We start from the raw sequence: 72,089 nt of genomic DNA, 5'->3' as shown, positions 1-72,089 counted from the left end.
ACCTATATCAGATTACTTCTTGTCATGGGGAGGAGAGAGTGACTCAGAAAAATGTAGAACTCAAAATCTTACAAAAAATGAATGTTGAAAATTATATATATAATTGAAAAGAAATTTAAAAATAGCTATGTGACCTTAGGTGTTTAAAAAAGAAAGAAAAAGAAAATAGGAGTCCAAAGATATCAAAGAAAGAGAGAAAAGGACTTCTATTTATAGCAGCTCCTTTTATGGTGGCCAAGAATTAGAAATTAAGAGAATGCCCATCAATTGTAGAATGGCTGAACAAGTTGTGGTATATAATTGTAATGGAGTAGCTATAAAAACAATAAAGGGGGAATGAGAAGAGATGGCAGCGCAGAAGCAGGAATTCACCCAAACTCTCCCAATTTCCCTCCAAAAACTTTAAAATAATTCCTCAAATTGAGTTCTGGAGCAGTAGAACCAACAGAAGGATGGAGTGAAGCAATTTCCCAGCCCAGAACAACTTCGGAGGTCATCAGGAAAGGTCATTCTCATTGGTATGGTGTTTGGCTCTGGAGCACAGGGTAGATCTTGAGCCAGCTAAATTGGTAGCAGCAGCTGTTTTGAGAATTCTCAGTCCACATATGGTGTGGGATATTGGAAAGCTGGTCAAAAGATATTACAGAGGAACTTTTGACTTGCATTGCATATAAGACCCTATTGCATTACGCATATGTAGTTCCAAAGTGATGAGGAGCACTAGCAACTAGCACTTGAGGCTACAGAGTAGCAGTGACCCTATTGGTAGTTCCATGGAGGAGAAGAATGCTTATGGGCAATCAGGGGAGTGGAGACCCTGGTCTGGGGCCCAAGGGAAAAAGAAGTGAAAGCACTTGTGATTGTAGGAGAACAAGGGAACTGAACTTAGTTCCAGGGTCAAGAGGAGTGCTAGGACCTGTCACTACAGGAAAGAACTTTCTCAGGGAACAGTGATAATACTTCTCCTTAGATCATACTACCTTTGAAAAACTAAACCCTTATAGAATCCTCCCCCTCTTGCATAACTAGCTCTGAAAATAGCACCAAAAAATCTGAAGCTTGGGGAATTGCCCAGGGAACAGAGCCCAACTTGAACATAAAGTTAAAAGTCAAGAAATAGCCTGGCAAAATGAACAAGAAACAACTACAAAAAAGAAGCTGACCATGAAAATTTAATACAGAGATAGAAAAGATCAAGATACAAGCTCTAAAAAAAGATAAGTGATGTCAAAATGGCTATAAGCAAATCCTCAAAGAAAATCTGAATTGAACACAAGCCCAATAAGAATTCCTAGAAATTTTCAAAAAAGAATTTGCAAAATCAAATGAGACATAGCAGAAAAATTGAGGAAATGGGAGTAATATAAGAAAATTTTAAAAAGAGAGTCAACAACTAGAGAGTCAACAACTTGGTAAAAGGCACAAAAATGCACTGAAGATAAAAATTACTTAAAAAGCATAATTGACCAATTGGAAAAAAAGACATACAAAAATTCAGTGAAGGAAAGAATTTCTTAAATGACCAAATAAAAAAGAATTAACAAATCTCACTGAAGAAAATAAATACTCAAAAACTAGAATTGCCCAATGGAAACTAATGACTCCATGAGACACAAACTAAAAAGCAAAGTCAAAAGGAAAAAAAAAAGAAAAAAATGTGAAATATTTCATTGAAAACATAAATTAACTAAGGAAGAGTTGGAGAACATCACTAAAAACCAATTAGATGATTTCGATTACATTAAATTAAGCTTTTGCACAGATAAAACCAATGTAATCAAGATCAAAAAAAAAGTAGTAAATTGGGAAACAATCTTTACAACTAATGATTCTGACAAAGGACTCATTTCTAAAATATACAGAGAACTGAGTCATATTTTTAAAACAAAAAGCCATTCCTCAATTGACAAATGGTCAAAGGATATGCAAAGGCAATTTACAGATGAGGAGATCAAAGCAATCCATAGCCATATAAAAAAATGCTCTAAATTATTAATTATTAGAAAAATGCAAATTAAAGCTTCTCTGAGGTACCACCTCACATCTCTCAGATTGGCCAGTATGACCAGGAAGGATAATGATCATTGTTGGAAGGGGTTATGGGAAATCTGGGACATTATTACACTGTTGGTGGAGTTGTGAACTCATCCAACCCTTCTGGAGAGCTATTTGGAACTATGCCCAAAGGGCAACAAAAATGTGCATACCCTTTGACCTAGCAATACCACTACTGGGTCTATACCCTGAAGAGATGAGGAAAAAGGGTAAAAACATTACTTGTACAAAAATATTTATAGCAGCCCTGTTTGTGGTGGCAAAGAATTAGAAATCCAGTAAATGTCCTTCAACTGGGGAATGGCTTAGCAAACTGTGTTATATGTATGTCATGGAACACTATTGTTCTATTAGAAACCAGGAGGGATGGGATTTCAGGGAAACCTAGAGGGATTTGCATGAACTGATGCTGAGTGAGATGAGCAGAACCAGAAAAACACTGTACACCCTAACAGCAACATGGGAGTGATGTTCAACCTTGAAGGACTTGCTCATTCCATCAGTGCAACAATCGGGAAAAATTTTGGGCTGTCTGCAAAGGAGAGTGCCATCTGGATCCAGATAAGGAGCTGTGGAGTTTGAGCAAAGTACAAGGACTGTTCCCTTTAATTTGGAAAAAAAACAGATATCTTAATGTCTGATCTTGTTACCTCTGAGAATTCTGTTCTCTTTAAGGATATGATTTCTCTCTCATCACACCCAATTTGGATCAAGGTACAACATGGAAACAAAGTAAAGACTGACGGAGTGCTATCTTTGGGGTGGGGGTGGGGGGAGGGAAGCAAGACTGGGGGAAAATTGTAAAACTCAAATAATATCTTTAATAAAAATAAAAAAAGAAAAAAACATAAATTAGAGTAGGAAATAAGGTAAGCTATACTAGTGGGGGATCTCAGCTTTCACCTTTCATAACTAGATAATTTAACCATAAAATTAACAAGAAAATGTTAAAGTTTTAGAAAAGTTGGATATGATAGACCTCTAAAGAAAATTAAATGGAAATAGAATGTAATATCCTTTTTTCACAGCTATATATGGCACCATGTACATAAAAACCTCACAACCAAAATTCTCAGAGAAGGAATAGTAAAGGCACCCTATTTAGATCACAATGCAAAACGTTTCTATTCAATAAAGGGTCAATGAAACAGATTAAAAATTAATTGGAGGGGTGGCTAGGTGGTGCAGTGGATAAAGCACCGGCCCTGGAGTCAGGAGTACCTGGGTTCAAATCCGGTCTCAGACATTTAATAATTACCTAGCTGTGTGGCCTTGGGCAAGCCACTTAACCCCATTGCCTAGCAAAAACCTAAAAAAAAAAAAATTAACTGGAAACAAAACTAAACCTAAAAAAGGAATGTCTCAAAGAACAAATCATAGAAAGCAATAAATAATTTCATTAAAGAGATTGGCAACAATGAAACAACATGCCAATAATAATTGAATGCAATCAAAGCAGTGCTTAGGGGAAAATTTATCTCTCTAAACACTTAGATCAATCAAATAGAGAAAGAGCAGATCAATGAATTGGACCAGAATTTTTTTTAAATCACTAAAAAAGGAACAAATTTTAATCCCCCAATTTAACATTAAATTGGAAATCCTAAAAATCAAAGAAGAGATTAATAAAATTGAAACTAAGAAAACCATTGAGAATAAGATCTGGTTTCATGAAAAACCCAATAAAATAAATAAAAGCATTGATTAATTTGGCTTTTAAAAAATTTTATCAATATCAAAAATGAAAACAATAACTCACAAATGAACCTGAAATTAAACAATTATTAGGAGCTATTTTACCCAATCGTATGGCAATAAATCTAACAATCTAAGTGAAGTGAATGAATATCTACAAAAATATGAATTATTCAGATTAGCAGAGAGGAAATAGAAGACTTAAATAACCTGACTTTAAAAAAATGAAGAAATTAAATAAGCCATAAATTAGCTTCCTAAGAAAAAATTCCCAGCACCAGATATATTCACAAGTGAATTTACCAACATATAAAAAACAATTCTAATATTATAAACTATTTGGAAAAATAGTCAAAGGAGGAGTCCTACTATATTCTTTTTATGACGCAAAGATGGGACCCATACTAAACCAGGAAGAACAAAAACAGACCAATTTCCCTAATTATATATTGATGCAAAAATTTTAAATAAGATACTAGTAAGGAGATTTCAGCAATATGTCACAAACATCATTCATTCATTTTTATCAATGGAATTTGTCCCTGGAATGCAGGACTGATTCAATATTAAGAAAACTATGAGTATATATCAATGGGTAATATCAATAACAAAAACAAAAACCATGATTATTTCAATAGGTGCAGAAAATGTTTTTTGGCCAATTAACAATATTCATTCCTATTAAAAATTCTAAAAAAACATGGAAATGAATGGATTAATGAAAATGGTTAATAGTATAGGGGACAGCTAGATGGTACAATAGATAGAGCACTGGCCCTGGAGTTTGGAGGACCTGAGTTCAAATCCAGCCTCAGACACTTAATAATTACCTAGCTGTGTGACCTTGGCCAAGTCATTTAACTCTATTGCCTTAAGTAAATAAATATTTTTTAAAAAATGATTAGTAGTATTGATCTAAAATCATTATTAGCAAGTATTATCTATAATGGGAGTAAAGTAGAAACTTTCCCAATGATTCAAGGATGCCCAGTATTACCACTATTTTTCAAAGCTATGTTAGAAATGCTATCTATTAAAAAAAAAGAAATTTTAGTTGAAATAAGAACCAGAAAAGTTGCAGGATGTAGAAACAAACCCACATAAATCATGAGTATTACTATACATTATCAACAAAGTCCAGCAGGAAGTGAAAAAAAATAAATTGCATTTAAAATAACTACAGACAATATAAAATACTTGGGAGTTTCTCTGAAAAAGGCTTCACTTCTTAAATATATAGAGATTTGAGCCAGATTTATAAAAATAAGAGCCATTTCCCAATTGATAAATGATCAAAAGGTATGAACAGGCAGGTTTCAGATGAAGAAATCAAAGCTATCTATAATAAATGAAAAAAAGGCCCTAAATCACTATTGATTTTATAAATGCATATTAAAAAAAAACTCTGAAGTAGTACCACGTCACAACTACCAGATTGTGTCAAGACAGAAAAGGAAAATGATAAATGTTGGAATGGATATGGAAAAAATTGGGGCACTGATGCATTGTTGTTGGAGCTGCGAACTGATTCAACCCTGCTGAGGCAGAAGTTAGGTGACTTGCCCAGGGTCATACAGCTAGTAAGTGTCTGAGGCTGGATTTGAATTCAGGTCTTCCTGACTCAGGGCAGGACCTCAAACCACCATAAAATGCTATATCAGATATTACTATCTCAGCTAAGAAAGACAAAGATGATTTGAGACTAGAAGACTGGCTTGGAGCCAGGAAGTCCCAAGTTCACCTCTGACAAATGCTGACTGCAAATCAGAGTTCTCGGCAACTTTCTAAGACTCTTAAGTGGAGAAGGGCCCCTTTTGTGTTTGTGGAGGGAGTTTGTTCTCCAGGAGTCCCCTGTCCCTGTGAAGTCACAGATCCAGCCTCTAATACCACACCCAAAAGGAGGCCCTACAGAAGTCAAATTTGATGATACAAAGAAAGAAGATGGGGAGATGGCTGAGGAAAGAGGGTAGCACAGAAAGAGGGAGGGGTGGCCTGGGAGGGAAGTCCCTGTTGTGGGAGGTCCTTCCTAGGCAACCAAGGAGGGATAATGAAGGGAGGAAAAGGGGGTGGGATTTGCTGAAAGTTAGTCCTGGTTATGGCTGGGAAGGATGTTTTCAGCCAGTCCACCCTTCTCCCGCCTTCAGGTCAGACTTCAATGATATCACAACCTTTGAAAGAACACAGACCATATTAAGGACTTTTAGGCACTTTCCACTAGGCTTTTTCTTACTTCAAACAGCCTTCTGGGGTAGGTAGGGCAGATAGCCAGGCCACACAGATCCAGAGGCAGAACTGGGACTAGAACCCAGCTCTCCAGCTCTCCCAGTTTGCTGTTCATGCAAACCTGTTTCATCTTGAAAGAAAAGTTCAGAGAAAGCAAGTGACCCCCCTCCCAAAGCCAGCAATGACCCTAGATCACTGTCAGGATTCACTCATAGGACTGGAAGAATCACCACCAGCCGGGAAAAATGCATCCAGTTCAGGAGACAATGTCCAGGATTCTGTAGCCTTGTACCTTTGGACAAATCACTTAGCCTCCCAGGCCTCAGTTTCCCCATCTGTAAAATGTAGCTAACTCTTCCCAAAGCTGATGTCTACTATCTCTAAGACCCCTTCCAGCTCAAAATTCTCTGCCACTGAATATTGAACAGGGAAGGGAACAGTTCCTGTCTTTGTATTCCCCATCCTCTATCCAACCCTTCAACTACCCCAAATCTCAGCCCCAGCCCATGCCTCTTAATCCCTTGTCTCCTCTGACCTGAGAGCTGAGCTTCTGAACCCCAGGGCAGCTTGGAGTCCAAAGACCCCCATGAGACTCTGGGGACATCCTTCCCTTCCAGGACACTGTGGCAGCCACTTGGAGCCCAGCCCATGGACCACCTCTCCCTGGCAGTCACCTGAGCAATAAGTCAGCTAATCTTGGGGAGACAGAGTTCTACAAAACTGTGCAGAAATAAGGCCTCTGTTGAATCCAACCCTCCAGATCTGACTGGAGCATTCCAGGACCAGCAAAGAGGGCTGGTTCCCTCCCTGCCTCCCTTCTCTCTGACTTTCTAACTGTGTCTCACTAGCTCTCTGTCTTTAGGTCTCCCTCCCTCCCTCACTTCTCTGTCTCTCTTTGTCTATGCATGTATGACTGTCTTAACTAATGTTTCCTTCTCTCGTTTTTCTCTCTGGGTCAGTTTTGCCTTGCTCTGGTGTCTCTATCTCACTCTTTCTCTCTTCCTCTGAATAAATTTCTCTGTCTCTGTTTTCCTTTGAGTATGTGTCTCCTCTCTGCTTTTGACTCTTCTGCATGTGTTTCTATGCCTATTTCTGTCTCTCTATCATGTAATTGGAGGTTTGGAGGGGACCTCAGCAAGTTTCTGATCCAGTCCGTGGTTCACATGGCCAACGAGTGGTCGAACTGTCTCTGCTTGAAGACCCCCAAGAAGGGGGGATCGAGTACTCTGTCCCTCATTGTTTGTGTGCATCTCTGCCTCTCTCCTCTCCATCTTTGTCTTTGTCTCTGTCTCCATCTTTCTGTGTGTTCTTTGTTGTTCTTTACCACCCTTTACCTCTTTCTTACTGCATCTCTACCTCTCCTCTCTTTCTTTGCCCTCCCCTTCTCTCTGTCTCTCTCTCTGTCTGTCTCTCTCTTTCTCTCTGGAGATACATATACACATACATTTATATATTATATTATATTATATTATATTATATTATATTATATTATATTATATTATATTACATTACATTATATTATATTACATTATATTACATTACATTACATTATATTACATTATATTATATTACATTATATTATATTACATTATATTACATTATATTACATTATATTACATTATATTACATTATATTATATTATATTATATTATATTATATTACATTACATTATATTACATTACATTATATTACATTACATTACATTATATTATATTATATTATATTACATTACATTACATTACATTATATTATATTATATTATATTTATTATATTTATTATATTTATTATATTACATATGATATATATTCCCATTTACTACTCCAGTTACTTGAATCATTTGGTTTCTAAAACAAAAAGCTATCATTTTTGGTTTGACTTGGTTTTCAGGGCTCCTAGTCAATTCATCCCAAATCATCAACCCTTAAATTCTTTTTTAAATCTGTGAACCACTGTGTAGTTACTGTCCCTTCTTGTCGTTATTCAGTTTCTAAAATTATCCATCACTCTCTCCAAATGCATATCTAGTATCTCCTATGTTCTTTCACCAGCTTGATCACTGGTGAACACAAACCTCTTGGACAACTTAAAATATGGCATTTTAAATCTCCATGAGAGAGGAGGTGGGGACATAAATCCCCAGTTCTCTTCATTCTGGCTTATGTCCAGTACAGAAGAGCATGTGTATCCTTAAAGATGAGTAAGGCTCAGTCTGATCAGCCCTTGCTGGGCCCCTATTTTCTACATTCACTGAACCATTTTTAGTCCTTAATGCTTAATATCTCAGGAGAATAGTGCTAAATGTTGGGTATCTAAGATGCGGTTGACATGTAGCCCGAAGAATTCTAACCTGAAGCAAGGGATGAATTTTCCAACTTTGAAATGTTGAGTGACTTGTTATATTTTTGGCTTTCTTAAAAATATCACCTTAAGGGCTGGCTAGGTGGTGCAGTGGATAGAGCTCCAGCCCTGGAGTCAGGAGTTCCTGAGTTCAAATCTGACCTCAGACACTTAATAATAATTACCTAGCTGTGTGGCTTTGGGCAAGCCACTTAACCCCATTTGCCTTGCAAAAACCTAAAAAAAAAAATACATCACCTTCAGAAGGATATTGGAATTGCCTCCTAATGCTGGTTAGTTGGTTGGTGCTTGGCCTTCATTACCAAAGAAGATCAAAATCACATTATTGTATTAGAGTCGTTATAGTGTGTTCAAGTATGACTGATCAGATCACTAGGAGCTAGGGATGCTCTACCACAGATCAGGCACAAATAGTCCATGTGAACACCTGAGCTGGGTTTTCTAAACATGTGCATCTCATATACTGGTAAGGGGAATGAGACAGGCCTGGATTTATGATACAGGGTTCATCCTCTGTGTGACTGACAGTGAAAGTGCTAGGCTTGGATCCGGAAGTCTTAAGTGTGAATTCTGCCTCTGATACTCCCTGTGTGACTGTGGGCAAGTCATTGACTCTGAATCTCAGGCGGCTAAGATTAGAAATAAAAGATTATAAGTTTATTATAAAATAAATTTTCACAGTGACAAATTTTCACATTGCATTATGCATTACTGACTGCAAATGGTCCTACTTGGTGGACCCAGAGAGACATCGAGGTGGAATAACTGGACAGAGAGCTGGCATTGGACTCAGCCAAGTCCTAGCTGCTCCCTCCTTTTGAGACAATAAAAATGCAGAAATGAAATCAGTCTCCATGGATGGAGGACATTTCTCCCTGGAAGGCTCCCTGCTATTGAGACCTCCTCTGGTCCAAAAAACAAATAAGAAAAAAAAATGATCCAGGTATATAGATAAAATCCAAGTAAAAATAAGCTATAAACCATAGAATTTTAGAGTTTAGGGGGAAAAAATGTAGAGATCATTCATCACTGGTCCAACACCCTCATTGTATTTATAAGGAAGCTCCTCCTAGGCCTGGAGACAATAAGTGATCTGCCTGAAATCCCACAGGTAGAGTAGGTTGCAGAACAAGAGATGTGAATTCAGATCCTCCCCCTTTTCCACTCAAAAGCCCAACAACAAGTCTCTTCTTCCCCTGCCTTCAGCCCCAGTTGGTCCTATGGACTCCCAAGCTTCCTTCCCATCTCTCTGACTAATCCCTCCCAGCCAGCCTGCCTTCAAACTCCATGGGTTCTGACCCCAACCTTGGATGTCCTTCCTCCTCATTCCCCTCCCTGCCTTCTCCTGCCATTCCCCATCCATCATCCCTCTCTCCATCCTATTTCCCTCACACCTGAATCTCTAAAGCGTATCTGAGATCTTTTCTCCTAACCTAACCATTTTAGGAAACAGGCCCACCAGCCAGGGCTAAGGATCTCTCGCCATTCAGTTTCCCGTCTTTCCTACCTCTTCCATGATATTGTTCATATCCTTAGATAATATGCCCGCGGGCAGGGACTTTGTTATTTGCTCATCCAAATCCTCGGACCTTATCTTGCCAAACAAATATGGTTTTCAATAATAACAGTTAATGACCGCCATGCATCACATGGAAACCATGTGGGAAGAAGGGTAGAGGCAGAGGGGAGAAAAAAACAAACCCCATTTGGTTTCCTTTTGCTAGCCACACCATTCACTTCTTATTTCAAAGACTTTTTATTTCTGCTATGTTCATCTTAGAGCAAAATTCCCTGTTGACTGTGGAAGAGGAGTAAGACACCAACATCTGCATCAGGTTTCATTTCTCAGCCGGCTCCATTCTTTGGAAATGGCTTGTTGTGTCTCGACGAGTTGTGTTATGGTAGCTGTGGCGGTCAGCTGGGTCCGCCATGTCCACACAGAAGATGGCACGGTCATTTCCCAGGAGATGACTGGTTCACCTTGCGTTAAATCTGCTGCTTTTTGTTTCTCCAGCTAAGGGATCGGGGCAGTCTGGTTATTGTTATTATTTATTATTATGTCTTGCTGTAGGAAAAGAGAGATCAAGCCACAGGAACTGAGGCGTGGCCCTCCCCATGCTGGCCAGGCTAAGACCCCAGCAGGGCCAGTACCGAGAGGAGTCAGTGACCTCCTTCCCTGCCCTCCCGGAGTTCTACCAGAAACTAATCCTCCTTGTTTTTGTGACTCTTTTACCAATGACCTGCCAGCCCATCTCCCTTGTGCAGTACATGCCTAGACTCCCTAAGCAAAGTGGTTTCTGTGCCCCCTTACACTCCATTATTAACACAGTCCATGTCCTAGATTCGCACAATATAGTCCCTGTCATTAGGTCACACCTGGGCCGGGTGACAGCTTTGGAGAAGAGCCTCCTTTATTTTTCTTGTCAAGAATATATTTTCTCCTGGTCTCCCACATTCTGGTTGATTCTGCCTGTATATCTCGCCTCTTTCCCCATCCCCTTCTCCTTTCCTCTGAGGGATAAGCTCAATCTGACCAGCCTGAGTGTTCAATCATCTCTAAATCCATCTAACTATATTTAGGAGAAAATATTGGCCCTGGAGTTAAGACCTGGGTTCAAATCCTACCTCAGACATTTTCCTAGCTATATGATCCTGGGGCTGATCAATTAAATTTTCTCAGCCTGAAATTCCTTATCTATAAAGTGATGGGAGTAATTCTAAGGTCCTTTCCAGCCCTAAATTTATGATCCTATGGGTTATTCCTCTTGCCCATAGGGAAATGAGAGACTTGGTCAAACTCAAAAGGGTGATAGCCTATGGGAATGGAATAAAGCATATACTATTAAAAGTGTGTATTTGTTTTTCTCTTAACTACAATAAGGGAGAGAGTAGAAACAGAGGGAAAGTCATTGAAAAGAGATAAAAATGTAATTTTAAAAAAATGTCCATACAACATTGTTTTAAAAAGTATAGATTTCTAGGAGGCAGCTAGATGACGCAGTGGATAGAGCACAGTCCTGGAGTCAGGAGGACCTGAGTTCAAATCCAGTCTCAGATACTTAATATTTACCTAGCTCTGTGATCTTGGGCAAGTCGTTTAACCCCATTGCCTTACCAAAAAAATAAAACACTATTTCTTACCTATGTTTAAATTGCAAAAATCTTCCTGTGGAAATCTAGAGGGGAGTGTTTGTGTGTGCTTTGGGAGGGGGAGACACATAAAGAAAATAACTAAGCCTGCTGTATCTTTGGGAGGAAGAACATCTACTTGAAAATGATGGCTTTCTTCTCTTCCCTCCAGCTTTTCCCAAAGTTTAGCAAGTCAAATTGTACCCTGCCTTTCCTTCTAGCCCATAACAAATGTTTCCACTTAAAAAAAAGAATATAATGAATATAATGATTTTTGAATAACTGATTGCAATATTGATTCCCTCTCTAGAACAAACCCAATACAAAGCCAACCTGCCAGGGACTGCCTCTGTTGTTTGGAGCCAATGCTTGTAATAGGCCAAGTAAATAAGGAAAGCTGTTCATCACTTGGATTTCTCTGCTGTTTGAGCTTTTGTGGTCGATCATGCAGGAAAGAGGTAGAGGATTAACTTGGGTCAGCAAGTCCTTTTTTATGAATAGTATGAACACGAGCAGACAGAGAATCTTCTTGAAATACAAGTAATGGGGCGGCTGGTGGTACAGTGGATAGAGCACTGGTTCTGGAGTCAGGAGTCCCTGAGTTCAAATCCGGCCTCAGACACTTAATAATTACCTAGCTGTGTGGTCTTGGGCAAGCCACTTAACCCCATTGCCTTGCAAAAACAAAACAAAAAAAGAAGTAGAGGTGATGAATGAATGTGCTACATCTCTATTTCTCTGAAGGAAGGGGACATAGTCTATGGGATTAGTAGGTTTGCTGCAATTCTGGTTAGGCAGCTCCCAGCCTCCTTTGAATCCACAAATCACAAGAAGGCAGGAAAAGGCTAAACACAATGGTTGGCATAATTGGTTCAATATTAGCAGCTCCATTTAATGGATTCATCAGTCATTTTAGTTCTTTCTGCCTATATCAACCCTGGAAAAAAGAATCTAGCCTAACTAGACCATGTAATATCTTGCCAAAATTCAGGTATGCTGTCTACACAGTTCTCTTGTGTTATTCCAAAAGAATCCAAAAAAGTAAATAAAATCAATTTGACTCACCACTTCTTGGTGAGCACCTTTTGACTCATGATGATCACTGCTTCCCTTTCTTTGGACACATTCTAGAATTTTGCCAAGAATTAAAATCTAGATCACTGGCCTGAAGTTTAAAAAAAAATCTATTTTCCACTTTAAAAAAAAATCAAACCTTGACTTTTCTCCAATTCTACAGCATCTCTTATTTTCTCTGATTTTTTAAAGATCATTGACATGTCATACCCCCTCAATTCTACTTTGGATTCATTCTCCCAACTCTCATTAGCTTGTTGAGTTGGATTCCAAGAAGATGGATTCTAAGGGCAACTCTGAGGGGCTGAGGATTGATCATGAGCCCCCAACCATTGATTACCAATTAGCCAGCCCAAGTTAATTATCTTTGTTGGCCTAGTTTGAGTTTGTGTGTGTGTGTCACCAATCAGAAGCTCTTCTCATGAGGGATAGCTGGGAAGCACAGTCCAGGAATTGAAGTTGGCTACCAAATAATAGTCTCTACACCTGGGAGTGTAGTCTAGGTAAGCAGGATGTGAAAGTTGCAATGAGCAATGAAGGAGAATTCCAGTTTGCAGCTTGGGATCTAGATTAAGAATCAGAAATAGGGGTGGCTAGGTGGCACAGTGGATAAAGCACCGGCCCTGGAGTCAGGAGTACCTGGGTTCAAATCTGGTCTCAGACACTTAATAATTACCTAGCCATGTGGCCTTGGGCAAGCCACTTAACCCCATTGCCTTGCAAAAAAAACTAAAAAAAAAGAATCAGAAGTAATAATATCTTTGAGATCAGAACTCCCTGAACCAGGGGAGTCTGGAGTGCTGAAAAGATAGGGCAGGATGCAGAGGTAAGGACCCTTGTCCAAATGGAGCAGTTTGTGCTTCTCATCTTTTGGATCCATGTTTTATGGATTCAATTCAGTTGGATTCAATGTTTTATGGATCAGTTGTCCCACCCCTCATTTTTTTAGAAATAACATGTCATTGAAAGTCTAAAAACTGTTGCTTTTCAAAGAAGAGATTTTTATCGGTTCAGCTTGATTTTACTCCCCAATTAGTCTGAATCAGTTCAACTATAAATAATACACATGTTCCCTCCTTGTCATCTCTTCCACAAAACCAAAAAAAAAAAAGTTTTTTAAAACCTTCAAGAAAAGATTCAAAATAATACCTTTAAAATATGTTCTTCCTCCCCCTCCTCTTTTTTTTCTCTCTCTTCTTCCACACTTTACACTGAGTTGGCTTCTATGTGAACTTTCACCAATCTGTGGTGGGATCTCAGGGGTGGAAAGCTCTAATCCAGTGTTTTGGTGAAGAAGGTAAGAGAAAGAAGGATCTGATGTGAAGCATTGACCACTCTGGAAAGGGCTTTATCAAGAAGAGTGGTGACAATGCTTTGGCAGTAGAAGGAGTTTACCCAGCAGGAGTTTCCTTCATCAGTGGAATAACAGGTTTAGACTAACATAACCTTTATTATTATTATATTTATATTTATCTAACACTTTAAAATTTACAAAGATCTTTGCATACATTATAGTTTATAAGTTCCATAGAACTACAAAGGACCTCTGAAGCAAGATGCTATCCATCTCCATAGAAAGAACCACTAATGGAGCACTATTGTTCTGTGGAAATTATGAGAGGCCAGACTTCAGAAAAACCTGGAAAGACTTAACATGAACTGATGCTAAGTGAAGGGAGCAGAACCAGAAGATCACTGTACACATTAACAGCAACATTATGTGGTCAACTGTGATGGACTTGCTGTTCTCAAAAGACCAATGTTCAAAGATAATTTTAAAGGACACATGAAGGAAAATATCCAATTCAGAGAAAGAACATTGGAGTCTGAATGCAGATCAAAGCATGCTATTTTCCATTTTTAAATTGTTTTATGTTTAATGTTTTTTTCTTCTCATGGTTTTTCTCCCTTTTGTTCTCATTCTTCTTTCACAACTTGATTAATATGGAAATATGTTTAACATACTATTCATGTATAAGATTACTCACAGTCAAGGGGAGGGTGGAGAAGGGAAGGAAGGAGAATAATGTGGAACTCAAAACCTTCACTAAAAAAATGAATGTTGAAAGCTATCTTTGCATGTAGTAGAAAAAAATTTTTTTAAAGGAACTGATGAATAGAAGTATGCACAGTGTGATTTTACACATATTTATATACTATACTATATCAAATGGTGACCACTGGTTGGGGTGGAGAGGGAGACCACTATAACTTAAAAGATAACTAAAAAAACATAACTAATTTTTTAAAATTTCTAAGACAAAGCCTTTGTGACTGGTATAATTATTCATATTTTTAAAATGAGACAACTAAGATAGCAAGGAGACTTGCCCCTAGTTACTGAGAAAGAGAAATGCCAGAGGTCAGATTTGAACCTAGGTTTCTTCTAACCTACTATATCACATTCTTCTGATCTGCCAATATTCATTATTTTTTATTCCATATCTGTTACTCATTGTTCCTCTGGAGAACCAGAATTACACTCAAGGATTCTATCTCTATCCTGGGCCCCAATCAAAATTAAGTAAGGAAAATCCCCATGGCTTTGGCCCCCTCTAGAAACCTTTGGCAGTCTGGCTGACCTGATGATCATATCCACTCAGTTCATGTGGCCCTCCTGTAGTCTGGGACACTTGGTCTGTAGTGACATGTTAGGCCACTGGTAGAGATATGGCCAAGTGCCCTCATCTGAGGAGCAACTAGTGCCTCTTTGGGAGAGAAACTGCCCAGGGATATGCCAGCTTGACCAGCTCCAAAAAAGTAACAAAATGTTGAGTACATACAAAGCTAAGAGCTGTGTATGTGTGTGTGCTTGATGGAGAGGGAGGAGGAAAACAATGCCTTCCCTAGGAGGAAGCTTAAAGAATGAAGAAAAGTAAGGACCTTAAATAGTTAAAAGGAAACTGTTTATCACCATTTAAAAATAGCAGCTTCATGCTCCACCACAAAGGCAGAGACTGTGATCTGTTGTGAGCAGTTTCACAAATCACTAGGACCTTGATTTAAGGGGTTTTAAAATATTTTAAATGATCCTTATCCTCCAAGGAAAAAAAACAGGATGAAACAATTACTTCCTGACATTGTGGGTTGGGGCATCCTGGGCATTTGACATCCCTCATTTGACTGGTGGTCTCTCTTTTGGCCTTTGTCCTGAAGGGGCACCTGTTCTGACCACTCATCACCCCAAGCAAACCACAGATGGAGAGTTCATGGAAAGGGGAATAGGGACCTGAATGTGTGGAGAGCACATGGTGATGGGGAGAAGGGGGGGGGGGGCTGTCTTGGTTGTGAGTTGAGACTCATGATTTTAAACAAGCCAAAGTCAAGAACCAATCAGATAAGTAATGAAGTGGGAAAAGATAGAGGTGGAAGGTACTATTTGAAGGGTAAAGAGAATGAAGACCAAAAATCACAGTATGGTCAGAGACAGGAAAGACAAAGTCAGTTGGAGAATATTATGAGATATAAAATGGATAATTTTGATAATATTAACAAGTTTTTGCACAAACAAAAGCAAGATTAAAAGGAAAGTAGAAAGCTGGGGAGGAAGAATTTATAGCAAGTGTCATTGATAAAGGTCTCATTTCTCAAATAATAGAGAACTAAGTCAAGTTTATAAGAATACAAGTCATACCCTTTGATCCAGGAATACCACTTCTAGGTCTGTTTTCCCAAAGAGATAAAAGGGTTGGGGGGGGGGGGGAGATACTTATTTGTATAAAATATTTATAGCAGTTCCTTTGTGGTAGTAAAGAATTACAAAGTAAAGAGGGACCCATCAAATGGAGAATTGCTGAACAAGTTGTGGTCTCTGGGTGTAATGGAATATTATTGTGCCTTAAGAAACGATTATAGAAAAATCTAAACTTTTATGAACTGATGTAAGGAAGCAGAATTGAAGTAAGCAGAACCAAGAGAACATTGTATATAGTAACAATAATATTATATAATGAGAAACTGTAAATGATGCAACTTTTCTCAGCATTACAATGATTAAGACATTTTAGGGCTCATGAAAAGCATGTTTATTCATCTCCAGAGAAAAAATTGACAAAGTCTAAATGCAGATCAAAGCTTACTATTTTGCACTTTATTTTTTTTCTATGGATTTTTTGGGGGAATGTGTTTTCCTTCACACATGACTAATATGGAAATATGTTTTGCATTATTGTATATGTATAATCTATATCAAATTATTTACCATTTCAGAGAATGGGGTAGGGGAAGGAGGGAGGGAGAGAATTTGAAACTCAAAATGTTTAAAAAACAGATTTGGAAAAATATCTTAAAAAAAGAAAAAAAAACAAACTCATAGAGTTTTAAATGTAGAGTTAGCCTCAGAGGTCCAACAGGCTCATTTTACATGTAACCTGGCCTTCTCTGGATATGTTCTGAGCATGCCCAGTTTGTCTAACATGTAGCTTCTCATTACTCTACCCACATAGTAGGGATTGCATGAATTCATGTTAAACTGGAATACTCAAAATATGCTCAGGAAACTTGGTCTTCATACAGATAGGAAAATTCAGGTCTAGAGAGGTCCACTATACAGGAAGCAATAGGGTGTGAGCTAAACAATGCCATCTGTTCTTTTATATGTGACTAAATTTGGCTGTCCCTCCTTCAGAGAATTGCTCCTGGAACCTCTTCAACTAAAGAATACCCATTGTCATTGTCTCCATTATTCTGCCCAGCTAACTCAGTGTGTAGTCATGGGACTTTTAATCCCAACTTTGTGTGTTCTTGCCCCATGGTGGAGATAATTTTAAAGAAACTAGATATACCCCCAAAATCAAAAAAATCTAAAAAGAAATTATAGGTACAAAAAATTTATAGTAACTCTTCTTGGCAGTGGGATAGAAGTAGACATTAAGGGGGTACCTATCAATTAGGAATGCCTAACAAATTACAATCTATGAAAGTAATATTAACATTAAGCCATAAGAAATTTTGCAAGGTAGTTTTAGAGAAGCCATGGAAGACTTGTATGAACTGATACAGAGTGAGCAGAATAAGGAGAATGATTTATCCAGCAATATTGTAAAGACAACTTTGAAAGAACTCTGACCAATGAAGTGTTCAGCTATAGTTTCCAAGGACCAAAGATGAAGAATATTATCTATGTCCAGACAGAAAAGTGATAGCCCAGGATGTAGACTGAGAAATCAATTTGTTAAATATGGGCAGTGCAGTAACTTGTCTTGCATATTTGTTAGAAGATTTTTCTTTTTTCCCAATTTAGGGGGTGGTGGGGTGTAAGGAGAGAAAATAGATTTTTGGTCATTGAAAAAAATAAAATTTCACTAAAATTATTTTGAGAGGCAGGATGACATAGTGGATAGAATTCTGGATTTTAAGTCTGGAAATTCTGGATACCAATCCTGCCTCAAACACCTCTTGGTTTTTGATCCTAAGCAAGTCACTTAACCTCTGGTTGCCTCAGTTTTTTCATTTGCGAAATGAAGGGATTGGACTCAATGTCCTTTAAGGTCCTTTCCAGTTCTGAATCTCTAGTCCTGTGATCTCTGATCCTGGAATCTTATGGTCTGTGGTCCCTGCTTTGTTGCTTAAGAGCCCAAGAGCATGGCTCACTGCATTCAAAGCATAGTCTTCCATTTGGGTTATTTCTGTACCACACCACTCTGCTTAAGTGGAATTTTTCCTTGAGGTGTTTATGAATAAAAACATAATGTAGCAGAAAGAACTAAGATCTATCTAGAACTAGAGTCATCAGAAGCCCTGGTTTATGTTCCATAGACAAGATCCACATATGATCTGAGCCAGAGGCTATACTGGAAGGATCCAATTCTCATGTGAAAACACTTGGTAATCTTAAAGTGCTATTTAAAGAGAAGTTTCTAGTACTTCTCTTATTGTACTGATCACCGAGTATTGTGTCATCCACATTCTGTTTTCCTACCTTGAGGTCAGTGCATCCACAGGAAAGATAGGAGATGGAAACCAGCAACCAGTTGTTCTCAGAGACCATCTAGGGCAAGGAGGCTTTAACTAAGACACATACAAGTAAGCTGGGTGACAGAACTGACCATGAGGATTCCCAGATCTATTTTTCCTTCTCTTTGACAGTGGAGGAAATGTCAGAACAGCATGAACCAACATACAACAAAACTGGGGCCAGTCAGTCATAGAATCCCCCACCTCTGCAACAGAGGGATGCACAGATGGAATGCTGATGACTGAATCCATACTTCCTTCTAAATTCAAGCTATTAAATAAGTTAGAAAAACACTATATATGCCCCCAGTAACCAAGATAGCATCATTGGTGTCACATTGATCTGGGGTCTGGAGGTCTTAGTGGCCCCAAGGTCATATATAGATAGTTCCCTCAGCTAGCTTGAGAAACAAGACCCTAAGACTAAGCTCTTACCTATAAGATCGATAAGATTAGAGATATCTTTGATACTGATTCTTTTAGTCAATGGAATTGGTGCTCCAAGTGGACCTGTGAAAGTGAAGGCATAACACATTCTATTTCTTTTATAGATGCTGTTTGTTTTCCCAGATATCAGCTCATTAGTAGAGCTATGAAGAGCCAGAGAGAGAGACTCACAGAACCAAATCAGCCTCATTACCATGTATCACTTCCTCACAATTTGACTTTCTCAGGTCAATTCTCTGGTTTCTTCCCATAAAGTACAAATCGTCTAGGCAGAAGCTTCCTACTTAGTGCTCCCTGTCTTCACAGAGAGACATGAGATAATACACATAGAAAATTCTTAACAAATATTGATTAATTGATTGATTGCCAATCCCTAATGAGATAGCTAGAGCTTTGGAGACACATCTTCACACAGTATTTTAGTGAAAAAGAAAAATGCCTGGCACCGAAAGAGGAAAATTCTCCAGTTCATAGATTCAAGCATCCTGATGGTGAAGTGATGAGAGCATTCCTCTTTGCTGTAACCTCACTCAGTTAGGTTGAGAAAGGTAACAAGAAGTCACCATTCTATAAGGCACCTTGAACACTCATTCTTATAGACTCTCCCTGACTAGCTCTGGTGGGGATGACTTCAGTTGTACTTTCTGCTTTCTAACCTTCACTTTTGCATGAATAATAACCCTCTTGCCCTCCTCCTCTCTCCTGATCAACAGACACCTCTTCTAACAGAAAAGTGGGTAGGCTTTGCCAAGGGCACCTATTTACTTTGTATCAGATGTCTGTCATTTGCAACAGGTTCACATTGCTGATCCACACACACTCCATTTCTTTGGTCTTTACATCAACTTCTAGAAAAAAAATCAGGGCAGAGAGTATGGGGGAGGAACCTGAATCAGGACCAGCTGTGGATATTCCTTCACAGTTGGAGAGAGGGAAGAATTGGGACAGGGAGGGAGGGAGGCAGGCAAAAAGGATAGAGTAGACATCCTGGGTCAAGTAACAGAATAGGGCTACATAATGCCAGTGATATTTTTAAATCCTGCTAGATATTTCTGTTTGTATATACAATAGCAGAATGAAGCCAGTGTATCCATCTTTGGAAACGCAGGAGATAATCCCAGCTTTTTTCAGCACCTTAGGGATGTACTGTTTGCTGAATTGGCAATACTAACTCTGGCCTGTGCTCTCATACCTCTGAATTATTTTCATCTTGTTCATATTTGATCTTAATTAAGAGCTGAGGAAAATGGGCTTGGTCTGATAATGAAATAATCCACTAGAACCTTCATCTCTCATTGAATCCTATCCTAAACCAAACTTATTAGATTCTTTCCATGAGCCCTCAATTTTTCATTTTCCTTTTCTGTCTTGCCATTGTTCTTTTGTGAAAGGCCAATATGTTAGCTTGCTGAGAGAGAGAGAGAGTAGAAAGGAAGAATAGTAGGGAAATAAGCCCTTTTTAAGCACCTATCACTGGGCAAAGTGCCTTACAAATATTATTTCCTTTGATATTCACAGAGACCCCATTTTACAGAGGTTCAGAGACATGCTTGGAGTCATATAATAAGTGTCGGAGGCTGGATTGGAACTCAGGTTTTCCTAAGTCCAGTTCCAGCAATCTCTCCACTATGAACTTCACTGCAGAAGTCATGCAGAAAATTTCTGAAACATCCTTCTGTATTTTGCTACAGCAAGGTGGTTTTCTCTTCCCTCCACCTTTTGCCAAGAAAAAACATTACACTTGAGGATGACGGTAAAACAAGAAAGACTATGAGAAAAAGTCATACTTTTGAGAAAGAAGTAGCATCGATAGCAGAGGATAAAGTCCACATGTGTCCACCTGGAATTCTACAAAAATGCAGCTGTCTTTTGGGGCCAGTGTAGATGTGTCCCCAAATCAGTAGAGTGATAGTTCTTGTTTTAGATATGACTTGGGCTAGCCAACTCTGAGATTCGATGATACTGTGCTACTCTTCCTTCTGAGACTGCTCTGAACTTTAAGAGAGAGAAACAGTGTGTGAAGTCATAGAATCATGGAATTAAAGTCATGGAATCTTTTTTAGAACTGGATGGAAACTTGCAAATCTGATCTAATCCTTTCACTTTACAGATATGGATATTAAAGTCTAAGGAAGAGGAAATGAATTACCTTAGATGATCCTACTAATAAGTGGGAGAGCCCCCACCAACCAGAATCCAGGTTTTCTACTTCCCAACACAATATATTTTTCATCCATACTGCCTCAAACAAGAATATCACAAAGTGGAAATAACTTTGGCAATCTCTGTTGGTGTCCCAGAGTTTCCTGATGGAAATGAAGGAGAGTGGTCTCTTCAAGGCAAGACAATAGCAATCTTTTCAGCAGGTAAAGAATTCATGGGAGAAAGTGGTGGTTGAGAGATAATTGCCTGAAGTTTAGATAGAGCCCAGGTGTGGGATCAGACAATCAAGTTGGATCAATGAGACAAGACAGGCTTGAGCTCCCAGCACCAAGGACAGCTCTCTGTGGCTTCCTCGAACTTAGAGTGATGGCCTAAGGACACTTTGCTTTGGGCCATTTTGGTTCCAAACTGTGATGTCATCAGTGAGGAAACACCCTCAGATGGCAAAAGTCCTACAATCTACAGGTCTGAGTGAGTTGCCTCAGACACAGAGAGGTTAAGGAAGTTACCCATGGTCACACAGACAGTATTTTAGTCAGACAGACTTGAACCCAAGTTGTCCTGAATCTGAGACTGGCTCTCTATCTATTAACCCTGGAGAAATGAGTGTTCTTTTGCCCACAGTTTGTAAATTATTCTCTAGTAGGCCTCTACTCCTAAGGCAGAAATCTCTCCACCAGGGATTCTTAAGCCTATTTGTATCATAGGTTTCTTTGGACAGACTGGTCCCTGTTTAAATGTTAAATGTTCTCGAAATGTTTAAATTCTTAAAATAAAATACATAGGATTACAAAAGAATAAAAAAACAAAGATGCAAAATTTTCCCATTTGAGCCCCCTACCCCCATGGCCTCAGGCACCAGGTTAAGATCCTCCACGCCACACCTTAAAATGCAAAATAACCCTTAAGAAGAGAACCATACTCTCATTCATTCTGGAACTTTTGGTGTCCCTGACTAACAGAAATTCCACAACCTTAGGACAACCTTTGGGGCTTATTCAGAGTATTTATGCTCCCCATGAGGCTGGAGGAGTCTGGTGGCTACATCTGATTCATCTCATGTAGATGTGAGCTCCTGGTGGTTTTATTCCTTTAAAAATTGAAAGGGAGGAAAAGAAGTAGGCTAATCTTAAGCATTGATTGAGTCCAGCAAGCTATTTGTCAATCAGTTTATGGCTCTGCTCCCAACTAGATTTGGGTTTCCTTGGTTTCCCTGATCCTTTGCCTCATGCTGGCACTGTGCTCTTGGCCTGGCTCCTGCTCTGGAATGTACAGCCACAGCAATTAAGAATATACAGCCAGAAGAGGAAGATAGATAAAGCAGAAGACAGAATGCTGGGTCAGTGATATAAAGATCAGAATTCAAATTCTTTCTCAGATACTATCTGAGTGATCATCAGCAAGTTTTTTTTTTTTAGGTTTTGGCAAGGCAGATGGGGTTAAGTGGCTTGCCCAAGACCACACAGCTAGGTAATTATTAAGGGTCTGAGACAAGATTTGAACCCAGGTACTCCTGACTCCAGGGCCGGTGCATCAGCAAGTTTCTTAACCTCAGTTTCCTCATCTGTCAAATAAAGGAGTTGTCTTTGGTAGCCTCTAAATTCATTTCTAACTCTATGTCTGTGGCCCATATGTGAAAAGAATCTTAAACATTCTCTATTCCACCTCCTCTTTTCATCTTCTGGTTTCTATTCAATTCAACAAATATTCAGCAAGAGCCTACGACATGCTAGGGGCAGGTGACACAAAGAGGAAAAGCCAAAACATCCCCTACCTTCAAAGAGTTTACATCCCACTTGAGGGGGGAGAAAACAGGAAACTGAGGAAGATGAGGTATTAAGAGGTTAGGTGACTTTCCCAAGGGCAATCAGCTAACAAGTTGTCAAGGCACTTCCAAATTCCATTCTCTTTCCACTATAGCAATTTGCCTTTCTCCATATCCAATGCTCCTTCAGTCCTGGAATGCTTCTTTTGTTATCTCCATTAGTATAGTGATCCTTCCTCAGTCTTTTGTGACTTTTTGCTAATCCTGGGCCCCTTTCCTTCTGTCTAGATTTTTTAGGAGCAGAGATACTAAAGTAGCCCTTGGAGAGGTTGCATTCCTGACTCTTCTCTCAACTTTCAAATTCAAAGCTAACCAAGTATTTTCTCTCAATAGAAGTGTTCACTGGCTGCCATGGAGACCTGATAGGGAATGTCACATGGAAAAAGAGGTAGAGCTGGGGCAAGAGAGAGAGAGAGAGACAGAGACAGAGACAGAGACAGAGACAGAGAGATTGAGATTATAAAGAAATCATAGAGGCTCTCACTAAATCACAGTTCTTTAATTTAAAAGCTTCTCCCAATGTCTGAACCTTTTGCCCCTAACAGCTGTTGTGATTCTATAATTCTTCAGTTGCCCAGTAATACCTCCCAGAATGACTTCAGCTATAGAGGAAGTTCAGGCAATTCAGTAGACATTAATAACTTCCTACTCTGTGCTGGGCTTTGGGAATGTAGAGATAAAAGGGATCTTAGTAAAACTCTGTATAAACAGGTAAGAGATGCAAGGGTGGGGAGAAGCAGTTACCTGAATCTTCATTCATCTAACTTCTGCATGATCTTGGACAAGTCACTTAGGATCTTATATTTAAAGCCAAAAGAGACCTTAGAGGGTATATAATTAATATTCTTCCTCCTCCTTCCTTCCTTCTTTCCTTCCTTCTTGTTTCTTTCTTCTACTTCCTCCTCCTTCCTCCTTCTTCCTTCTAGTTCTTCTCCTTCCTTCTCCTCCTCCCCATTCTCTTCCATTCCCCCACCTTGAGGTTAGATGACTTGGTTGCAGAGGTATCCAATGGCAAATGCAGGCTATGAACCCATGTCCCTGTGGTATTATTTCTGTTAAGGAAGGCTCTAGTGTGTAAGGCAATTTGTCCCAGGCTATAGAGTCACTTAGTTCCCAAACCTAAAGTAGAGTTTAGGTAGGTTTCCTGACTTTATATCCCAAATTGTTTCCTTTTATACCATGCTGCCCCTCTCTCTGTCTCATTGACAAATGACACCACTGGATTCACTCCAATATTTTATTATAGGCATATTCTTTCTGACTGTTTTTCTTTCCACAGAAATTTATGGTCATGCCATTGGCATGAGGTTGGGGCACTTCCAAAGAAGAGAAAATTAGCACTATGTCCAAGTATTGACCTCCACAACAGATTGATCTGGTGACTAGTATGGTACAAGGACCTGAAAACAAAAAGAGTTTTTCTGGTATGAAAGACAAAACTGTTGGGACTTTGGCTGCCCTAACTCTATTCTCTTTCCCATCTCCTATGGATGCTGCAGATTAATGAACTCATGTCTATAAAACATGCTGTGTTTGGGGGAGAACATGTACTATCCTGAAAAGATATTATTTCTATTTAAAGCTGATAAAATAAGAACAGTTCAGTGGGCTGCATCAGAACACAAGGGAGCATCAGAACACAGCAGTATAGATGGAGCTTGGGCCAGACTGAAGGATCTGTAATCAGCTCTTTTCTGGGAAAGGTTAATACTGGAAGCTGTTGCAAATCACAGAAGTCTCAAGCGTCTCTGCTTCATGGAAAAAAAAAATCTCACTAAATGAGATACAAGGGTTTTCTTTTACTCCAAACAATTTTAGGATCTAATGCTTCCTACCTGATCGGGGTAAATTGATGAGGGGATGAATATGGAGAAGAACCAAAGGAAGAGAGGATTCTTGCTTTTCTGGGTTGTTTTCCTTTCATTAAATGCCAAGCCCAAAACCAAACAAAGAAAAAAAAAAAGAATTGCTTAATTTTTAAAAGAAAAATCATAGGCAGGTGAAATCTTAAAGTGATCCTAATGTAATAAACTGTGAAAATCCAAGTGGAAGAGGCCAAAGAAACTCATTGTGAACAATCTCAGAACAGAATTAAAATTAAATGAACATGACATCTGATAATAAAATAAAGAAGAGCTGGACACAAAAGCACCAAGTTGTAAGACAAGGAGGACATTTGTTCACCCAACAAATGTGTAGCAAAGGCCTACTGTGTATCAGAGTTTATATATATATATATATAAAATATATACAATGTGTGCATATACACATATGCATGTGGTTTTGCATGTATTGTATACATGTATATACATGTATATGTTGTGTTTTCATGTACATATGTATATAGGTATATGTGTGTGTGTGTGTATATTCTTTGTACAGCATGGCAGCATGAGTTATCTAAATATGCCGAGGTAGCTGGTGGCAAATGATGACCCTTCTTCCTAAGTGGGTGTCTGGTGCCAAAGGTATGGTTCCTGGGAATGAATTGACAGAAACAGGTGCAGAAGTGAAGCCTGAGTAAGGGAGCATTCTCAAGGCCAATTTGCAATTTTAATGAATATTAAAGGAGCCTAAGAATCCAGGGAAGCATCTCTGAAGCCTTTCAAGGTGGTGCATGCACACAGACACATGCACATCCATACACACAGACAATATTTAGACATGCAGACACAACACACCGTATACACATACCTTCATACATGCACACATATAAATATACACGGTATATGCATACATAGGTGCCCTATACAGGCCCCCATACATACACATATATACACACAACACACAGTATGCACATACTCTCATAAATGCACATCTATAAACATAGACGTGCATATAAATACATATGCACCCATATACAGGCCCACACACATATATACACACACGCCCACATTCACAACACACAATATACACATGCTCTCATGCATGCACACCTATAAACATGCACACGTGTGTGAATACATATATACCTGCACACAGGCTCCCATATATACACATATATACACGTATACACAGTACACACGTGCACATGTACAAGACCCCCATATATATAGGCCCATACATGACACTCGTACACCACACACACATACACACCTACTTCCCGCAGGGACCAACCAGCCCCCCACACACACACACCCAGGCCCCATAGAGTGAGCATAAGGGGCACATTCCATCAGGAGCAGCCTCCTGGCTCTTTCTGGACCTGTAGCCTGAGGAGTTAGGATTGGGAGTTTGGGGCAGGAGAGCGGGGTCCCAGGGTCGGGCCTGGGCTGGAGCAGGAGGGAAAGGGGGCCACCCCCCGCGGTCCGGCTCCAGCATGAAGGCAGAGAAAAGCCCTGCTCGCCCTGATGATGAGCCGGCCTCACGCTACGATGAGCTGGGGGGCTGAGCACCACCCTGCTCAGCCTGCGCACCGTCTCTATGACAACCACCGGCTTGGCTCCTAGGACCAACTTTCTTGTGCTGTAATATTTAGTTATTAAAAAGAGATTCCAGCTCGCGGCGGCTCTTGCATCCCCCCCCCCCCATACACCTTTTTGTGTGGTCGGCTAGGCCAGGGCGGGGGCCTCATGGGCATCCTTGCAGGCCGGTGATGCTGTCAAGCATCGGGCGGGGAGTGCGTCGGCCGCGGGGAGCCAGGGCTGGCCGGGCCGGCTCCGGGAGCGGGGCTGGCCGGGGGCAGCCCAGGTGCGGGTCCGCAGGCGGCTGGGGCCCGGGGCTGGGGGCGGGGGGGACGGGGGAGCCGGCCGGCCTCGCGGACTCTAATGAGAGACGAGGGAAGTGCTGAGAAACGGGCGCCCCCCGCAGCCCGGCCAATCCGCCGCCCGGCGGGGGGCCGCCGCTCCCGCTCCGAGATGCTAATTCCCGGCCGCCTCCGGGGGGAGAGGCGAGAAGAAAAGCTTTCACAAAAGGGGAGACAGAAATGCAAATGACAGCCACCGAGCCGGCTGCCGAGAAATCCATCAGCTTGCTGGGGATTAGCTGCGTGGGGGCCGGCTTTAACCCTTTCCAGGCCCTCCGGCCTGGGGACAATGGGAGCGGGAGGATGCCAAGTTGGACCAGAAGCCGTCAAAGAAGAGGCCGGCGGCCAGAGAGGGCCCTCCTCCCAGGCACATCCTGGCTTCAGAGACGGCCCTGTTGATCCGGGAGAAAAGGATCCCCAAGCAAGGGGGGGGGGGGGGGGGGGGTATTCATTCAGACCATTGAAAGAACCCAGGCGAACTGGCCAGAGAGGTTGCAACTTTGGCAAGTTGAAGCTGAGGAAGGGAGCCGAGAGCGGTTCATATCCTGTGGGCTAAGAGCTCTTTCCACTTCATTTCTCTGCCAAGAAAGGGGAAAAAAAAGGTCTAGCAAGAATTTCCATTAACAATATGATTGTCAACATACAATCCAGGACTCTAATATTACATGAGCTCTCTCTGCTTGCATTCAATCTATCACCATGGTACCTAGCCACTTAGAGGAGCACATTAGCAGAAACAGGACAGGGAGGAAAAGAGTGCTTCCACTCCCCAGCCTGCTTTTTTTTCCCCCTGGAGCTGTGTTGGTTTTCTTGCTAAGGGCTCACAAAGAACCTCCTGTGCCATCTGCGGTCAAGTCCAAGCCCGAGACTGAGAGAGGAGGAACATTCGATCCTTTATAAAATGGCAGTAGATTTTTTCCCCCTTTGCTTGGGCCCTTCATCCAACACAGCTTTTTAGACTGTTGCTCCACACCCGTTTTAGGAAGACCAAAAAATAGAAGAGACTGTAACAAATACTATAATATATAATTTGCTATAATAAATTACAAACCTTAGTCCTGAGTCTGTAGACTTAGAGATGCTTAAAGAAAATCAAATTTAAATACCTCATTTCACAAATAAGGAAACTGAGGGACTGTTAAGTGGCAAAGTGGATAGTGAACAGTCCCTGGAGTCAGGAGGACCTGAGTTCAAATTCAGTCTCAGACACTTAATAATTACCTAACTCTGTGACCTTGGGCAAGTCATTTAGCCCCATTGCCTTGCAAAAAAAAAATAAGAAAACTGATGCACAGAGAGATTAAGGAACTTGGCCCAAGTTACATAAATTTCATGGAAGAAGAGATTTGAAGCCTACAATCTCTCTACTGCCCCAGGCTCTGTAGATCTCATGTTGTTCAAAGATTTGTCAAAAGGAAAGAAATCTAAACAGGTAGACCTGGCGCTGGAGTCAGGATGCCCGGAGTTCAAACTCAGCTTTACATACTTAGTGACTGTGTGACCCTAGGTCAGGCACTAAACCTGTTTAACTTAGTTCCCTCTTCCCTACCTCCCAGATATTCCAAAGAATAAAATGAGATAATAATTGTAAAAGTACCTTGCACAGAGTAGACACTATATAAACTGTCTTCCTCAGTTTCATCAACTGTAAAGCTGGGGTTGCAATAGTATGAAGTGCGAAGATAAAGTGAGACAGTAGTGAATTGTGCCTGCTACATAATAGATGCTTTGCATCTTTTCTTTTTTTCCCTTTCCTTTCCTTTCCCTAAATGTGATACAAACTCTGACAAATAAGGTTGACTGCCCTTTAGAAATTCAGATAGCCTATACTAAATGCAGCTTGCAGCAACTCACCAAAATTCTTCCCTCTGATATTGATTTCCCTCATTTCCAGAACAGATTTTGTAAGAGTTTATTCTTTAATTATAAATTTAACAAGAATACACAAAAAAGGGGTTTTGTTATACAAAGAACAACGAAGAAGATTGAATTGGTAACCATGAACTGCTGTATACATTTTGTTGTTTAAAGAGTATATGTGATTAATAAGAGAGATGCAAATCAAAACAACTCTGAGGTTTTGCCTTACATCCTGCAAATTGGCAAAAATGATTTTTAAAAATAGCAACAGTTTTTGGCAACAGTAAAATGTTTCACAATAACAAAAAAGTGGAGGGATTGCAGAGAGATGTTGATACGTCGTTCATAGAGCTCTGAAATGGTACAGCCATTTTGGAAAACAATTTAGAATTATACAAATATAGTGATCAAAATGTCCATTCCTTTTGAACCAGAAAATCCATTACTGAGCTTATACCCTATTAATTAAAAAAAAAAAGTCTCCATAGACTCAAAATATTTATGGCAGCACTTTTTGTGATAGCTAAGAATTGTAAACAAAGTTGATATCCATCATTTGGAGAATGGCTGAACAAAATGTTGTACATGAATGGAATAGAATATTACTGTGCTGTAAGAAATGATGTGTGTGGTGAATATAGAGAAGCATGGAAAGATCTCCATGAGTTGATAGAGTGAAGTAAACAAAGTCAAGATAACAATACAGAAGATTACAGCAATGTAAATGGGAAAAAACAAAGGCACGCATACATACACCCTAAAACAAACAAAATTATAAAGATCAAGTGGGACTGAAATGATGATTTATTAGAAGACACTCCAAACTACCCCTTAGAGGAGAAGGAAGGTCCACATGTATTACACATTGAGCATGTTTTCAGACTTTTTTCAATGTATTGATCATTTGTGCTAATTTTTTTTTCATTTCCAAAAAGTACTCTTTGTCATATGGTATGGTTCTCTGGGAGAGGTGGGGACAGTGATACATGAGATTCTATGGCAATGTAAGAAACAGAAAATATCCATTAAAATGTATTTTTATTAAAAGTCTGTTAACCTCTTGGTGTTCTAGCTTAATGATGACAGAGTCAAAGAGAAGTGGAGGACAGTAAACCCAGCCTACTTGCTGCAAAGTGACATAGAAAACCACATATTAGCATTATCTGTGTTCTATTTTGTTTTTATTTTATTAACTATTTCCCAGTTAAATTTTATTCTGGTTTCCTAGCACTGGCATTCCAGAGTGTGTTGCATATTAATCAACTAGGCTGTTACTATTCTATGCTAGAAGTAGTATTCTCACCAGAAAGTTCTCTCTACCCAGGAATTCACTGGGGAATAGGGGAAATCCCTATTCTTTCTGTCATGGTGGTAATAAGACTGTCCTTTTTAATGCTTTTTTTCTGAACTTTTCATTTTTTTTCCTACATGCTTTCTACTGCCTTTTTTATGTTCTTTTCTCTCCTTTGTGCATCTCACTCCCCATTAATTTTCCCCTTCTAACATTCCCCATCTCCAAAAGAAAAAAAAAAATCAGCAACCTCTAGAAATGAATAGTCATAGTCAAATGAAACAGATGAACACATTGGCTGGGTCCGAAAAAATATGTCTCATTCAGCATCTTTGGTTCTAGGGTATTTTTGAAAGCATTGGGTCAGACATGCAGAAGAGATCTGGATCTTGAATGTTCTGAATTGTTTTCAAGAAATGGTTTTTAAATTTTTTTGTCAGCAAGCAGACAAAATAAAGAATACCCCGTTTGCCTCAGTTGTCTCATCTGTAAGATGAGCTGGAGAAGGAAAATGGCAAACCATTTCAGTATCTTTGCCAAGGAAACCCTAAATGGGGCCACAAAGAGTGGAGCATGAAAGAGAAATGATCAAAAATATACATGAAAGTTTCTATGAACTTACATAGAAAAAAGTTAGTAGAGTAGGAGAAAAGTATGAGGCAAATAAAGTTGAGTGACTTGCCCAAGGTCACACAGTGCGTGTCTAAGGCTAATTTTGAACTCAAGAAAAGGAGTCATCTTGACTCTTACCACTGTGCCAACATTGCATGTATATATATATATATACATATATATATATATATATATATATGCATATATATATACAATGACAAAAATAAGTGAAAACAACACTATAATCACCAGTCATTTATTAAACACCTACTATATGACATGTGCTATATTAAACATGTATTAAACAAAAATTTTCAAATAGATGAACTCAGATCAATTGAAATGACCATTCTTGGTATGTGTGTGTGTGTATATCTTCTAAAGAGGTAAAGGACTCTGGATGTAGAATGTTGTCTATATATAGTCATTTTTCTTAACTGTTTTGTTGTTATTTTAAGGGAGGCTTCCACTGGGGGAAATTGATTGGGAGAAAATTGGTGTAAAATGCAAAAGGCCTTCATAAAATGTAAAATAGGTACTTTATTAGTCCTAAATAGTATTAAATACTGCCTTTAAAATCACTTTTTTCCCTTCTTTGTCCCAAGCATCTTTTAGAAAAAGGACACGTCCTCCAAGCTGTTCTGACATCCAAGTGAAATCTTTAATTGCCTTTCTTATTAAATGAAATCAAATTACATATTGATTTGAATGGTGTTAAAATTGAAGATGATTCTCTTTCACACATTATTTCTTACTGGATTATAAGCTCCTTTGGGGGCAAGCTCCATTTTTTTTTAATCTCCCTCTGTACCTAGGATATTTCTTTACACAGCTGAACTTATTAAATGAATACAGAAGCAAGATGCTGATGACAGTGCTGATGACATTTCATGATAGGAAATATCCAGAAATCATAGTAAGCTAGAAGAGGTCTTAGGGGACATTTTAGACCACTTTCTTCATTTTATGGATGAGCCAATGAGGCCTTAGAGAGCTGAAGTGGCCTGCCCAAAATCACATAGATAGTGCTGTCAGCCAAGGCAGGATTTGAATCCAGATCTTCTCATTCTCTGCCTCAGAGATAGTAGACTTCAGAAAGTCTTCCTATCGTGTCTCATTATTGTGTGAGAGTAAAAATCTCAGGTAATTTTCTATTCTGCACTTGGCCAACAGGAAGACTGATCCTGGAGTAGAGCTTTGCCATCACTGAGAATAATATGAGGCCTCTGTAGGAGATGGATGACATCCATCTGGGCTTCCAATCTTTTTTCTTCATTAAAATAAAAAATTTAAATCTGTAACTGCCCCTACTTCAATTCCAAAGATTTTATGACTCTAGATGATATGGAAAAATCTTTGAGCATCCAGGAAAGATTTTATTTGGTTGGTTGTTTTTTAAAAGAAAAACATATAAATTCAAATGTATTATTAGTATATTGTTACCAGGTTTATTGGTGGAGAAAACCTCAATGGCCTGAAGAGACTAGCTGAGAAGACCTGAGGTAGCTGGCTGCTTTGATGGATCCGACTATTGAGTTCCTGGGACCTGGGACTTGTAGATGGGATCTACCAAGAAACTATCAATGAAATCACTCAACCCCAGTTTATGCACTGGCAATCTGCTGGTGTTTTGAAATGGCAATATCTTGATTAATCTTGTGAGTTGAGGAAACAAGAGAATGTTTATATAGAAAGAGGCAGTTGGTATGGTAGAAAGAGCATTTGGGTTCAAATCCTAGGACAATCATGGGTAAGCCATCACCTCTGAATTTCCTAATCTGTAATATGAAAGGAAGGATCTTCACAATTCCTTTTAATTCTATATTATGCTCCTTAACTTTCTGGGAAATAATGACTATTTAGGAAGTTTATGGGATTGGCCACCTTAAGTTGGAAAACTAATATTCTAGGCTAAGGTTTCTTATTTCACTGGTAGTCATTTTGCTGCCATCATGTTTCTTTTACCATGAAAAGTGGGTCACCTGAGCCCCATACCATCCAGCCTAGAGATATAACTTCAGGCGTATGAATCTTGATGAAGTGACCAGTCATATGCTACACTGGCTTTTTAGAATACTGAAGATGCAGATGTCTTTCTTTTTCTCCCTTACATTATGCACCACAGGAAGAAGACAAATGAATAGGAAAGGTTATTATGGGTAAGCCACCTGCTACATTTTTTGTGGAAGAATGAATGATGGACAACTCAGAAATACAGAAGGTGACATTGAGTTTGCTGGTTTGGCTTTATTGCTTTCCATCCAAGGAAAGTGCCTTTCAAATCTCTAAACTGCTCATCCCTTCTTATGACTCAGGGATTCCACTATCAGACCCATGAAAGCAAAGACAGATTAAAACCAATTAATCCATCAACCAAGCATTTGTAAGTTATTATGATGAGCCAGAAACTTATTACAACAGGGAAACTGGTACAAAGACAAAAATGAAGCAGTTCCAACCCTTGGCCCCAACTATACCAAAATAACCATAATAGCAATTTTGGGGTGGGAAGGATAACAGGGAAGAAAAGGAGGAGGAAGATGAAGAAGAAAAAGAAGAAGAGGAGGAGGAGGAGACCATCAAAGAGGAAAGCCCATTGATTGATGAGTAGTTGAAATTGTGGTGTGAATACGATGGCATAGAATTCCACCATAAGAAATGACAACTATGAGGAATTTAGAGAAGCAGAATATTTGACTGATATGAAGTGAAAACCACAAAATCAGGAAAATTAAGGATATAAATAAGGGACCAGGTTCTCTGTATTTATGACTCTAGATGATATGGAAAAATCTTTGAGATCATTGGGATCATTGGGTCTCAAGGATATAAAGAAAAAATAACATTAGAAAGCAACAGAAATCTGATTAGTTAGTTTGTCTCAGTCTTATAGAAATATTTGAATGGCTGCATTATGAACAAAGCATTAGAATTGGTCTGTTCATCTCTTGTCTAAGTGCACTGAATGAAAGGGACAAAGAGACAAAAGTAGATTTGATATCAGGAAAATCTACCTCCATATCAATGACATCTCTATAGTGCTATAAGATTTTCAAAGCACTTTCCTTCCAGCTGCCCTGTAAGGTAAATAATATTATTATCCAGATTTTATAGACAGGGAAACAGGTTCTAAGCTTATGACTAGCAAAATCTGAGGCAAGATTTGAATCTTTTCTCCTAACCCTAAATTATGTCCATTAGTCATTCTGATGCTGTGTTGTTGCATACGGACAGAGAGATCCTTTGGGGATGGAAGAGAGGAAAATCAGCAGATTTCCAACAATAACCTCTATTTATAAAGAATGTCATGCATGCCTCATATATAAATAAGGCTGGAGGGAAAAGTAAACTTTCTGATGGCAAGAAGGATGTTGATGGCTTTTTAAAGTTGACCTCAGAATAATTCCATGAGGCAAGTGGCTAGTGTCAGAGTCATCATGCCTATTTTGCATATGAGGAAACTGAGACCCAGTAAGCTTAGCACACACATACACATAGGAGTTAAAGGAAGGAGGGAGTTATTTGGACAATGGCACAGTCACTTTGATACTGAGCATGCTTCAACAATGAGGTGGTCAGATTCCAATATAAACAATTATCCTTTGTCTGGCTTTCAACCTCATCTGGGTTTGCTGGAAAATTGGATTGTTCAATGCCCTATATTGTCTATGAGCCAACAAGGGGCGGGAACACAGGAACAACTACAGGAAAAAGAAGAAATCTGCAGTCACCTCCAAAGTCCAAAGTGTAAGAAACCTCCAAATCAGCTCTCACCCTTCCAAGGATTCTATGGCCCAGCAAAATCTTAGCTGCCTAGGAAGAGAGACAGAGTAGTGCAATGGGAAGTGTACTATATGTGGAGGAGAGGACCTGGATTTGAATTTTAGTTCAACCACTTACTAGTAGGAGGCATTTGGGCAAATCCTTAAACACCCCTTCCCCATTCAATTTTCTCATTTGTAAAATAAAGGAGTGAATGGCCTCTAAATTATTGTCCAGCTCTAAATAGTTCAATCTCTGATTTCCACCCAGATCTGCTCTTTCCCATAATTCCTCCTCTTACTCTTTTCACACACAACACACACACACACACACAAACACACATCCTCATCCTCCTCCTCCTCCTCCTCCTCCCCCTCCTCCTCCTAGCCTCCCTCACCCTGGTTTTCCTTTTCCTTTACCGGTAATTATCCCCAAACCATTTTCTCTAAGGAACCAAACTCCCTTCAACCACAGATAGCATTTTCTTCAAAAGTTCCTGGAACTCCTTGAATTTTTAATTGTCTCTTCCAACATCATCTCCTCCCTAGATTCTCTGGGGCAATAATTGCTCCCAAAAAGAATGTCCCTTTGACCTGGAGGATAGCATTAGCCTGTCCTCTGTAAGTTTTCCAATATAGGACTACTAATGATGCTATCACCTTGACCCACCAGAGCTGGCAACCCAAATTCTGTCAGAGAAGCTGTCAGGACCATGATTCCTCAGCAGTCTTACTGACAAGGGTCAGTCTTACTCATAAGCAGAGAAGGGGAGGGGGACGGCCTAGATAGTGTGATTTGAAGGACACTGAAAGGATTCTGAATCCAAAAATATCTCCCCTTCCCCCATTAGGATGCCTGAAGGCTCTCTGGTTCCCTTTAGGTTAAGGTACCATCAGATGCCCTATTAAAATATTACTATTTATACTATAATAACATATAAGTATAAATTTACATACATAATTTTATAATTATATAAATTTAAATATATAATTTATAATTATAAAAATATAATCCTCTAATTTATAACATAACAATATATTGTCTAGGAGAGACAACACCAGTCATAATCAGTTTATTGATTCTCATCTATAAAATGAAGGAGTGAATGGCCTCCAAATTCTTGTCCAGCTTTAAATTTCCACTCAGTTCTGCCCTTTCCAATAACTCCTCCTCTTCCTAGTGGAGATTTCTTATGCGTGACTGTTTTTCAGATTGATTCCTGTTACCTATAAGAATGATGCCCAAAAAGAATGGAATATGGAACAAATAAATTTTGCCATTGCCTAGCACAATACTGAGTATGAGAGACCCTCAGAATAACATATGTTAATTGATGACTTGAAGATCCAGAAGAGACATGAGGAAAGTGGCCAGAATAGTCTTTGTGGAATGGTCAGGGGGAAAGAAGAAAAGAATCAAGCAAGCATTTATTTATCACTTGAATACTGGTCAGTTGGACAGCCTTAAGGTTCTAGATGGAAGTTGAATGATAAAGGAGCACTCAAAAAAGAGAAAGGTGGGGTTGGGGGAGACAGAAAAGAAGGAAGGAAGGGAGGGAGGGAAGGAGGTAGAAAATGAAGGGAAGGGGAGGGAGGGAGAGAGAGAGAGAGAGAGAGAGAGAGAGAGAGAGAGAGAGAGAGAGAGAGAGAGAGAGAATAGAACCAGTCCTTCTCTTGACAGCTGATTTTAGAGTAAGGTTTGTATCTACCTTCCTTTTTCCCAGACCAGTTGGGATGCACAAAGACACCAGTGAGATCTTTCCCTCTGCAGCATCCAATGTTTTGCCAATGTTTTTCTGTGGTGGGTTAAACAGAGCAAAAATAAGGAACCAAAAAAATCCAATGAGCTTTTAGTGGTACAAATAAAATAAGGCAGATTGTCTATGCTAGCTTTCTGAAACCAGAAATCACAGTAATTGCTCCCAAAGACAACAGGATTCAAAACATCTCTAAATGACCTCCTTTTTCTCTGTTTGCTGCAAAGCTCCAGTGAACTCCAAAGTCAGAGGGATTCATTGTAAAAAGCAGATTAACCAGATAGAAACGGGAAGTAGTTTGCCATCCTGTGAGCCTACATCCAAAACCTTCATACAGTGGGAGGGAAGGCTGTCACTGATACAGAAAACCGCATCTCTTTCCTGCTAAGTAATTATAGGGAGGGAAAAACATCTGGAGCATGAAAATTTCAAAAAGTCAGAAATGTAGTTAGCCTAGCATTGCTCTCTGTTGAGATGGGCTTTGGATAAAGTCCAGTCCTTGGAAACCAGTGAGAAGGGCCAGGGGCTGTCTCTATAGAAAACTACCCACTCTTGAACTAGTAGGGTAAAAGGGAAGGTTTGGGCTCTTTAGCCAATGGGCAGAGAAGCTGATGAACCCTTTCCTTCCTCCTCATTCTAACACAAAGAGAACTCAAGTCACCAAGGGTCCCATTCATAGGCTGTCTCCACTTTTCACCACTGGCATCTGTGGATTCTGTGTTGCCCAGTAAAGATCTGTTCAGGGATGTGCTGGTAAATATTTCACAACTGGCTCTCTTGGAGGGAAAGTATATTTGGGCACACTTTTAAGTTGAATATTCAGTATTAACATTCTCTCCATCACTTTTTTTAGTCTAGGCCATCAGTAAAATATATCAAACCTTAAATCTGTAGCTTGCTTGTTTCTTAGATATAAATATTCACACTAAAAAATTGAACATAAGCTCTCTGTAACCCTGTTGGAAGGGGCTTCAACTCAACACTGTCTATTCCTGACTTTCTCATCTCTTTTTCCCCCCTCTCATTGGATTCTCTCTCTGCTCTTGTCAAGTCAGAAAAAGGCACAAGGACATTCAGGACCTTGCCTTACAAATAGTGCCATCAATGGGAATTTATCATCTGTACATAGTGTCATCCTCTTTTGGGGAAATCAGTTCCCCTCCTCATAGCATCCTAGGAAGATTATTCAAGGTATCCAAATCATACAGCTTAAATGCATCTAAGAGTCCCTCTTGGCCAACTCACTTTCTGATGGATGAATGACCCCATAGCATCCCTCACCATGATTATCACGTCCCTGTTTGAACATCTCCAGGGATGGAGAATCATTATCTCATATGGTCTATTCTTCTAGTGAGGTAGTTAAGTGGTGTGCCTAACCTAGGTAAAGCACTGAGCTTAGAATCAAGGAAGAACTGAGTTCAAATTCAGCCCCAGACACTTAATGGTTATGTGACCTTAGATAAGTCACTTAGCCTCTATCTCAGTTTCCTCATGTAAACCAGGATTGTTATGAAGAACAAATAAGGTATTTATAAAGCACTTAGCAATTTCCTGATGCCTCTGTTCTCCATACCTTGAAATGACTTTGCATAATGTTGTATTTGTTTATCTTTATCTGTTTTGTATTCCCTCGATAAAATGGAGACTCCTTGAGGAAAGGAACTCTTTCATTGTTTTTGTCATTTTTATCCCCTGTAATTTATGTCTAATTGAAATAGGGGAATAATACAGCACATTCCCTGATGTGAAAACCCAACTCTCTAGTTCCATTTCTCTTCTGAAGAATGCTGCAGCAAGGCTTTGGATCCTGGAAACACCATAATATCTTCAAAAACTCAACTTGAGGTGAGCCAAAGGGCAATGGAGAGGTGCATGGTTGACTTCAATAGTCTGTAGCATAACACTAAGGATGACTTAGGAACAAGTCAGAAAGATATCCGTTGGGAAATATATTATTGGAAAGGGAGGAATTTGGTCATACAGCAAGAGAGAAGGATCGAAGAGAGCCCAAGTGCTGCCCAGGTACCCACAGAATTGTAAAAGGAGAACTTTGACATGTTCCCTTTGAAAAAAATACAGGAAAGAAACAAGGCAACCCCTTGAGATGGGAATGCTCAAAGAGCTTCAGTTTTCCACTTTGGGATCATAGAAGCATCCATTCCCATAAGGTATATCCTGTCTTCACAGCTGCCTTTACCTTTCTTGCCAAATCACATTACATCTATTTTACATAAATCTACTGTTGTTTCTCCCAGCTAAACTATAAGCTTCAAGAGGACAAGGACGATATCACCTTTGTCTTTGAACCCTTAGCATCTGTCACAGTAGACAATAAAAACTTGCTGATTGATTGCAGGAAATATTCACCTTGCTGAGATCATAGATTTGAGGACACATTTAAGCATTAATAGTCATCATTTTCACTTATATAGGACTTCTCCCCATTAACCCCATTCCATGACTGGATTTTATAATTCTATGAAGAGTGCTTCATGCATGCTAAAGGCTAAATAAATATTGATTTAACCTGATTTAGCCTCTTAAAGTAGTGCTTATATTCATGGATAAAGCAATATACAATTCCATATAGTTGTGCTGACTTGGTCTTCATTAGTGGATAGGAAACAGATAATAGAAGACAATTCTACCCTGGCCACCTTTCCATCTCTCTCTCTCTCTCTCTCTCTCTCTCTCTCTCTCTCTCTCTCTCTCTCTATCTATCTATCTATCTCTGTCTCTGTCTCTGCCTAGAGTATGGCCTTGTGCACAGACTGATGGTTACAATCTGACAAGATCCACCATAGGACAAAGAATCCTAAATTTTCTTTACTCATTTGACCTCTGCTCCTGTCCTTCCTTTTCTCCTCCCAGTTACTTCAAGGGGATAAGATTATGAGGAAGGGGTTCCTTACTATCTTTGAGTGCTGTCAACCCCTTTAAGGTTTAGTAAAGCCTAAAGAATTCCTGCCATAAGAAGAAATGACTGAAGCATGGCAGGTTAACTTCCAATGGGAGATCCATGCATTTGGAGTTTTCTTAAGGAGAAAGGAGAAACGAGTAAAGGATTTTCTGGGAGCAACTTGGCCAAAAGGAGGGGAGGTAACAACAGTGCTTTTGGGTAAAACTGAGTCATACTCAAAAGATGAGTTCTTCATTGATCTGTGAGTGCCATTCATTCCTTCAGCTCCTGGCTCCTGTTGTGGACCACAATTTTAAAATACAGAGCAATTGCCTTCATTCCTAGAACACATGACTAGAATCAAAGGCCAAAGGTCTGTTTAGCAAAGGTGTCAAGATACTCCTGGGAGACTAGACTCCTGTAATACTTCACAATATGCCAGGCTTACTTGGCTCAGCTACTTGAACTTTATTTAACTCATTACTTTTCAAAGTAAGCCAGAAGTAGTCTTCTCACCTCTTTTCTTCTAGATCCTTATGCAAAGCAAGAGTTGGTGGGGCAGTTACTCAGTCATTTTAATGAATTTACATTCCCCTGTAAAATGGGGCATTTCCAATGACAGCTTAAGAGAACAAAGATAATTTATGATTAGTTTCCACTGGGGCTTCCCCCAAAGTGATGGACTGCTTTTGTCCTCCTAAGGTGCCAATGGATGTGGAAACTTATATGAATTGATACAAAGGGAAGTAAGCAGAATCCGTCAAACAATATACACAATGACTACATTAATATAAATAGAAAGAACAAAAAAGGAAACTAAATGCTGTGAAATGATAATGACAAAGCTTATCTCTAGAGAAGTGGTAGGAAAATACATTTCCTTGTGTTCTTTGCAGAGATGAAGGTATAAGAGTAAAGAACATCACATATACTCTCACACTCAAGGGATGTGTTGATTAGTTTTGCTGAATTGCATTTTTCTCCCCTCATTCTTTGTTATAAAAAAAAGAGTGGGGAAAACAGGGATTTTTCACTAAAAAATAGAGTAGAAGGAATATATTCAGAAATGAAGGGGATTTAAATATGCTTACAATTACCATACAATTAATATTTTTTAAGTTAACAATGGTAATGTCCATTATCCAAGAGAGATTTTTTCCCAGAGACTCCTACCCAAAAAAAGGGGTCAATGGAAGCACCCTGTACCCTTGAATGTTACTGAGATTCTAATTCTGCTGTTTAGTAAGTAGATCTCTCAAGGAGGTTGGGATGAGTGTCTCGGGATGATGTTGGGGTGTGTGTTTGATGCCCCACTGCATTAGAGGCTATTACTAACTATACAAGGGGGCAGGCATCTCTTTAGTCAATAATGTGTTGTCATAGGTGTTGAAAAGAAACTTCAACTGCACCAACTTAATTTAGGCTCAAGGACACCCAGTAAAATTCCAAACCTGCCTTTTCCCAGACAGATCACTGAGGTGACAGCCAATATTACTGGGCCAGTACTGGCTGACATAACCCAAATGGCATGCCTCCCTGCCTTCTGACTGCACTGTAAAAGGAGACCTCCACAGCTCAGAAAGCCCAGTATGGGGTTGCCAGATGTGAACAAGAAAACAGACCCAGGACATCTGAAATGAGAAAAATGCTATTTGTCATTGTCTGAAATGCAGCTCTGACAACTGAAATAAGATTAGAATCATTTTGGAATTCTCTTCACAAGGACAATGGTTATAGTAAAAGATGGCACCAGGTGAAGAATGCTCCTAGATATTATATTGTGGAGAATTAAATGAATGGTAACTGGTATCAGAATAATAGATCTGGAAAATATCTCAAAAAGTAAACCAGGGTAGACCCTGCCTCCAGATAACAATGTCTAAAATACTCAAGATAGTTATTGTCTCTCTTTTTAAAATCGTCAGGAATGGAAACAACTTTTTCTTCCTTCCTTCTTTGTTTTCTTTCTATTTTTCTTCCTGTCTTCATTTCTTTCCTTCTGCCTTCTTTCTTTTTTCTAAATAACTATTATGGGCCAAACATTATGCAAAGATGCTGGGGATGCAAGTTTAGAGGTTATTTCCCCTGCTTAGACAAATTCTCTCACTTCAATCAAAGTCTGCATTTACTTGCTTGTTTCTATGGTGAAAGATGGATAGAAATTGCCAGAATAGCTTTAGTTTCCATTCAGTCATTAAGCAAACCTCTAACTAAAATCAATTATTTGCAGGATCTTAGGATCTTGCTGGAGGATGGGGGAGGTATTCATGAAACAGAAATTGTTCTCAAAGATCTTACTGTATAATAAGAGAAAAAAAAGCATCTCCACAAATGATGATGATGCGAGGAAGAGTAAGATAAACACAAAGGAGAGAACCATGCAAAAGACTAGGAGCAATTTGTGAGGGAGAGTGTGCATTAACAATGGTCAGGGAAGGATTCATGGCAGAGGTTGAGTCTGAGTCAAGCCTTGAAATAAGAGTTGGATTCAACAGCTAGAGAATGTGGTAGGAGTCCATTCCAAACATCACGAACAGGGAAAGCAAAGACTCAGAGATGAGAGGCAAGACAAAAATAGGAGATGGAAAATAGAACACTTTTTCTAGAACACAGATCAGCATGAAGTAAGGCTAGAAAGGTAGGTTGGAACAAGATTTCAGAGATCCCTGAATGCTAGGGACAGATGTTTATCCTTTGTTTGGTAAGTAATAGTAAGCTCCTAAAGACTTTTGAGAAGTATAGTTGCATTATGAGAGTCATTCATTAGAAATATTTCTTACGAGTGCTATCTGTGGGGTGGGGGTGGGGGGAGGGAAGCAAGATTGGGGGAAAACTGTAAAACTCAAATAATATCTTTAATAAAAATTAAAAACAAAAAAATAAAATAAAATAAAAAAAGAAATATTTCTTACAAAAGATTTCTTAGGGAACATTAATTAGAAAAGAAATAAATTGGAGACAAGGAGACTTACAAGGACATTATTACAATATTCTAGATAAGAATCATCACTCAATAGGACCTTACAAGTACCTACTATGTGATAAGGTGCCACACAATACTGAGAAGAGATGAGGATCTGAACAAAGGTGGTTTGGCACTGGGAACAGCAGGGAAGGGTCAGTTGCCAGTGACATTAGGGAAATAGAACTGCCAGGGCTTCATAAATGATTCAAGATGTGGAATGAGAAAGTAGAAGAATCAAAGATGAATCTTGAGTTGCAAGTCTTGGATACTAGGAAAAAGGTGGTAGAGGACAATTGGCTTCCTGGGCCCTGGCACTCTCTTTTTTTCTTTTTTCTTTTGGCCCTGGCACTCTCTTAATGTAGTCTGAGATGACCCCAGCTTTCTTGGCTGCCGTGCCTTTGTTGTTTAGGGTCTTTGGAGGTTATGTTTGACTCTTTGTAACCTACTTTGGGGGTTTTCTTGACAAAGATACTGGAGTGGTTTGCCATTTCCTTTTTCCTTTTTCAGTTAATTTTATAGATGAGGAAACTGAGATTAACAAGGGCTAAGTGACTTGGTCAGGGTCACTAAGTATCTGAAGCCAGATTTAATGTCTAGTCTTCCTGACTCCGGGCCACCTAACTTTCTAAAGAACTTTGAATACATGAAACTGAAAAGCTTCTGCACAAACAAAATTAATGTTTCTACAATAAGGAGGGAAATAGTCAAATGAGAAAAAAATACTACCTTTGTATCAAATTTCCCCAGAAATCATTTGATATCCCAAATTTGTAAACAGCCAACAGATATGGAAAAACCATTCCCCACTGCATAGTGCTCAAAGGATATGAACAAAATGTTCTCAAAAAAATTGTAAATGATTAGCAGTCATATGAAAGAATGCTCCAAATCACTACTAATATGAGAAATGAAGATCAAAAAAACTTGAGATTTCACCTCATTTCTTGCAATTTACAAAGATAAAAGATAGGAAAGTCAAAGTAAGGGGTGGGAGAGGTATTTTGCCCCTGTGGAATGATAGGCACATTAGTGCATTTTTAGACAAGCTTAGGAATCAGTTCAACCTCTTTTAAAGGCAGTTTGGAGTTATGCAAATTAAAGCAAACAAATTATCCAGACATATACATACATACATATATACATACATACACACACACACACACACACACACACACATATATATATACCAAAATATTTAAAGGAGTACTTTTTGTGGTAACAAAGATGGGTAGCAAAATAGATGCTCATTGATTGAAGAATGGTTCCACAAGGTTTGATATAGGAATGAAAAGGAATATTATTTTCCTGTTAGGAGTAATAAATAAACACAGAAGAATATGAAAGATCTGATGCAAAGTGAAGTAGGCAGAGTTAAGAAAACAATATACATGATGACTATACCATGTAAATGGAAAAAGCAATCAAAAAAAAGTCAATATTGAAAATTTATGAAGAACAAAAAAGGTTCCCAAAAAGACATGTGAGAAGGCAGCCTCATTCCAGTTCCTTTATAGAATCAAGAGGCTTATAACTGTGGTACAATACATATATTTTCAGATTTTTTTCAATATATTGATGTTTTGTTGATTTGGGGGGATATCTTCTCTTTTACTTTTAAGAAAATAATACTATATATATTTATATAAAATGGTTCTCTGAAAAAGGGGAAGAAGGAGTGATTCTAGAAGAAATTCTGGAGATGTAAAAAACAAGATATTTCAATAAAAATTTATTTTATAAAAGTACTCAGAAAGAAACTTTATATATATGTGTGTGTGTGTGTGTATGTGTGTGTGTGTGTTTATGCATGCATGTATTTGTAGCAACACTTTTTGTAGTAGCAGAGCATTGGGTACCAAGTGATTTGGTAACAGGTGAACATCTATACTTATAAATGTAATGACCTAAAAAAAATAAAAAATAAAAATAATGTAAAAAATAAATGTAATGGAATATCATTGCTTTGAAAGACTATGAAGAATTCAAAGAAACTTGAATAGATTTGTATGAACTGATACAAAGTAGAGTGAGCAGGAACAGCAGGACATTTCCTTGATCACCACAATGTAAAGGAGAAAAATGTTGAAAGACTTCCTAAGTTGGACCAATGATCAATAGGGGCTTCAAAGGACCAATAATAAGCCGTGCCTCATACCTTTTTGTAGAGAGGATGAGTTCTATATCTTCTCATCTGGCTGATGTTTTGATTTGTTTTGTTTATTTATTTGCTTAAGAGAGAGTTCTACTGTGAGAGGCCAGGGATGCTTCAGAAGTGATGATGACATTTAAAAAGAGGGAAAAGAACATCAATAGAACATTTTAAAGGAAAAAACAAACAAACCTTGGTGTATAATGATTAAAGCAAGGACAGTTCTGGGTGATAGTGTTTTCATTCACAGGACAATAATAGAGCTTGGGGGAGTCATGAATTCTGGTTTCCATCCCCACTGTGCAATCTCAAGGAGACCCATTGGTTATGGAACAGGGAAAGAAAATACTCACATCAGGGTGAATGTTCCTGTGATCCTCAGCTGGAGGACACCATGTTCAATGCATAGATAGAGCTTTCTGTCCTACAGGGATGGAATCATCCCACCCCACCCCCCAGCAAGGGTCCCTTCAAAGCTCCTAAGCCTTCTGGAAACATACCCATAGCTATGTGTGTGTGTGTGAAAAGTGTCATTATTAATCTTGGACACAACACAGGAACACATTCCAGTGCAGCTAAGTCTGCAAGCAGGAGGAAAAACATTAAAAATTGTTCTGAGTCACCTCAAGTAAACGCCAAAACACAACAAGCAAAAACTCTCCTGCTGTCCCTCTTCTTTGACAGAATGCCAATTACCAACATCTGTGCACTCAGCCAGTTAGCATAAATGTTAACCTCTGCCTGGCCTGGCTGTGTGGGTGAGGGGTATTTTTGGAGATGATTTCAGGGATTCCATCTGGAGAAGATCTCCTGCCGGCACTCTTGAACCTCACCCTGAATTTCCACAAAGTACAAAGTACATTTGGGGAACACCTTGAGATAGGCTTTTCCAGGGGAGTGTTTTGAAAAACAGTTCCAAGTGTACTAATCTTAGAAACAGAGGTAAGCTCTAGACATAAGCAAAGCAGACAGCCATGCAAATGGTGGGATCATTTCATTCTTTCTCTTCTTTTTCTCTTCTCTTTCTTCCCTCTCCACTCCTTCCCTTTTCTCTCCTCCCTTCCCTTTCCATCTCTTTCTGTCTGCTTCCATCTCCTCTCTTCCCCTCCCATGTCTTCTCTTCTCCTTTCTTCTTTGTCTCTCTGTCTGTGTCTGTCTGTCTCTCTTCAACCAATCACTTACTTGTTCAAATCCTCAGTTTACTCACCTGTAACAGGAAGCTGGACTTCGATGATCTTTAAAGTCCCTTATAGCTCTGGAGCTCTGATCTATCACAGACCCATCAAGGCTCAAAAGTGGAAGGACTCATCCAATACTCAAAGACCATTTAGTCCAAACCACACCTGAGAAAGCATCCTGTATACAACAGCACCTGCTAGGAGCCAGTCTGCCATTGTCTGAAGGCCTCGGGTCCGGGGACTCCAATACTTCCCATGGGAGCTCATTTACTTTTTAATGGCATTCCTTATTAGAAAGGTTTTCCTTACAAGATTAATGACCACTACCCAACACCAGAGGGTTCTTCAGCCATCAGTTGAGTTTTCTGATTCTCTCAGGTCTCCCAGGGCAGCTTATAATCATTCATTTTTCACTTCCACTTAGCCCTGTTCCTTTATAAGGTACAACAGGTTATGATGACCACGTCCAGGGTGTCTGACTGTGTAGCCACTAGCCCACTAGTCATGCCTTTTTTATTCCTCATTAAATTATGCTACCATGACACTAAATTACTACTTGGACCTATATTACTACTGCCAAACTGCTTCTCTAACTGCTACTACTTCTACTACTCTCTTACTGCTCATATTACTACTACTACTACTGCTACTACTACTACTACTGCTACTACTACTACTACTACTAACTAGTATTATTTCTATTACTATACGACTGCCACTATTCTTACTGCTGCCACTGCTTCTACTGTTACCATTACTACCACCACCAAAACCATCATCACTACTACTACCTCATCTTCTAGCATTTATAGAGAGCTTTACAATCTAAAAGTGCCTTACAAACATTATCTCATTTGATCCTCATAATAACACTGAGAGGTAGATTCTATATTATCTCCATTTTGCAAAAGAGGAAACTGAAGCAGAGATTAAGTGACTTGCCCAGGGTCCCACAGCTAGTAAGCAGACTTAGAATGGAACACAGGTCTTTCTGATTTCAGGCCTGGTGCTTTATCCACTGCTCCACCTAACTATCTACAGTTATTACCAAGTTTATGATTTTAGAAAAGCCCTTAATTTTAAGTGGCAAAATGCTTAATGGCAGAGTATTAATTGAGATTTTCATTGGATCCTCCCTCCAGCCCCTCAAGCAGGAAAACCATTCTGTTTGATATCCATTTCCTTGCCCTCCTGTGTTGAACTTTGTCTGGCTAGGGGATGAGAAGAATCTAGATCTGAACATAAACATCTTGGCTCCTAGTAAAACTGGAGCTAAATACATGTGGTTAATTCACAAGGAGTTCAGAAAATGCTGTAGACACAAGTGTTTACCATGCTTACAATTATAGAGATAAAAAAGACAGGAGGATACCAACTCCTGTCTCAGGAAGATTCTGAAATTTGAATTTGACTGTCTTTGAGGATGTTCCTGTGAACTAAGGACTGAAATAAGGTGCTATTAAAATTCTCCAGAGGCTCTACTTCCTTGACTGCTTGCCTCTCACAAAGCTCATGTCTTACAATGGCAGAGGGAAAGGTGTGTAACATTAGATGTCATTCTGTTCTTCTTACTCAAAGATTCTTAACCTGGAATCTTGTGTACTTGGATGGGAAAAAATTACATTTTAATTTTCACTAAACTCTTACTAAAATGTTTAATTCCTTTAACTATTGAAAGACATCACTCTGGGCGGCGCAGTAGATAAAACACCAGCCCTGGAGTCAGGAGTGCCTGGGTTCAAATGTGACCTCAGACACTTAATAATGACCTAGCTGTGTAGCCTTGGACAAGCCACTTAACCCCATTGCCTAGCAAAAACCTAAAAAAAATAAAGACATCATTCCATCATTCTGAGAAAAGATCCATAGTCTTCACAAGTCTGCCAGAAAGATCCATGGTACAAAAAAGATTAAGAAACCCTGCCCCGAGTCCTTCTCTCTCATCTTTTTCTAGGTTTTGTCTCTCTCATTTGAGATCAGATTCAGGCATATACACTTCTGCATTTTAAGAACTGGAATAACATCTTTTGGATTTTTCTATTGGGAGATGGCGCTAGTCACCTATCAAAGCAAATGGTAGGACAGGGACAAGTGACTGACCACCATTTCACCACCATTATTCTGATTATCTTTCAAATCAACCACTCTTTCCAGTTCTCTCCCTCACAGGCATATTCTTCTGTATGTGCTCACCAAGAGAAGCTCACCAAGCTTACATCAAACTTAAATCTTCCTGTTGGACACTTCTACCTTCTGTGATGGATTTAATGAAAGGCTCTGAACAAAAAATCTACAGGTTGAAAAAACATCTGTGATTTTCAACTTCCAATAGAAAGAATACACATTAATAGGCTCATGCACCCTTTGAAGTATTGAATCCCTCACTACCAAGAAGTTCATTTTTTAGAGGAAATTTGTAAACCATACATGGGCTTATCAGATCTCCTTTTTAAGCCATTTTGAAATGGCTTAAATTTTTCAATTTGATTTCTAAATTTCTAAATTCAAATAACCCAGGGTACTGTTGAGGGCTAAGCTAGTGAAAGCATAAGCTCTAAGAAGTCCTACCACCTGGAAAGATTTTGTGTACAAGCCCAGCCACAGATGGTACATCTGTCATCCAAAAACCAGTATAACTAAACTTGGAGAGAGTTCTTCACCAGAAGGTCAGCCACCAGGTGATGATTTTTTTTTTGGCTATAGCAACTCAAAAGACCATCTGTAACGGGAAGGAGGATCTCATAGGGAGGCTATCACAGATCCTTGAAATATTGACAAAAGTAGTATTATTACCTACTGCTTAATTATCTTTTATGCCAATTCATTAAGTTCCTTCCCTGACCTTCATACTTAAGGAGAATTTTAAAAGCCTTCCCATCACACTCCCTCCACCAGTCTCCTGGCTTGGCCTGCAAGTCCAGGAGTCCCATGTGAGCCTATCCATACAGGAGAACCTCCCTTGCCTCTTCCAACGAAGCATTGCTGCCTAACACCATGAAAAACTCTACTCTGAGGCTAAAGGACTGACTTGATAAATTATCTGAACTCATTCCTCAACAATCCCTCATACTTTCCCAATCCCAATAATTCTAATTAGTCAAACCTGTACTACTTTGCTTAATGAGTTCAACATCTAGCTCATGCTCTTTCTCATCTCCCTACTCCTGCCTTATACTTTGTAGTTGTTCAGCTATATCAAACTCTTTGTGATCATAGCAATATTGTCCATAAGAACTTCCTGGCATAGATACTGAAGTGGTTTGTCATTTCCTTCTCTGGCTCATTTTACAGAAGAGGAACTAAAGTAAACAAAGATAAGTCTTCCTGACTCCAGGATCACTACTCAATGCTCTGTGTCACCCAGCTGTCCTTTGAGCTAGTACTGAATATATTCACCACTAGGATAGTTTTCACATTTTTTAACCTTTCGTTGCTAAAAAATAGAAGTAGGGGGTGATCAATGTGTCTTCTTACTCTAATTAAATGATATAATAACTTTTATATATCATTTTATGGTTTACAAAATACTTTCTATAAGGCATACCAGAGGATTCATCAAGGGATCTTTTAATAAGCATTTATTAAGTACCTACTGTGTGCTAGAGATTGTGCTAAGCTATAAAGATACAAAGCAATAGTGAAAAAAATCATCACCAGTCTTCGCAGTAATCGTGATAAGCATAGGCAAGAAATCCACCATGAAAATGATTGCAAGTCATGTGCATTGCGATATCCATTGAAATGGAGAAATCCTATGAAAAACCGAGTAAGATCTTCCAAACCCAGTCTACCTTCCTATTTAATGATTTCAGTGTATATAGATGGGAGCAGAGGGGCGACAGTGAAAATATATGGAATTTATGGTTCAGATTTGAGAAATGAAAGAATTCATAGATTTTTTTTAACCCATTAGAATGTAAGCTCCTTGAGGGCAGGAACTATTTTTGGTTTTCTTTGTATCTTTAACACTTAGTACAGTGCCAGAATATAAGAGATGTTCAATTTATGCTTGTTGATTTCCTGACTGATTACTCAGTATCTTCACATTTTCTTCAAAAATAGAATTAGAAGGACATTGCTCAGAGGAAATACAGGCTGAACTCGTACTGAGAGCAAAGAGTAACAGAAGGACAATCCACATGTTCCATTGGTATTCACACAATATCAAGAGATTACTAGAAGGTCTCCAACTCTTTAGTTCCCCCCCCCATCCATTCCCAATTTACGAGAAAATATAAGAGTCATTTAGGAGGCAGACAAAGATGAACTGCAATCTGAATCATTGAGATCAAAGACTAACTGAAATATCAAAGGCAGGAAGGAAAATAGGACTGGCTGTCAGAGAAGGGCAGACCTCAGAGCAATGCAGTTTGGAAAGTAAGGCCACCTGAAAGGAAGGCAGGGGATGCAGAAAATTTACATTGACAAAGACCAGTCTTTTAGCTAGGACAGAAAAGACATGAGTTAGCCATGAGCCAAAAAAATTTAAGAACTTAGCAATACAGACTAATCAGTGGCGGGAATGTCTGTGGACATATTGTTTACCAAGATGACAAAAGAAAAGGTCTCTCTGGGAGAGGATGGGTGAAGGTTACATGGGATGCTGTGGGGTTATAAGGAAAAGGAAGGAAGGGAGGGAAGGAAGGAGGAAAAGAGGAAGGGAGGAATAAGGAAATAGTTAAGAAAGACAAAGGAAGAAGGAAACAGAAAGAAAGGTGGGAAGGAAAGAAAGGAGGGAGGGGAGCAGGAAGGAAGGAGAAAGAAAGGGAAGGAAGACAGAGAAAGGAAGGAAAAAGGAGGGAAAGAAAAGAAGGGAGGGAAAAGGAAGGAAGACAGAAAAAAAGGAAGGAAAAAAAGAAAAAAGGGAAAGGAAAGAAAGAAGAGAGGGAAGGGGAAGGAGAAAGACAGAAAAAGAGAAAGGAAGGAAGAAAAAGAAATGTCATCCCTGAAATGGAGTGTGGGAAGTGCAAGAAACCTAAAAGATAAAGAAAGTTTTACTGAAACTTTAGAACTTGATATGATTTTTCTATCTCAGGGCAGAGTTACCCAACACAGCACTGGGGAGTTTGGGGTCTGAGTGGAAACTTGCAAGGTCAACTATTCTGTCCCTCTGCCCTTCAGAGTTTATAGTTCTGTATGACTAATATCCTGCTACTTCATTGCACCAAATGGTAGAAACTTTAGCTCCTTGGAGAGAGATATTAATCTCCAGTGAATTACTGGAGAGTCTTAATTAAGACAATCAGACTAGGCAGGCCTGGAAGTCAGACTGATTAATGATTCCCCTCTGGACGTGCAATGAGGCACAGGACACAGCAGAATACTTTTCAACACATAGGTAAAGTATAATTAATCAGCCAATAAAAAGTGACCCCCAGCCCCTCCCAGGGCATCAGTCCCTCAAGGCTTCACCTTTACCCATGATCACCTTCACTATTTTTAAAAACAAAGACCCATTCGTTTCCTATCTCACTTTAAACTGAGTCCAGAGTACTGAGTGACATTTGTCTTGTTGAGTCACCCAACTTCAATGAGTGACAGGTGGCTGCTGTCTTGTAAAGTAGCTCAGAACAAGGGACCCACAAGTTCACTTGGCATCTGCTGGGGGGTGTTCAAAGCCTTTCAGCTCAGAAGTTCATTTTCCCAGGAGATGCCTAAAAGACCAGGGCCTTTGCCGGTTTCTCCCTTTCCTACATATTCCTCCTCCCCATTTTCCAACACTTCGATAGCTGCCAACTTTCCTTTATCCTTCTGCAGCTTCCCAAAAAGATTGACTAAATCTCCTCACCTCAGTCACCACTTAAGCAGGAAATGAGAAAAAAAGAAGGATTTGGAGTCAAAGGGCCTGAGTTCAAATCCTGCTTTGAAGGCCTTGGCAATGTCGCTTCCAGCTTTCTGGGCCTCAGTTTATTCACCTGTATAATAGAAGGGTTGTACTAAGAGCCTTCTATGGTCCCTTACAATCCTAAATTCAGTATTCTTGAAGGTTAAGTTGACTACCACAGTGGTTCCTCCAATGCTGATGCTGGTGTTAATAACTAGTCAGTCCCTCTGACCTTGATTCAAAAGAAGTGGGAAGGCTTCAGTTATGTCTATATCTATAGCTACATCTATATCTATCTAGATATCTAGAGATATATCTGGAGATAGAGATAGATAGATAGATAGATAGATAGATAGATAGATGATAGATAGATAGATAGATAGATCCAGAGAAGACACCAAATAAGGGGAAATCATCTTGTACTCCAGGCTAAGCTTTAAACCCTTCCTGATCTGTCCAGAATAAGGATCCCCTACCTGGCTACTATCAAATCTGGTTTTTTGTTTTGTTTTGGGGGGGCTTTGTACAAGGCATTGACTTTAAGTGACTTTCCCAAGGTCACACAGCTAGGTAATTAATAAATGTCTGAGTTGGGTGGAAGTTGAAAGCTGCCTTCTCTCCTTTTTTTAAAGTTTTTTGGCAAGGCAATGGGATTCAGTGATTTGCCCAAGATCACACAGCTAGGTAATCATTAAGTGACTGAGGCTGTATTTGAACTCAGGTCCTCCCCCTACTATCAAATCTAATAAGCATTAATTAAACACATCCTATAGGTAAGACCCTGTGTATGGAATTTAAAGAGAAAATGAGAAATGATTCCCGGCCTTCATCCAATCAGCAAACACTGATTAAGGGATCACTATGAGCCAAGACCCGGGTTTAACTTTGGGTATACAAAGAAAAAGAAAAGGTAGTTCTTGCCCTCAGGATGCTTACATTGTACTTGGAGAATAGAACAAATAAAGAGATCACAACTCTGTGTTGTCCTACTCTATTTGTTGTTCCTTATAACTCTACTGTACCCCACATTAGGACATCTGCTATTGAGACTGACACCAACTCATGGTTCTGAGCCAGCCCTCCCCCTCCTACATCTAACCCTTCAGCTCAATAGCTTTGATCCTGAATCCTAAATTATTCATTATTAATTTTTAGTACTGGTCCTTCCCTGAATACGGATCTTCCAGCTGTGCCCCTTCACTGCTCCCCAGAAATCTCAACCCAGTTACTGATCAGACTTATCTCTAGTTCCATTCCAGGAGAAGGACAGAGAGGAGCATGGGAAATAAAAAAAGAGCATTAGAATAAGAGTCAAAAGATCATTGTTTGAATCCTACCTCTATTTCTTATTACCTGCAAGAAATCACTTTTCTGGACTTTATTTTCCTCACTTATAAAATGGGTGGAGAGAGAGAGGGATGATGGATTCGATGATCTCTAAGGCATCATCTAGCCAACTGCTGGAGCCAACTCAAACCTCAGTTTTAAATTTAATTAATCTTGAAATTTTAAATGTAATTACTAAATTACATTTTCAGCCCAAGCATTTACCAAACCTTGGAAACTGACAAATGCTACATTTTAGGGTTTGATTTATCATTTGGGTCATCAACCAGGCTTAAGAAAGTGATGTATAATATTTTAATTATTCAGATTAAACTTAAAAGGTTGTTGGGTATATTTTTTTTTTTGCCTCCAGAGATCTGGTTGTTAAGCATTTACCAAAATCCTCCCATCTGATCTTCCCAATTGCTACCACTTCCACCATTGTGAGTGGTAGAAATTCAATGACTTAAAAGTCTAAAAAGGTGATTTTCCCAATAATTTGAAGATCATGACCTATCAGGACTAAGTGAATGAATTGGGGATCTTGAAAAGAGAAGGCTTAGGGAGGACACCATAGCTGTCGCCAAGGATCTAAAGAAACAATGTTTAAGGAAGAAGAATGATGAGATATATTCTGCTTGATCCCAGAGAGCAAAACAAGGAGCGTCTGAGATGGATAGGAGTGAAAGTATTTGCCAAGAATGTTTTCATTAATCAAGGACAAAAGTCAGAGGTTTGAAGACGATCATATAATATTGTAGTTCTTTCCAATCTCTTGTTGTTATTCCTATGACCTGCCCGGCAGCTTCCAGGAACCTAAAATCTTTGGCTTCAGGGAAAATATGGTTGCAGAGCCAACCTTACTAACAATTAGACCATCAAGAGATAGGCTGGGTAAACTGCACTGTAAAAATTTGAGAATGTATGACGCTGATGGTTAGACCATAAAGAGAATGGTTAACTATACCATGTCGTCACCAAAAAATTCACCATATTGGTATTCTGTCCAGTGTCGCTAGAATGCTTTGGTGCTTCACTGAGATGGCAGGAACTCCCATCCTAAAGGCCAAGGATCTCCACACCATCCAGGTCATCACCAGAAGTCCTATTTCCTACTAGATCAGATCAGGTCATGGAGTGATTAGCAATTCTGAAAAAGGCAATGAGAAGGATGTCTTTATGCACCATTTCCCTCACTACAATAAACATGTGTAAGTATGCTATAATTCATTTGATATCATGGTTTTCTTTGATTATAAAGGATAATAACCACAAGAAGGGTGAGGGGGGAACAGCATCCTAACAAGTAGAATCAATCAGCTGCCTTGGGAGATGATTCCTTCTTATTGAAGAGAAAGCCAAATGGCAACTAGTCTAAAAAGGGAATTCTTGTTCATGTATAGATAGGAAGTGATGGCTTCTCTAGTCCGGTCCCTTCCACTTGTACACAAAATAGAATGCTGTACAGGTGAACTTTCCTGCAAAGTGGATGGAATTCCAAACAAGGGGGACATTTACTGACCACAGGTTTCTGAAATAGATTGGATGCTAAACGAGATATTCAGACTTGTAGCCTGAAGGAGTTGTAGCTTAGCATCAGTTCTGTGTGAGCTGAAATCCTGGTGCCCCTTCAGAACCTCCTTCAAGCACTCATCTCCATGCAAGGGTCTCCAGGCCCTCTTCTCTGGCTCTAGTTTCTACTGCATCTCTGCTCTGAGTTCCCCTTGGTCTCTGTGGGTCCTTGGTCCTCCCCCCTCCCCAGTCCCATCAAAAAGGAAGCTTCCTATCTGATTGGATTGTTTCATCCAACTAAGATCATCTTGTGAAGGGCTGTGGACTAAGAATCAGAAGTCTTGGGCATGAATCCTAACTCACTGTAGCTGTGAGACCATAAGCAAGTTATTTTATTCTTATCTGTAAACTGGGTATAATAAAACTTGAGGCAGTTATGTGGCACAGTGGATAGAGCACCGGTCCTGGAGTCAGGAGGACCTGAGTTCAAATGAAGCCTCAGACGTTTGACATTTACTTGCTGTGTGATCTGACTGCTTCACATCCAGGACCATCTCCAGTCATCCTGATTCATATCTGGTCATTTCATTAGAGACAGATGGCTCCTGACGAGAAAATGAGACTGGGAATTTAGCACCCCCTCACTTTAATATAATTCGCATGCATGTCATCTCCCCTCTGATGTCATGATCTTTGAGAATAAAGAACAAACATTATCATCATCATCATCAATAAAACTCATACTACCTTTGTGACATGGAGAACCTGGCCTAGAGTCAGGAAGACTCCAGTATCTCTGCCAAGAAAACCCCAAATGGGATTGCAAAGAGTCAGACACGACTGAAAAATGACTGAACAACAACAAAAACCTACCTTGCAGAGTAATTTTGAGAGAAGCATCTTATAAACTTCATAGAAATATGAGCTGTTATTATCCGGCACTGGCCTTCCCATTTCTTGTTCATGTCTCATGTTCATGGTCCTTAGCTAGTAGTTAAGGCTGGTTTTAACCTTCAGTAAAACTTGGCTTCACTTGCTGAGCTAAGCAGGATGAACACTGATTGACCCGGGAATCAATAATCCCTGGATCTGCGTTCTAGTTTTGCCATTTAATAGCTCCACTTAAGCCCTGTGGGTTTTAGCTTCCATATTTGTAAAATGGTAACATTGGAGTACCTCCCCTATATTACTAAAAGGATTATCATGACATGCCAAAGAGATGATGGGGAAGGGCTATGGTTGTTGAGTTAAGATCATCTGTGCCCCATTGGCCTTGCTGGTGATGGCCATCTTTCCCTAGGACTTGTATGCCTTCCATCAGTTACTCCAAATAGCTCAAAGCCTGGGACCCAAAGGATGCTCAAGATGTGAGGGCCAAGCCTGAGTCTCGGCTCATTTGCAGGGCTGAGCTGACAAGTGCTGGGCTCAATGGTTCATCAAGCTTTCCTGGCTCTGATTATCAGTCCCACCCACTTCTCCAAGTGTCCTTTGACAACTCATTCATTACTCAGGGTCCCCCAGGGAGGGATGCTATAAAATCCTAACTCATTCCTTTAGGCCTCCATTAAGAGTGACAGGCACTATACCCACCGGGAGGAAGGAGGTTATTGGATTATCTGGCCTATCACATAATATCTGCTTAGTCTGTTTTCAGTGCTATGCACATAGTAGGAGCTTAATGAGACTATATCAAATGATTCCACTAGTTTGTAATTTCTCTTTAGCAATTTGCAGATTTTGATTGTCTCCAATCAGAGAAGCCTTCAGTTCAGCACTAGATCTGTTTGGGGGAAGGATGGGGAGATTGGTCATATTTAAACTTTGCATTCAGCATATTGCTCTGTCCAAAGTGTACATAATAGATGTGTTTGAGTTTTTCCCCTCATGAATCAGCAAGTATTTATTGGGCACTGGTTAGGACTGGAAAAACAAATAAAAAAGGTGGTACAGGCAATTAAGAAGCTGACATTCTATTAGAAAGATACAACTTGGAGTAGTCAGGGGAAGAAGTTTTGGTCTAAGTAGTAGTATTTCCCTATGTATAAGACTGTCCCATGTATAGGATATATCTTAATTTTGGGGCCTGAAATTTGGAAAAAACTATGTTCCATTAAGTTATTGAACTCAAATGTTATTCATCATAAAATTCATACAATGCCTCATCACTGTCAAAACTTCCATCCAGTAGCTTGTCCTCATCTGTGTTTGATGATGAATCCCTGTCTTAGGAGAGGCTCTGACTGCTCTCCTGCCTGTTCTCTGGTCTGGGGTTGACCACAAGCACTCTTTGGTCAAGTCTGTGGTGGTGGTGGTGGATGCAGGCCTAGTTCATTGTGTTTCATGAACCTGAAGCACGTCCTCTTTGGAAATCAGGAACTTCTTTTTCATCAGTAATTCTTCTGACCACCTGCTGAACCATCTTGGTGGACATAGGAATTCCAATGGCCCTTTTCTCTTCAATCCATCTCTTCAATTCCCTCTCTAAATCAAGTCATTTGGCTGCTTTGCCTCTCATGAAGTAGGTTTTCTTCTTCCCAGAACCAGCCTTGAATTGTTTGCTCAATTGGAGGAGGAACAAACTGATGATTTCCATTGACTTTTGCAAAATGGATCACTTTTTTTTTTAGATTTTGGCAAGGCAAATGGGGTTAAGTGGCTTGCCCAAGGCCACACACCTAGGTAATTATTAAGGTCTGAGACCAGATTTGAACCCAGATACTCCTGACTCCAGGGCCGGTGCTTTATCCACTGCGCCACCTAGCCACCCCAAACTGGATCACTTTCAATTTGAATTGAACACCAGATGAAAATCTTTTCTGAGTTATTTCTGGGCAGAACATGGTAAAATGTAACCTAATATACCTGTAACAAATGTGAAATAATGAGACCAAAGACAACAAGTACAAAAAAACTGGGAAATGAGAGTTAAAAAATCTACAATCATTGTATAAGACACTCCCAGATTTTAAATCTCCAGTTTTTCAAAACAGGGTGCATCTTATACATAGGGAAATACAGTAGTTATAGTGATAATCCACAGTGCCACCAGGCAGGAGAACAGTACTCTATCTGAGGCAGTTAAACAGTTTTGAACAGTGTTGAACAGTGGAAGACCACAGATATTTGAATCCAAGAATCTAGGTTGCATACACACACACACACACACACACACACACACACACACACACACACACACACACACACACTTTTAAATCTGTGTGATCTATGTAATCTGTGACTTATATTTCTAAACTATGGTCTCACAAACTAGGTTTGATCTTGGAGCTAATTCAAAATATCAGTCCCCCTTTTGACTCATTGTCCCAAGTCAGAGTTTACTAAAGGAAAGTCTTTGAATAAAGCTTGTATTTAGGCTTTCTACAAATGTAGATAAGGAATACTACACTATACTAATACTCCACTCTACTCTACTCTATTATACTATACTTCAGGACTAGCTCCATATACACATTGCAAATAACAAATGTATATCAGGTAGAGGATAGTCTTTATTCTGCCCCTCAGAAAGAGAGAAGTTCATAAGCACCCTACAGAAGGGAAATGAATTTGGGATTGTCAGGAAAACTACAGGTTGACATTTGAGAAAATGTCTTTCTCTAACAGGGTCACCCAAACATGCAGTTCCATCTTCCAGTTCAGTCTGTTATCAGAAAAAAGAGGAAACATCAATACAGCTGAAGAATCAGTCTTCTTTACCCTTGAAACATTCCCCTTTGATCATGGTACAGCAGAGGACAAGGTATAAGGCTCCTTCTCCATAATGTTTTCTTAATCTCAAATTCTTCCTCCAGTTATGAGGTAGTTGTGTTTTGTGAGTGCTCCTCTTCTAAGAGGCTTGCTGCTTAAGGACTATCCACCTCCAAAAAGAGAACTGATGAATTCTGAGTGCAGATTGAAGCATACTTTTTCCACTTTATTTTTCTTGCTTTTTTTGGAAACATGGTTAATATGATAATGTTTTACATGCCTTCATATGTAAAATTGATATCATATTGGTATCCTCAATGGGTGGGACTAGAGAAAAGGAGAGAACCTGGAACTCAAAAATTTTTAAATGAATGTGAGAGAGAGAGAGAGAGAGAGAGAGAGAGAGAGAGAGAGAGAGAGAGAGTAGTTTAGAAAAAGAGAACTCTTCTTTCCATTACCATTATCCAAACTCTTAGTCTTCAGTTTTCTCATGAGACAGCCCTTAAAGCCAGTACTACCCAAGAAATCTCTTGAATCCCAAAGCTGGGATTCTACTTCCTAAGAAGCCAATTTCTTTCCTCCTCTAAATAGAAGACAGAGTTTTTAGGAATGTTATTTAAGAACTTCTCTTTCAGTCCACATCAATAAATCAATAACCATTTGTTAAGTGCCTTCACTATGCTAAGGGCATGTCTACTTTTGTCACATGCTTTCTTGTCACACTACTACTATTGCCACAGCCACCATCTCTTGAACTAAGAAATCCTCTTTCAAGTCTCCAACCTCTGCTAGGAAAGCCAGGGGTGAAACATATATAACTCCCATGAGCATCTGCACCAAGAAAGCCTTGAATTTGTCCAAAAGCCGTACTTAGACTCCCCCGCCCTGCGCCGCCAACCACAGAACTCTGCTATACCCTGATCCCTCTCCAAACAAGACGTACAAAGAGAGTCTGCCACAGGACTCTTTTCTATGCCAACACAAAGGAGTTCTTACTCTGATAAGAGCCTATCTTTACAAGATTTCTGGCCAGTCAAATCATCTTGGGGAAGATGATGCAAAGTCTTGTAACTGAGTTTTAAACAGTAGTTATCATTGGCTTCTTAAAACAATGGACTTAGGAGTCAAGGAGACTTGTGTTCAAATATTCCCTAAGATACTTACTAGCTGTGCCTTCCTGGACAAGTCATTTAATCTCTGTCTGCTTCAGTTTCCTCATCTGTAAAAATGGGGATACCAATAATAGTAGCTACCTCCCAGAGTTGTTGTGAGACTCAAATGAGATAATATTTGTAAAACTCTATCATATTTGTGAAACTATATATGCTAGCTATTATTGCCATTATTATTATTATTATCATCTTTATAAGTTGTCAGTGGGCAGTTCCATACTCATCCATGAGAAGTGATTTCAGAAAAGCTAGATTAAAGCTCTCCATTATAAACTCATCAAGTTGAATGACAGACTTCAATGGCAGACTTGAACTTCAATTCTAACCCTAGCTAATTACTGCATCATATTGAATCTTTTTTTTATTAATACTTCCATGCAAAGCCATAACTAGGAGACCAGAAACATAGGGAAAATTCATTTGGAATCTTGGGACATCCTATGGATGGTATATACACTAACCATTAATGAATCCCAGACCGTACAAGTCCCCAGGTCAGGCAACATACTTTCTCTGCTGGAATATACTTGCAATATAGTAGATAGAGCACTGACCTTGGAGTCAGGAGGACTGGAGTTCAAATCCAGCCTCAGACACTTGACTCTTACTAGCTGAGTGACCTTGGGCAAGGACTTAACCCTGATTATTTCACATCCAGGACCATCTCCAATTGTCCTGATTCACTCTGATCATTGGGCCCAGGTGCTCTGTAAAAGAAAGTGAGGTTCATGTACAGCCTCCCCATCCAATTCATATGATTGTCATGGCATCACCTCCCTGATGTCATGATTCTTCTTCAAAGGACAAACTATGGAGCAGAGTGAGCTATCAAAGAGAGGTGTGACAATGACATTGAGTAGTGCCTTGGAAAAGGAAAGTGATTTACTCTCCATAGGGAACTAAAATGGGTTGGGGAGGGGTCTATTTTCTTCTGCTGCTATCCTCTGTTAATTTACCTCCTATGGGGGAAATACCCTCCCCTAATATGACATTCCCATGGGAGAAAAACCTCCATTTCAGATCTTTTCTGGATTAGAATCTCAGTCTAGAATCCGTGGTACAGCCTCCCTGTTCAGGTTCCCAGACTCCAGGATCAACCTCCTCCAATCTCTCTCATAGCCCCAAGCATCAATTTCCTCAGCCATTGATCTGATTCTGCCACTTTCCTCCTCAGAATTCTAAATGACTCCCACTTGCCACATTAATCCCCAGAAATCTCTGACTTTATTACCTTCTATTACTTGCCCCCCCATCCCCCCTGACCTTGCCTAACTGCCTTCATCTCCCAAGCTGCCTCTACTCCCATCTCTGAAAACCCTCTTACCAATCTCCTTTAAAATGTGCATTTTTTTCCACCTAGACTGGAAGTACAGGAGCACTCGCAGACTTGGTCCCTCCACTGATTAGCTAGGCAACTCACATCTACTCTGTTTCTAACTTGGGTCATTGATCCCTTCTTTAGGCAACCTGGTGCAGTTGTCTCCTTCCCTCCATCCCCTAGTTCCTGGAGTTTAGCTACGCTGATGTCTGAATAAGTATACCAGATTGACCTAAGCCACTGGAGCTTTCAAATTCCCAGTTTAGGAGATTCTCCAGCCTCAGCCTCCCCAATAGTGTTCTATTATGGAACACTACCACCACATAACCCAGCTCCGACCCCCAAGATACATCTGTCTTTTCTTACCTCTCAGACTAAACCATGAGCCTCCCCTGAATTAAAAACTAGTACAAGAGGCCTTTTTCACAAGGAAAAAAAAGTTGCTGATGTTTTTTAAAGCAAGAAAGAAGTCTTTAAAAAAAAAATCATCACTGCATTATTTATTTTTATTATTAATCCCTTTAGCACCTGGGTAACGTAATCTTCCTTTCTTAGAGCCTCACCCCTTTCCAATTCATCCTCTGCCCAGCTGCCAAAATAATTTTCCTAAAACACAAATCATGTCCCAAAGTAGGGGTCAAGTCTGTTCTTAGTCCTTCCCCTGAGTCAAAGGAACAATTGCAGTCAGTCCCCTCCCTTTCCCTGTATCTGCATCCTCCTATCTCCCCATTCCCAGATGGCTGGAATGTTGACTGCCAACCTCACTGGGGTATAATGAGGTTTAACAAGTTACCATATATAGAGTCCCATAAAATCCTCTAATGGACAGTATCATTATAATGAGAATCATATTTTTTATTATCACCCCCATCATCGTAATAGTGTTATTGTTTGCTAAAAGGAGTATGATAGTGATAAGCTGAATACAAGATGACTGTAAGCTTTAAGGGAGTGGGGTGGCTATTTCTATGGTCCTCCTTTTCCCTTTCTCTTCTCCTCTCCCCAGCATATGCACATATCAGCTTTTAATTTATTTTCAACAGCTGTTTTGTCCAAAAGTTGTGGACCTTGGGCTAAGTCTTGTCCTGCCCCTCCCATATTATGTGCTCTTAGTTTGGAAATAGTAGAGGATGACATGCTAGAAGAATTAGCTATTAAATGCTAGAGAAATTAAATTAAATATGCATCTATTTATTCAACTCTATGAGACTTCCTCCACCCCTGGTAAATAAACTATAAGAGGATTTTTCTTACCTTGTGGTTGTTATTCACTTTGTGTTCGCCACAACATATGGGATTTGTGAGCATTTAAACTATCAGACACTGCGGGCCGCCTTCAGTTCTCACCAGAGCTGCTTGTTTGTAGTGATGTGGAGGTACCACAGTGGAATCAAAGGAGATTTAGAAGAAACAACCCTCGGAATTTTTTTTTTTTCAAAACAATGTGCTGGGAAGGAGGGAGTCCCAATACTCGGGTGCGTAAATTAACAGAGTCCAGAGCAGTCTGTCATTCTTCCTAAGGAAACGGATGGTTTTCATATCCCAAAGTTCTTAAGCTACTCTCTAGCCCTTCTTCTAAATGAGGCTCTCAGTTGAGATTTCCCCAAGTGCCTTTTTGGAGGGTCCTCAAGGATGGATCAATCTCTTTCTCTTTTGATAGTGCATTATTTACATGATGTTCCTCACCAATGGAATCAAATATTTGTTGAATGCCATCTGAAATTATTTGAATTGTGCTGCTTTGTTTCAAAGGTAAGAGTAACAGAGAACTTTCCAAGTGCTGTCTCCATAAAGGCAAGCCAGGTCTGTGCCACTTGAATGGAGAACCTAAGACCAAGCTCAAATAACTGAAGAGTTCAAGTTCCATGTGAAATTTCCAAACTGTTGAAGTGAGTTACCTCCTCAGCACCAGGGTCCCATGACCTCTGACTGTCAGGTTCCCCAGACCTCTGGGGCAGAAACATCCTACAAAAAAAGAATAACTACCTCATAGGGTACTGTCAATGATAAAGGTTCCACATTTTTCTGTCTCCCTCCCTTCCCTCCTGCCTTCCCATGACAGCAAGACATCTGTTATATATATTCAACAAGCATTATCTTTAAGATTGTTCTTGAATAACTACCAATGAACCCCTACTTTCCCCTGCTTTTATGAACTAGATGGAGGCATCCTCAATGCATAAGAGAGCCTTGATTACTTAAGGATATTACCCCCATTTGTTGCCCTGCCTTCCCTGTGGGGCCAACACTGTACTAGATATAGGGTCAACCTTTCTCCAGAACCTAAATTATTCTTTGGGACCAAGATGATACTTAGAGGGACTTGATTACTTTTGCTAGTAATAGTAATTACTTTTACTAGTACTCATGCTGGGTACTAGAGATTCCAAAAAAATAGCAACCTCCCAAATCCTATTTCAGCAAGTATTTATTGTGCAAATCAGACGCCATTCAAGAGAAGCAGAGGTTTAAGAGTCCCCTGTCTCAGTCAGGTTTTATATATATATATATATATATATATATGTGTGTCCTGAGATCATAAATATATATATAGATATGAATATCTAATATATGTGTCCTAAGCTATAGTTCCAAATGACCAACTGAAGTCTTTCCCACATCTCTAATTGTATGTTTCCTAGATATCTTAAACTCAAAATGTCTAAACCAGAACTTGTGAGATTTCCCCTCTCAGTCCTCCCCCCCTTTCTTCATTTCCCTATTACCATCAAGGGCAACATCATTCTCCCAGACTTCCAAGTCTGCATCCTCAGAGTCCTTGACTCTTCACTTGAATTCATCTCTCCTATCCATTGAACTATAAATTGTGTCACTTCTACCCTCACCACAGTTATCATATATGCATTCTCTCTTTCCCTCTCCACTCACATAGTCAGCACCCAAGTAGAGGCCCTCATTGTCTCTCATCTGGACCATTCTATAGCCTCTGAATTGTCTCTCCCCATTTCAATTCATCCTTCACTGAACTAACAAAGTGATTCTCCTAAAGCATAGACCTGACCTTTTACCCCAGCCTCACTCAACACAATCCATTCTGACCATATAATCCCTTCCTCTTTCCAACAAACTCTCCATTGCCTTTGGGATTAAATATAGTCTTCTGTCTAATATTTAAAAACCTTTCACAATCTGAACTCTTTGTACCATTGCTTACATATGACTACCCTCTACAAATTCTGGGACCCATTTGAACATAAGCTCTTTGGTGGTGCAAGGCATAGAGAACCGGCCCTGGAGTCAGGAGGACCTGAAATCCAATTCTGTCTCAGACATATAATAATTACCTAACTGTGAGACCTTGGGCAAGTCACTTAACCCCATTGCCTTGCAAAAATAAAAAACAAAAGAAAAAGTATGTATTTCTTTGTTCTTTGTCTTAGCATCCCCAGAGCCTGGCAGACCATTGGTGCTTAAGAAATGATTACTTATTGATTGAAACAACTATATTCACTTGATAGCTAGGTAGTATGATGGAGATGGATTTCAACCTCATATACTTGCTAGCTGTGTGACAATGGGAAAGTCACTTGACCTCTGTATCTTAGTTTCCCCTAGAGTTGTCCTGAGAATAAAATGAGATATTTGTAAATATTTTGCAAGCCTTAAAATAGCATGTAAATACCAGTTATTTTTATTTATAGAAATATTTCATTTATTTAGTAAAAAATTAGCTATATTTTTATTCCTCACATCTTTGCCCTGACTATCACTTCTGCCAGAAACTCCCTTCTTCACCATCACCTCTTGGCTTGCCTGACTTCCTTTGAGATTCAGCTCATATCCCTTATCTTTGGGGGAGGGGGGAAGGGGTCCCTTTCCCCATCTCCTAGGTAGCTAGGGCTTTCTGTTTAAAATTGCCTTCTATTTACAATGTACTGTTTTTGGCTGTACATAGTTATTTCCATGGGGAAGCTAGGTGGTGCAGTGGATAGAACTTAAGTCAGGAGGACCTGAGTTCAAATGTGACCTCAGGCACTTAATAATTACCTAACTGCATGACCTGGGGCAAGTCACTTAACCCCATTGCCTTGCAAAAACAAAACAAAACAAAACAAAACATAGTTATTTCCATGTTTCCTCCCTATTAGAACTTGACTTTCTAGAGGGCATAAACTATATTCTTGCCCTTATTATACCCTCTGGACTTACCCCAGTGATTGAAAAATAAATGTTTCTTGACTGACTTTGTATCCTACCACACACACATTTCCTGGAGGTAGTTTATGGTACCCACTCCAAGCTCAAAAATTCTTAGTCACTGCTTTGCAGCTCAGCACCTAACACAAAAATAAGAGTTCAACAAATATTTGTTGATTTGATTGCTCAAAATAAATGGATTTGGGGGCTTTAAGTCTTATACAAGGATGTAACATCATTTTGGCCTGAAGTAAGAATTATCCATTCTTGCTCTTATCCTTTGACTTGGTCAGAGCTTATTAAGGTCAGTTCTGGCTTTCATATCCTGATGATAAAAAACAAACCAGAATGACAAGTCTGAATGATACCAAAGGAGACCTCCATTTGGTTCCAGAATTCACCCTCCATCTTCCCAATTCTCATCTTGTAGGGAAATTAGCAGCTGAGCCCTCAGCGGTATGTGTTTCCTCCCAGAGCAGCTGTTCTTTCCCCCCATTCCACACAGTCTTGTTCATCTTTTTTCTTCCTCAACTAGGGTTTGTCTAGGGAGTGGAGGTGGGAAGGGGAAGCACAGATGAACTTGAAGAAAAGTTGTGAAAGAAAACCAGCCCCCTTCTTTAAGGGAAGCAGGCTTCCCTCTTCACAATTTGCTGGAGGAAGCAACAATCCCATTGCAACAGTCCCCTTAAATAAGGTTTTCTTCTATTTAGATTCAGGTTTTTCTTCTAGAATTCGACTGAAACCTTGCTACTAGGCAGGATGGTGTAATAGATAATACCAAACTTAGCATCTGGAAGACCTGAATTTGAATCCCATCTCCAGGATTTACTAGATGTGGGACCACAGGCAAATAACACCTCTTTGAGATTCACTTTTTCTTCTGTAAAATGGGGCTGATGAAAATAGTAGCACCTACCACATTGGGCAGCAAGCAACAACCCTGAAGTTAGGATGACCTTAGTTCAAATCTGACCTCAGATGCTTCACACTTAGTGACCTTTAAGTCACTTAACCCTAACAGCCTTGCATCCAGGGCCATCTCCAATCATCTTAATTCATATCTGGCCACTGGACCCAGATGTCTCCAGAGGAGATGTTGAAACTGATAACTCAGCACAGCAGCTCCTCACTCAAATCTAATTCACTTGCTTGTCATGGGATCACCTTTCTGAAATCAAGGTCACCTTCTTCAAGAACAAAGAGCAACAACAACCACTTTAAAGAGCCATCTAAATATCAGTTCTAATTGTTATATCTCATTCGCTAAGGACCCTGAACCCAAGAATTCCAGAACTCCACAGACCCTTAATCATCTTTCCAGCCCAGCTCTCACAACCATCATCCAGAGATTCAACCTTTGTTGGATTGTGGGGTTCTGGAACCTGAAGATCCAGAAAAGAATTTTTCTAGATGAAAGTCCTTGACTCTGCCAGATGGTTCAGCATCAGCAATGGATATAATCTTATTAGTAGAAGAAACATTAAAGAAGAGGTCTTATCCTCTGTTTGGCCTCTGAACCAGAAGGACCATGAGGACTTGTCACTTGGCTTGTTGCTATAACAAACACTATATGTTGCCTCCCTGTATTAGAATGTAAGGTCCCTGAGAGCAGGGACTGTCCTGTTTTACTTTTTTGTATTTCCTACACTGGTACAATATAGGCACATATATAAATCATTAATAAATGCTTTTATGTTCATTCAATCAATCCCTATTTATTGTGTTTACTATATACTAGGCCCTACACTAAGCTCTAACAATACAAAAAGAGGTAAAAGACAGTCCCTACCCTCAAGGAGCTTATACTCTCATAGGGAAGATGACGTGACTTTATCCTTCTTAGGTTGATGGTCAGACAAAAGCAATAAGTGGAAGTTTGTGCTGCCCATTTGTTCTGTCCAAGGGCAGGGCTCCTATTTAGGGATAAACAATAAACAAAATGCATCAGGGTAGAGATTTTAGCTCCACCCTAGGAAATCCAGAAACATAATCTTTAGGACCCCTTTTCTAGACCTCATTCTGTCCTCCATCCTTCACTCCCACACTCAACTGTTTTTGTCCCAAGTGAGAGAATTCCTACTTACACTTCTGCCCTTTGGAGAAAAATAGAATTCCTTCCTTTCCTTTTGCATAATCTCTTTGGACCCCAAAGCCCTTGGACTCAGTACCTTTCTTGCTTTTTTCTCCTTGCCGACCCATGATTAAAGTGGCTAATTGCATCAGCATCTGGGCACTGAATTATGTATGAGAATGCTCTTCTCTGAACAAAGAGATGGGGTCCCTCTGCAGGGACAGATGCCCTAAATAGGTATTATGGGGCTAGAACAAAATCTACAGGGAAATCTCACTTGTGGTACCCTAAATGTCCTCATCAATTAGTCTCTTGACAGGTGCAGTCAAAGCTCATTGATGGATTTCATACCTGTCCTCCAGGATTTGCATCCCCTACTCCCACTAGATACAATCCCTCTCAAAACTTTTAAAGCTGGAGGGCTTCCAGAACAGGTTAGTGACCATCCATTGGATAGGATGTAGAGGGCATTCATATATATATATATATATATATATATAGAGAGAGAGAGAGAGAGAGAGAGAGAGAGAGAGAGAGAGAGAGATGGTCTCTGAGGTTCCTTCTGAGATTCCATAAATTTGTGACTAATTTTTTTTTCCAATTTAGATTTTAAAAAGCTTTCTGTTTGGCTAACACTTGGTTTTTATCTGCATGATTCTAATGAAGCTTGAAATTCTGTTTGTTTATTTCCTGTTGGAATTAGAGATGGTGGGAGGTCCTGGAAAAAGCATTAGAATAGGAGAGGGAGGATTTGAATCTTAATACCATTTTTGCTAACTAATTAGCTGGGTGACCCTTAGCAAGTCACCTAACCTCTCTGGGCTTCACTCCTCATCTGCAAAAAGAGAGAGGGAAGACTAGTTATTCTCCATAGTCAGTCAGTGAAAGAGATTAGTTACACCTAATAACTGTGTTTGATAAACCCAAATAGCTAATAAGTTAACAAGGACTCATTTTTTTGACAAAAACTGCTGGGAAAATTGGATAACAGTGTGGCAGAAATTAAGTTTAGACAAAGTCCTCACACCATCTACTAAGAGACAACTCCAAATGTAAAAGCTATTCCTTCCTGCCTCATCCAACATCAAAATCAAGAGTGGACTTGGCCTTCCATGCATAGGTCCCAGTTTGAAATTTCTCAGGCCCCAATAGTGAGAAAATTGTGTGGCCAGAAGTTTCCCATGCATTCATCTTAGTGGCCCTAGGGAATCCAAGTCAATTGCATGGGGATATAGATGCTTAGAAAGAGACCAGATGCAAAGGGCAAGCCCTGAATTAGATGCAGGGATGACCAAATTAAACAGATTTCAAGGAGGCTTGTTAGGCTGAAAGCTTTTTATTTGGGTCATGGAAGGGTTTGAAAGTTTGCATAATTTACTATACTAAGTTTTCGTACAATGGGATATGTTTTTATTGTGTGGCCAGGTGAGGCCAGTGGAATTATCTACCTCCTAATTTGCCCTCAGTAACAGCAAGGCAATTCTTATCTTGCTAGAAGGATTTTTCATTAGGTGATGGTGAGATCCTTGAGGGCTGGAACCCTGATTTTGTAAATTAATCTTATCTGGGGGCGGCTAGGTGGCATAGTGGATAAAGCACCGGCCCTGCAGTCAGGAGTACCTGGGTTCAAATCCGGTCTCAGACACTTAATAATTACCTAGCTGTGTGGCCTTGGGCAAGCCACTTAACCTCATTTGCCTTAGAAAAAAAAATTAATCTTATCTGCCTCAGTTTCCTCATCTGTGAAATGAACTGGAGAAGGAAATGGCAAACCACTCCGGTATCTTTGCCAAATAGGAACACAAAGAGTCAGGCATGGTTGAAAAATGACTGCACAACACATATTATATCCTGTGTTTGGGGCAAGAATGATAAAATGAAAAATAATCTCTACCCTAAAGGAGCTTACATTGGGGATGGAAGATAAGATAGTTGACATTTAAACAGGAAATATATAGAGATGATGTGTGGTGGGAGCATACTAATAACTAAGGGTATCAGGAAAGGTTTCCTATAGGCATAGTCATTTGAACTGAACCTTAAAGGAATTTAAGGAAGCTAAGAGTTCTAAGGTAAGGAGGGAATTTGTTTTAGTGGAGGTGGAAGGGAGGAGGAAAGAGGAAAGAAACATAGGGAGGATCTTGTCCAATCTCACTTTCTTCAGCTTTATATATACCCCAACATTTAGGATGTAGTATTATCCAGGTAGGTATCAAATAAATGTTGGTTGGACAACATCTACATAAGCAATGGAGGTTTTGAATCTCTGAGCTAATTTCTTTCTTTATTCAATTATTTATAAACAAATTTGACAATTTGGCTTCCCAGCATAGCAACAGATGGGCACCCCAGGTCCGATTAAGTTCCAGTGGTTGATATTGCAATCTCTTATTCAGCATCCACAATATACTCAACATAGTACAAAAAGGGCATAAGAATTGGGCCGCAGTAGGCCTGCTTCTTGAGCCTGATGCATCCCTCCCAAAACCCCTTATCCCCATTAGTCCTCTACCTCTACCTGCAATTCCAGGTAAAGAGGCAGGGGAAAGGAGAGGGTGGGTTCAGAGCAGGCAGAATCATGCCAGTACTTCAGTAGTCCTTGTGTTTTGCTCTTCACCATAGGAACTCAACCTTTACTGTTACCTAAGCAACTTGAGTTGCAAAAATAAATAAATAAATGCCTGCCAAGGAAAGTAAAATTTTCTAGCATTAAAATATGTATCTTCGTAAAAAGGAATACTTAATATATGTGGCCCATCATGACCCCTTATGTGTTGCCCATGAGGCAGCTTAATATTTTGTCACTTCCTAGTCCTGGCTCAGCTAGCAGAAGGAAATAGCTGGGAGAAGGGAATTGGGGTCAGTCAATCAACTTACATGGTAGGCAAGGTTCTAAGCACTGAGAATGCAAGTACAAAGAATAAAACAATCTTTACCTTCAAGAAGTTTCTCATACACACAAACACACACATATATATAGACTAAATACAAATAAATGCAAAGAAGTTGAATATTTATTTAGCTGAGAGGGGCTAGGTGGCATCATAGTTCACACAACACTGGGCTAGGAATCTGGAAAACTGATCTTCCTGAGTTCAAATCCTGAGTTCAAACACTACTTTGTTGTGTGACCCTGGGCAAATCACTTCATCCTGTTTGCTTCAGTTTCCTCATCTATAAAATGAGCTGGAGAAGAAAATGGCAAACCACTCCAGTATCTTGGCCAAGAAACCCCAAATGAGGTCACAAAGAATCAGACACAAAGAAACAGCTCAACAACAAGGTTGCATACGAGTTAGAGAAGAAGGTACTAATAGTTGGAGAAACCAGAAAAGGTTTCATGTTTGAGTTGAATCTTGAAAAAAGAGAGGGATTCTGCAAGGTAGAGGTAGAAGGAAGGAGTGTCTTCTAGGCATGGAGGGACAGCCAATGCAAAGATATGGAAATAGGAGATACATTCTGCAAAAATTCTGTTTCAGTATGAGGTCTCCTGTCTCTTCACCTGGTTCCTAAGTAGAGTTGTAGCCCTGGGTGCTTGGTCATTGACAGATGGAGTTAAAGAACCTAGCTTCAAATTGTAGCTATGCCATTTATTCCCTGAGTGTCTTCAAACAAATCATTTTCCTTTTTTATGCCTCAGTTTTTTCATCTGCTAAATGAAGTATGGACTATATAATTTCTATTGAAAAGTCCCTTCCAGTGCAGTGAATTCTATCTGTTATTCAGTCATGTCCATCTCAATATGACCCTATGGATTTTGTCCATGGGATTTTATTGATATTCTGTAATGATTTGTAATTTCCTCTAGCTCATTTTACGGATGAGGAAACTGAGGCAAACAGGATGAAGTGATTTGTCCAGGGTCAGATAACTAGTGTCTGAGGCCAAGTTTGAACTCAGATCTTCCCAACTCCAGGCCTGGTGCTCTATTTGCTGTACCACCTAGGTGTCCCTCTGCTCTGTGCCAGTGATTATTAACTTGTTGACTCTGGTCAAATTACTTAACATCTATGATTGAACAGCTGATTTTCGTCATTTCTAAGACAAGAAGCTACATAAAAATAATCTCTGAGGTCCCTATTAGACCTAAATCTATGATAATGAAAAACTCAGTCCTGATTCTTATTAACTAGACACATAATTTAAACTCTCTGATCCTCAGTTTCCTTGTATAAAATCAAGGGGGTGATATTCTCTATGTTCCTTTGCAGGTCTGATGGTTTCTGGTTCTGTAATAGCCCTGGACTCCAGGAGAGCACCTAGAGAAAAAAAAAGAATCCAAGCCAGCCTCCCTGGATCTGCTCCAAACACATCCCCAGGGACCCTAGAGCTGCCTGGATTTTGGCATTTCGATGCATGAACACCCCGCAGCCTGATGGGAGAAACTGGCATGAAACTCTCTGGCCCCAGTAGGAACACCGGTTTCTCTTCTCCTTCCCACGCACACCTGCAGTTATCACAGCATATGGTCAAATCACTGGGTGCCAAGTGGATACTGGAAATGAAACCCTTCTGGAAAATACTGAGCATAAACACAGGGCAAGACTTTTTTCCCTTTTCAACATTGTCTCCATACCATCAACAAAAAGTACAAGACTCTAGCTGTCTATTTGACTGGTGGTTTTCTTGTAAACACAGAATAAATCAGCCAAGAGTTTATGATTAAGACTTTGCAACCTTAATACGGGAGTAAACGATGCGATCCATAGTTAGAAAATGATTGGGAACTGCATTAACAAGAGCAAAGAAGTGATTTGCAACCAGAGCCAATTACAACAGCAACGTAAGAACATGCCATGTTATATTAATCGGAGGAGTCTCTATTTCCACAACACACTTAAAAGATGACCATCAACTTTAATTAAAACCCAGAGATCCACAACTGAACAGATCCCTTAAATTGACATTTAATTACTAACTGACCTATTTTTTAAGATAAAAAATTAGATGCTTATTTCTCCCAATATAAATGCTCCCACTCAAAGTTAGAATTATTAAGGGGAGGAGGAAAATGAGGCAGGAGGAGAAGACATGACAATTTGACATTCTTTGGGGAAAAATCAGATGATGACAAAAGAAAGAAATCTTGACTCCTGGTTGTATCTGTCCAAGGGGGTAAGACTGGGCCTTCTTCCTTCCTTTCCCTTCTTTATGCACAATTCAATTTAATTCAACAAATATCCATTGAGGCTAAGTGTTTTTCATACTTCTTTAAAATAGTATGTGGTATTAATTTTACATATCTAGGATATGATAAGTTATTGTTTTTCTGTGACACAGGTTTTTTATTAAATTTTTTCCAACTACATGTAAAGTTAGTTTTCAACATTTATTTTTTTTGCAAGATTTTGAGGTCTACATTTTTCTCCCTCTCTCCCTTTCCTCCTCTCTCCTCTTAACAGCAAGCAATCTGATATAGATTATACATATATAACAATGTTAAGCATATTTCCATATTGATCATGTTGTGAAAGAAGAATCAGAACAAAAGGGAAGAAAACAAAATGGGGAAAAAACATAAATTTCAAAAATTGAAAATAGTATGCTTTAGTCTGCATTTAGATTCTATAGTTTTTTCTCTGTATGTGGATAAAATTTTCCAACTCAAGTTCTTTAGAACTGACTTTGGTCACTCTTTTGCTGAGAAGAACTAAGTTTATCACAGTTTTTCATCACACCATGTTGTTTATGTGTACCATGTTCTTCTGGTTCTGCTCACTTCATTCAGCATCAGTTCATGTAATTCTCTCCAAGTTTTTCTGATTCCTCAAGTTCATGATTCCTTATAGAACAATAGTACTCTAAAACATTCATATCCCCAAACTTTTTCAACTATTCCTCAGTTGATGGGCATC

At 39.5% G+C, this 72,089-nt stretch overlaps 1 long non-coding RNA gene across 1 annotated transcript; it reads right to left on the bottom strand.

Annotated features, from left to right (window-relative positions):
• Window positions 1-24,227: 24,227 nt before the first annotated feature.
• Window positions 24,228-27,059, bottom strand: LOC141493653 (uncharacterized). Its single transcript, XR_012470270.1, has 3 exons — window positions 26,461-27,059; window positions 24,761-24,842; window positions 24,228-24,325 (listed from the first exon to the last, which is right to left on the bottom strand). It is a non-coding gene; the product is annotated as an uncharacterized LOC141493653 (long non-coding RNA).
• Window positions 27,060-72,089: the final 45,030 nt, after the last annotated feature.

This window comes from Macrotis lagotis, chromosome 7 (assembly GCF_037893015.1).
Source record: "Macrotis lagotis isolate mMagLag1 chromosome 7, bilby.v1.9.chrom.fasta, whole genome shotgun sequence".
In the NCBI taxonomy this organism is placed as follows: domain Eukaryota; kingdom Metazoa; phylum Chordata; class Mammalia; order Peramelemorphia; family Peramelidae; genus Macrotis; species Macrotis lagotis.
The sequence above is the reverse complement of the archived record's forward strand: the minus strand, read 5'-3'. Positions and strand labels throughout refer to the sequence as shown.